General features: G+C 45.3%; 3 protein-coding genes, 1 long non-coding RNA gene and 3 other non-coding genes across 7 annotated transcripts; 2 read left to right on the forward strand and 5 right to left on the reverse strand.

The window, feature by feature from the left end:
* The first annotated feature begins 1,073 nt into the window (after positions 1 to 1,073).
* LOC109784264 (uncharacterized) lies at positions 1,074 to 1,691 on the forward strand. The gene has a single exon (XM_020342864.1). The coding sequence runs from the start codon at positions 1,074 to 1,076 to the stop codon at positions 1,689 to 1,691; it is 618 nt and encodes a 205-aa protein (XP_020198453.1).
* A 1,468-nt stretch (positions 1,692 to 3,159) lies between these two features.
* Positions 3,160 to 8,372, reverse strand: LOC120965280 (uncharacterized). Its single transcript, XR_012183070.1, has 2 exons — positions 7,373 to 8,372; positions 3,160 to 3,399 (listed from the first exon to the last, which is right to left on the reverse strand). It is a non-coding gene; the product is annotated as an uncharacterized lncRNA (long non-coding RNA).
* Positions 8,373 to 11,587: 3,215 nt separating this feature from the next.
* On the forward strand, positions 11,588 to 11,669 carry TRNAS-AGA (transfer RNA serine (anticodon AGA)). Its single transcript has one exon. It is a non-coding gene; the product is annotated as a tRNA-Ser (tRNA).
* A 452-nt stretch (positions 11,670 to 12,121) lies between these two features.
* Positions 12,122 to 15,411, reverse strand: LOC109784269 (cleavage and polyadenylation specificity factor subunit 3-I). Its single transcript, XM_020342870.4, has 5 exons — positions 15,197 to 15,411; positions 15,014 to 15,111; positions 14,884 to 14,929; positions 14,629 to 14,778; positions 12,122 to 13,926 (listed from the first exon to the last, which is right to left on the reverse strand). Exons 1-5 carry the CDS (start codon positions 15,344 to 15,346, stop codon positions 12,289 to 12,291), a joined length of 2,082 nt encoding a protein of 693 aa, XP_020198459.1. The 5' UTR covers positions 15,347 to 15,411; the 3' UTR covers positions 12,122 to 12,288.
* An 11,827-nt stretch (positions 15,412 to 27,238) lies between these two features.
* Positions 27,239 to 27,320, reverse strand: TRNAS-AGA (transfer RNA serine (anticodon AGA)). Its single transcript has one exon. It is a non-coding gene; the product is annotated as a tRNA-Ser (tRNA).
* A 2,215-nt stretch (positions 27,321 to 29,535) lies between these two features.
* On the reverse strand, positions 29,536 to 29,617 carry TRNAS-AGA (transfer RNA serine (anticodon AGA)). Its single transcript has one exon. It is a non-coding gene; the product is annotated as a tRNA-Ser (tRNA).
* Positions 29,618 to 30,859: 1,242 nt separating this feature from the next.
* LOC109784268 (probable purine permease 5) lies at positions 30,860 to 32,889 on the reverse strand. Its single transcript, XM_020342869.4, has 2 exons — positions 32,609 to 32,889; positions 30,860 to 32,170 (listed from the first exon to the last, which is right to left on the reverse strand). The coding sequence occupies exons 1-2, from the start codon at positions 32,670 to 32,672 to the stop codon at positions 30,999 to 31,001; spliced, it is 1,236 nt and encodes a 411-aa protein (XP_020198458.1). The 5' UTR covers positions 32,673 to 32,889; the 3' UTR covers positions 30,860 to 30,998.
* Between the last annotated feature and the right edge of the window lie 39,200 nt (positions 32,890 to 72,089).

The following is a 72,089-nucleotide window of genomic DNA, read 5'->3' on the forward strand; positions in this document are numbered from 1 at the left end:
ACATTGCCACCATATGGAGCAGAGAAAACATCACCGGAACTGTAACACGGACCGGCCGACGCGACGGCGGTGGGGCCAACATGGCCGGCGACGAGATCTGCCCGAGGGGAAGGAGCGTGCGCGACCTCGACGGTGACGGGGGACAACATGGGGTCGTCCATGGCGGCGAGGAACGGCCGGGGAGGAGGAACCGGAGCTTGCGGAGGGGGGGGGGGGTTGGTGGCGGAGGGTGCGGGGAGCGGGAAAGGGCGCGCGGAAATGTCCCTCCCGCCAAGTCTCGCGCCGGATAGGAGTTGAGCTCGGGTCGGCCTCCCAGCCCGTGAAGATAGAGGTTGGGGGAGAAGATTTGCCGCGCCCAGCAAAAATATTTGCGGACCGGGACGGGATGCGGGGTCTGATCGTGCAGATTTTCTGACCCCAACCCGCAATGTGACGGTTATTTTACGGGTCGGGGCTGGATGCGGGGTCTGCTAGAGTTGGTCTAAGGTGCCATAACGTCGGTCGAACGGTGCACCACCGCACGCGCTATGGGCCACCTCGCCACCTCCAGCACCGCAGCACGGCGCCAGCCTCGGGTCCAAGATGACGGCTCCAGCAGCCCCTTGTCGACGAGGGTGGTCGACAACGGCGCCGACCCACATGGCTTTGGAGCATCGTCAAGCTCTCGTCCGTCTCTGTTGTGCTTGTTACCACCGAGCTCCATGAGACACGAGCTAGCTAGCTAGCCAGAACACCATTACGCACGAGACATGGCATGCCTTGGTGCTTCTTCCTCGCTCATCTGCTGACGTTGATGCGTCCCAAACCAATGGGCATCGCGACACCTGGTACGAGATGTCTCGAACATGTGGAAGGCATCGCGATCGACAAAGTCCAGCAGCTGCTGCGCGCTTTTGCCCGAGTTCGTGGCCGAGACGACACACGAACACGAGAGAGACTCGGTGATTGCGTTACACAAGACTTGGAGATACAACTGCGCAAGGGAGGATTCAGACTTGCACTCTACTACTTTTACGGTTTTACCTGCCTGCCTCCCTCTACTGCTCGTCATCGATCGCGACACCTGGTACGAGATGTCGACGACACAGACGACCCCCGGCGACGGCACCACCGAGCCTTCATCAGGTTCAGCGCGGTGGTCCGACCTCCCCGACGACCTCCTCGGCAATGTCCACGTCAGGATCGCCACCCTGCACGACCACGTGCGCCTCGCCGCCGTCTGCAGGTCGTGGCGCGCCGCCACGGCGCGGCTCCCGGCGCCGCCCGCCGTCCCGCTGCTGCTCGTCTCGCCGTGCAGCAACCGGTCCAGCGGGAGGAAGCACCTGTGCGGGCCCGACTACGCCTGGGTCACGCGCGTCCCGAGCAAGGTGGACAACAAGTTGTTCGTCGGCTCGCACGATGGCGGCTGGGTCACCGCCTTCGACAACCGCGAGCTCACGCTCGTGAACCTCTTCTCCAGCGCCGAGATGCCGGTGCGCGCACTGAGGCCAGGCCGTCTAAGGCAAAATCCCATCGCGAAAATCATCTTCTCCGACGCCCCTACCTCCTCCAACGGCTGCGTCCTCGCCGCCATCACCGACGATAGGCTCAACATTGCATTGTGGCAAAGTTGGCAAAGGCAGTGCCAGTGGGTGGACCGTGACAACTTGGCACAAGAAGATGTTCGCGGACATCGCCTTCTGCGACGGTGATCTCTATGGCCTCACGTACCCCGACGAGAACTTGGTCAGGTTTAAATTAAACGCCAAGGAAGAAGGGAAGCCCGTGATCACATCTACCCACCGGCTGGCTGTCCGAAGGCGCCACGGCCCCACGATGAAGCATGATCCCGATTCGTATGGTTGTTGCATGGTTGAGCTACATGGGGAGCCATCGATGGCGATAAGGACCCGATGGTTGCCCGACCGCGAGCCTTTCTTCAAGGTCTTCATGCTAGTCGACGCAAACCCCGGCAGCATCTACTGGCACAAGTGGGCTGAGGTGAAGAGCTTTGGTGAGTATGCCTTGTTCTTGGGGCCAACAAGGTCTAAAGCGGTGCACGTGCCTGTTGGCGCCGAGCGCTGCGGTCTAGTGAGAAACCGCATCTATTACTCGAAAGCTACCCGCTCTAAAGAACATGAGTTGCGTGGCAACGAATTGTACACGGTGGAATTGGAATGTGGTGACCACATGTGTTGTAGGGAAGACCAAAGTATCGCTGATGGCCTAGAGAGGACAGGATACTACATGATGGGTTGGGACTATGCTTCAATGTGGGTACACCCTTCAGAGTTGTAACTTACATATTTGATAGCCTAGTGCCAGTATATATCCCAACACTAGAACCATGGCTTAGGTATTATCATGGTACAACTCTACTTGACTAACATTACCATGATGTTTAATCTTTACTATTTTATAAAAATTCGGGTGAAGGTACATGTTAGCCAAATCAAGGAAATTAATTCTCGCCTCCTCGGTGTTGTAGAGTCAGGAGTGCTATTGTTTCTTTTAGAAAAGGAGGTTGGAACCCCCGGGCCTCTACATTATTATGATACACACAATCCCTATTGATTATTAAGCAAAGTCAACTATGACCGAAGCATTACAAGATATGAAATTAACATTTACGATTAATTGTCTACGAATCATTACTTTGGCAGACCGGGCCTCCCGGTTTTTTAGTTGATGTACTGCAAACAATGTATCCTTGTTTTCGCTTGACATATACACCGCATGATGGCATTTCCCTAAAAAAAAGCCAGATGTAATTGTCCATGAGCAAGAATAATTATCCCTAGGAAAAATTACCAGTAAACAAGGACTTTCCTCGGGCCAAAATGTATGTTCAGACTGAGCACATCATTGGGGATAGCGTGAGATTTTTTTTTTGACAAAAGCCTGCATTCTCTCCGATTTCCATTAAAAGAAATCACCATGTCTTTACAGCAAAGCGGGAAGAAACTAAAGATGCATCATAAAACTCCACCCCACCCCCCCCCCCCCCCCCCACGCAGCTATCACTACCCTACTGAGGAGGGGAGGAAAGCCATCCCTTCCCTCCCAAACCACCTCAAGGCAATAACCTACAGGAGTGGTCCAAGGCCTGGATTCAGAACAAGAAACCCAGCCCTGGAATGGAAACATGTCCTTTTTTTTAAACAGAGGCATACATCATGATTAAAGTCTTATCATCATCAAAAGATCAGAGGCTGACTGAAGAACAGAAGGAAGCAAGCTAGATTGCAGTCGAAGCAGTTGTTCATCGCAGCAACAAACTTGTCCTGAAGTAGATTAGCATCACCCTAGAATTCTCCCAGTCTTCAGGCGCCATCCATGAGCTGCTTTGAACACTTCTTCCGCCACCTCGCTTACTTGTTTCACTCCAGCCTCCATCATCTTACTTCTTACAAGGTTTATCTGCAAAACATTCCAATCATTTAGATTTTTGAGAAACAGGTTAACAGGTACACAAGGGTCATTCACCCCGTTGTTATCAAAAATAATGTTGTTCCTTAGCTTCCAAATGGTCCAGTAGATCGCTGAAATGCCTATCATGACCAAACCCTTTTCATCTTTTCCAAAGGTCTTCACTCAGGTTTTCATTATTGCATCCAGGGTATCTGGAATGTTTCTCAAATTGAAAGCACATTTCAAAATGTTCCACAACAATCTAGCAACTGAACAGGATAGGAAAAGGTGATTAATATTTTCTTTACGTCCACAAAAAGGACATCTATCATCCCCTTTCCACCCCCTGCGAAGCAGATTGTCTTTGGTAAGTATACTGTTCCTAAGAGCCAACCACATGAACACCTTGATTCTGGGTGGCATTTTAATCTTCCACATGTAAAGGTGTGGATATTTGACACCATTTTCAATCAAGTGTCTGTAAAACGATTTTACAGTGTATACTCCTTTTTTGGTCAAAGACCACTTTACCTCATCTTTATCCTCATTTAGAGTCACCGAACTACAAGCTTCTTTAATATGTTCCCATAGCTCTCTAGCGTCTCCTATCAGAGTTCTTCTAAAATGCACATTATCTAAGCTGTTTTCAAACACCTCCTTAACTGTTTTCTTTTTATCAAAACAAAGCTCATAAAGTCTAGGGAAGTTTTTACTTAGTGGGGCAGAGCTAATCCACCAATCTTCCCAAAAGCGTGTTTTATCTCCATTTCCAATTCTAAACTTGCACAGAGAGGCAAAATGATCTCTATGTTTCAGTACCTCCCTCCAAAACTGGGAATCTCCCTGTTTGGCCAGTACATTACCCAGATTTTTATTTTTAACATATTTTTTCCAAATAATATCTTGCCACAAACCCTCAGTTGTGTATAGTTTCCACCACCATTTACATAGCAATGCTTTGTTCATATGTGTAAGATTTTGAATTCCCAAACCCCCCATATCTTTTGGTCTGCATACCTCAGACCACTTTACTATATGGTATTTCCTTTTTTGGTCATTCTCCTACCATAGAAGTCTGGCTCTAAAGAAATCCATGTGTTTTTCTACCCCAACAGGGAGCGCATAAAAAGACATCATAAAGTAGGGTATGCCCGTCAGAGACGACTGAATCAGCGTAACCCTCCCTGCGCTAGCAAGCAGTCTGCCTTGCCAGGTTTCACACTTTCTCTCCATCTTACTCTCCGGAGGTTTCCAATGTTTATTGCAAATTCTATTTTTATCTATAGGCAGTCCTAAATATTTCATAGGCAAGGCGCCCACTGGACATGTGAAATTTTTTGCATATTGATCTTTCTTATCAATGGCTTCTCCAAACAGGAAAAGCTCACTTTTATAAAAATTAATCTTCAACCTAGACATTTGCTCAAACAAGCACAGAATGTATTTCAAATTATGTGCACTTTCTATATCATCTTGTAATAGAAATATGGTATCATCTGCATATTGTAGCATATTAACCCCATTTGGAATATATTCATTTAAAACCCCTTTCACCAGCCCACTTTCTCTGGCATTATCTAACATGATTGCCAGGGCATCAACAGCCAGATCAAAGTTCAGAGGGGACAGGGAATCTCCCTGCCTTAATCCCTTGTGAGTAGGAAAATATTTCCCTAGGTTCTCATTGACTTTGACACAGACTTTCCCCCCTCTAATAGTCTCCATAACCCAATCAATCCATTTGTCTGGAAACCCTTTCATTTTCAACATTTGAAAGAGGAAAGACCATTTGATTTTGTCATATGCCTTTTCAAAATCAATTTTCAAAAGCAGAGCACTTTGCTTTTTCTTTTTTATGTTGTTCAAAGCCTCATGAAGGATCAAAACTCCTTCCATAATATATCTGCCTTTAACAAAAGCAGTCTGAATGGGAGAAATAACATCAGCAGCCACCAAGTTCAACCTGTTCATTAACACTTTTGTAATAATTTTGAAGCAAACATTCAGCAAGCAAATTGGCCTGAATTTTTGTATTTTATTAGCATCTTTTCCTTTTGGGACTAGAGTTATAATCCCATAGTTTAATATACTAATATCAATTTTCCTACTAGCAAAGTCATCAAGCAAAGCTTTTAGGTCATGTTTCACCAGTTCCCAATAGTGCTGATAAAATTCAGCAGTGAAGCCATCTGGTCCAGGTGATTTATTGTGTGCCATTTTAAAGACAACCTTCTTGATTTCCTCCAAAGAAAATTCTTCAATCAGAATTTTTTCATATCTCTCCTGGATCTTAGTTGGGTTATCAATATTTAATGAGACAGAGGAATTATCAGGTGGACCAAATAAGTTTTTGTAGAAAGTGGTAATATAATCTATCAGGTTTTTATCCCCTTCTATCACCCCCTCATCCTATTCTAATATGTTAATTCTGTTTCTTCTAAGTCTCCCATTTGCCTTGGCATGGAAAAATTTAGTGTTGCTGTCTCCCTCCAGAATCTCATCAATTTTTGGCTCTCTGCCTCCATTTAGTCTCCTCCTGTTTAAGGAGTCTATCAAGCTGGGCTCTCAGTTCTATCTATTCTTTTCTATCAGCAGATGTAAGGCCATTAATCTCACAATTTTTATCAATAATATCCAATTTCAGTAAGATATCCTTTTTTAGTTCTATATACCATGCATTTATATTTCTATTCCACCCTTTAAGTTTAGGTGTTAGATTTCTAAATTTCCCTAGCAATCTATCTATGTTGTCTCCTTTAATATTAGGATCATTCCAGACTTTCTGTACAATTTCATCAATTCCTTCTCTCAGGAACCAAGCATTTTCAAATCTGAAAATTGGATCAGATTTTTGGAAATCTCCAGAATCCAAGAAAAGAGGAGTGTGGTCAGATTTCTCTCTAGTTAAAGCTGTCACTTGGGTTAAGGGATATGCCTCTTCCCACTCTGTGCTACAAAGGATTCTATCTAGCTATTCAAAGGTAGGAATGTGCATATTATTCCCCCAAGTGAATTGTCTCCCATTCATGTCAAGCTCTCTCACCCCAGCTTGTTCCAGGATGGCATTGAATAGGAAACTCCAATGTCCAGGGGACCCTGGTTTGTTTTTCTCGCTAGTCTTTCTAATAATATTAAAATCACCTCCAATCAAAATTGGATTAACACAATTCTGGAAAACTCTGGACAACTCAGCAAGAAATAAAGTTTTTCTTTCCGGTTGTGCATCTCCATATATCACCACTAGGTCCCAAATTAACCTATTTTTAACATCTTGGACTGTCATCTTTATATGGTAGTCCCCTTCATCCTGTGAGATCACATCTAAAGTGGTATAATTAACCCCCAACAGAAGACCACCAGATTTCCCCCTAGCTGGAGTGAAATGCCAGTGAAAATCCCTCCCTGCACAAATTTGTTGTAGATCATTTCTAGAAAATTGTTGTATCATGGTCTCTTGTAAGCCCAAGAAATCCACTTTCATGTCCATAATCATTTCTCTAAGGAATCTTATTTTGATGTCTCCCCAAAATCCTCTCATGTTCCAAAAAAATCCCCCTCATCTTTTTTTCTTGTTTTTCCTACTAGAAGATTCTAGGGTCTTGATAGCAGAGGCAATTTTAACTCCAGAACCTCTGGTAGTTTTACCTCTTTTTTCTCTTTTTTTGATGAGAAAAACTCTTTTAGGAGTTCCCAATCTTCATTCTCTTCCTCTTCTCCCTCATTTCCCCACTATCTAATAAGTCTTCTAGAGAATGTTCTCCAGTATCAATGATATTAGGCTCCTCAGGCGGAGAGGTTTGTTTTTGATTGTTACTATAATCTACTAGCCACATATCAATCCTTGCCTGTTCAGCCATTTTTATTAACTCCAAATTATGGTTAATAATGTCAGGTTTATTTCCCAAATTAACTCCAACCCCCTCAGCAATCTGTTGCAGAAGATTATTGGATCTAGAGATAATATCAGAAGGTCTGTACTCACCATAGTTGTTCTTCTGAGCCACTCTCTCTTTAGCCAGTTCAGTGATCTTTTTGTCTTCCTTGCCTTTCAGTCTAGAGCATCTCCTCAGTTCTTCTTCCTCTTGGGATTCCAGATCCCCTTTCCCAGCCTTCTTGATTTTTGTTTCAAAGGAGTCAGTCTCCTGACTAGCAGTATAGTCCACAGGCTCCATATAGCCCAGCCCCACAGCCTGTTCAATCAACTCCAAGTGTGTCATTTCCTCCCCCTCTTCATGTTTGTCTTCTGCTGCTGCTTCCCCCTCAGTGTCCTCTTTTTCATCTTCACTTTCAATGGTTTTTTCCCCTGACTGTGACCCCCTCACCTCTTCACTTGCTTTCATATTTATTTGCAATAGTTCATGTTGTCTTTTGACCTCCTTTTCCAGGGTTTTCCTTATGATATCCATTTCTTTTCTCTTCTTTTCCTCCAACATAAGTTGTGCAGTCTGTCTGGCTGCTAGTTCCTCTGCTTTCTGTAACCTAGCCCTCAAACTTTCTTCTTCACCCTGAACATCTCCAGCTAACCCTGCCTCTACCTTCTCCTTGGTTATTTCATTTTTTGGCACATATCTCCTGTTTTGAGCACCACTTGTTCATATTGTTTCAACCCCAGGCTCCCCAGACTGACATTTGACTTCCCAGATTCAGATTGCTTGCTCTTTTTCTGTATCTCATTCTCCCTCTGTGTTTTAGAACTTTCCAAGTCAAGATAGTCAAAGATTTTTCTTTTATTCCCTTCTTCAAACTTGTACCACCCCTGTTCTGCAATGGAATCAAACTCAAAACTAATGTCATAAAGCAGCAGGTCTTTAGTAGTTATCTCAGTGCCAGCAGGTATTTTGTGTAGGTCTCTCACTCCCACTTTCACCCTGATCTCTTCCTTGGAATATATATGTTCTATATCCACTTCAACCACCGGCCCCAAAGCTGAACCAATCTCACATGCACCCAGGTAATGTCTCAGAGTATCAGGTACCCCCCCCCCCCCCACACACACACATATCTTGATCCAAACTGAGTGAAGTTTCCCTTTTGCTTTATCATCTGGACTCCAGAAACCCACCTCCACCATGGCCCGTGTGCCAAGCAGGGTGAACTTGCCAAAGTTCTTCAGCTCCACCAGCTTGGCCTTACTAGGGAATCTCATAAGGAAAGTTTTGGGGCTCTGAAATTTGGCTCTCCAAGTCCATCCCCAGTCAAACATTTTGCTGAAACCATAGGCCACAGTGGTGTCATTTAGCTGTCCTTCCTGCACAGTAACCAAAGCCATGGGATTGATGTGTTCAGTAGCTACAATATCTTTGGTATTTTGTACCAGAAGGCATCCCAATCCCCTGGCCCCATATCCAACATACTTGGCAACCGGTTTGGTCTGTTTCAACACAGTGCATTCTTCAGTATTGTGAGATGGCCTCTGGCACACCACATAGAAGACCTTGTTTTTGCAGTCACTTTTTATGTGTCCTTATTCTTTGCATTTAACACATAAAAGCTGCTTGGGATTTCCTGTTTCCTTCTTTTTTGTTGTCTCTTTAGATCCTTCCATTCTTGCACCTCCTTGGGTCTGCAGGATTTCCTGTTTTGGCATATTGGACAGAAGAAACTGATATTGCTGTGCCATTTGCTCTTGTGGCATGAAACCAAACTGCCCAAGCCCCATCCCCACTGGCACAATCTGAGGAAAACCACTGTTGCTCATCATTGGGAAACCCCCTGCCAACTGGACAGGTCCTCCCTGCATCCCCATCTGTTGTATATTTGTATTATTAGCCACAGACCCACTTTCCTGTCTATTCTCACTCATCCCAGCCTGAGACCTCTCTTGTTGATTTCCACCCATGTCTGGTGCAAACCTGCCAAACTTGTTGTCTCCATCTCTACCATTTCCTGTGGAAGTCCCTTCCCCACCAGAACCACTACTGTTAGTCCCTGACCCCCCTCTGAAGCTCCCCTCTTTGTTTCTCCAACCGTATCCATCCAGCTCTCTTTCATCCTGCATGTTAAATCCTCTCCCAAAGCTCTCAGATCTGCCATAGAAGTTACCTCTTCCTCCTGGATTGGTCCCTCTTCCAGGCCTTGGCCTCCAATTCTCCTGCATGCCTGCCATGGCTTCTTCTTCTCCCCAGAGTAATTTTCTCTTCTCCGCGTCCTCTCCCCCGCTTGTCGCCGCCGAGATTTTGCTAGGGTTTGGGAGGTGGAGGAAATCAGGTTCTAGAATGGAGGGTGGGATTCCCCCTATATATAGGCCCACTCCTCCCCTCATTTATCTGGGCCTTTTTTGCTCACCACACTCCTGGGCCAGATTTCTTCGAAGCCCACCTGATCAACCTCCCTTTTTTTTCTCACGATCCACCCATATCACTTGCATCTTTTCTGCTCTTGCCTTTTTTTATTATTCTGACTTTCCTCCGCAGCTTCTTCCAACATGAAATTTTCTGGAATTGTGTCCACCCTAATACCTTTATCTACTGACATGTCTTTACAGAGAATCATATCTCTTTTATCAATTTGACTATCATCAATCTTAACTCCCCCACAGTCAGTATCAATATCTAATAGATACTCAGGGAATCTGGGTAGATCCCGGATTTTTGGTATCTTATCCTTGATTCTTATCAATGCCATGTCAATTTTTTCATTATGCAATCTCCCCCAATTGGGAGAATCAATGTGAATGAAGTTTTTTGAATGTTCATTTTGATTTATGTCTCTCTGTTTTTCATCGTTAGCTCCTTCATTTTTAATCAAAAGGCTTTGAACATAGGTGTTCATCCTCTTTTCCATCCTACGATTAGCTCACCTAATTCGACGTTGTGTATCAATTTGGCCCTGACTACTCTTACAATCATGAGTATGTTTCAAGTATTTGAGAACAGAAGAGCAGGTCGTACCTGTAGTGGCGAAATCCTCGTCAGAAACATCATCTGAGTCCTCATTAGCTAGCAACCAAAAGCGGTTGCCACCTAGCGAGGAATTCAGACTCTGTTTCCGGCGAGGCGTGCAGAGCGGCGAGGTTCCGGAGTCTCCGAAGTTGGGGGAGCTGTGGCGAGACGGGTAGAGCGGCGCGGTGCCCCCACCGCCACCTGCGGCGCCTAATCCACCGGATCCTCGCGAATCACGATCGGGGCCATGGCCGACCCTGGAGCAGGGAGAGCCAGGACCCCCTCGCGAGGGCGAAGCGCCGATCCCCTCATGGCGGGGGCGACATTTGCAGTCGCGAAGATGGTGAAGGCCACCCACTTCCTCGCCACAGATCTCACCGGCGAATCTGCCTGATCCGCCGCCCACAGAAGCACCTGCAGCGGATGCTTGCGCCCGCCGCGCCCGAACAACGACCTCTCCTCCGCCTCTGTCAGATTCTCCACAATCCCTCCGCCTCCGCATACATCTCGCACTTGCTCATGTACCAGGATCCAATCTCTCTCAGGCGGATCCGCAGGCGCGCATTCCTGCCCGCGAACCTCTGCATCTTCTCCTCGTCGATCTCCACCATCTCCGCCGTGAACTCGAGCAAGCAGGGCAGTGGATGAGGCGTGCGGGAGAGGAAGAGTGGAATGAGGGAGAATCTGAGCGGATTCCTTCGAATTAATTCCCCCACCCGCCTTAATTGCTCTCCCACCGGCCGCATTACCTCCATCGCCGGCTCCCGAGATGCCATCCCCGCCGGTGATTTCCTCCTCGATATGCGCAACGTGGCAGGGGAACGCGACCGTAGCCCCCGGGGTCAGCACGATCCCTCCCCCCGAGCGTCTATCGACCGTACACCCCCGCTCGTCGACGAGATGTACCGTCGTGGTGTGCGGGCGGAGCACCACCGCGCCCCGGTGGTACGTGGGAGACGTCACCGACTTTAGGTCGACGGCGAACCACGCCGACCACCGTAGCGTGTTGGGTTCGCCAACCGCGTCGCCAGACCCGTCACGAGGCATCCTTCGCCCCATTGACTAACCGGTCGGGCTAATGATGTCGGGATAGCGTGAGATAGAATGTCGTTGCACAAAGCGCTAAGAATAAGTTGTCATATGATGTCAGCGATAACCTGTGTTGTCATTGAAACCTGTGTAATTTCCGAGAATCCATGTAAAACGGACTACTGACAATATTTAGGCAGAGACCCCCGACAGATAGAGACGGATTTAAACGGTTTCTGTGCTCACAGCTGACTCACTAACAGAAACGCATGAGAAAATAGCAAGCAGTGGTCGTGCCGGAGTGGTTATCGGGCATGACTAGAAATCATGTGGGCTTTGCCCGCGCAGGTTCGAATCCTGCCGACCACGCTTCGAACTGTTTTTGTATCCCCTTTTTTTTCTCTCTCTCTCTCTTTATGCTTTTCTGTTTTGGAAGCATGTCCACATTTTTTACTAACTGCAGCTGTTGTTTGCCCAAGTTCAGTTGTCATGCATATACCCCAAAAAGTTGTGCAGAGAATAACCCCAAAAAACTAGAAGTTACACACCAGTGACATGAATGGCCAGAAACTGATCAGGAACAGGCAAGGAAATGCGTACCTATAACACTTGACAAGAGAAGACCTCAAAAGATTTCACAAAAAATAGAAACTGGTCAGGAACAGGCAATGAGAGACTCAGGATGAAAAGCAAAAATAAACAAGAATCAACTTCAGTGGGACTTCAGCCCGTATGAGTTTCACTGCAAGTGAAGAGGATTGTTCACATAACTGCTAGGAGTGACCAAAACAGTCTAGCATCCGTAATCGACCAATTCGTTAACATACGACTGAACCACTTTTTATATTAATATAATGTTACAACTCATGTTTCACAGGCAGTATTACACTCTTTTTTTCATGTCAGCCAAGTTTGAACTTCCTACTTTGTTTACCTAGGAAACATTGAACAAGTTAAAGCATACAAGAATCTTATTTATGGCTTTTCGTCAGGATGCCGAAAGTGGGATTGGTCTCACCGCGCCCTGTATCCGGCGGAATGCAGTGCTGACCCTTTCTTTCAGTGCAGCATTTTCACACTCGACATCACCACTCCTCCCGTCCAAATGCGCGACGTCTCCATCCACGGATATAACAAGCTTCCCTTCCTCTGCGAATTTAACATCACCGAAGAGCGACACCATGAGAGCATATACTACCTTCTGCACCACCTTCTCCGTTTCTTCTTCTGTCTTTGCTGCTGCTTCGATCGGAACAGCCTTTGGGCCTTCACGGCCTATGTTCAAGATCGTGGCCACAACAGAATCGGACACCATGTCACTTATGGAATCAGAGGACCACTGCAGCGTAACATAGCTTTCTGATTCCAGGCGAATGGTCACCCTCTCGTGAACAATCAACGTTGGAACATCAGGTTCCTTGGTTGATGATTCCACACTCTCGTATATCTGCTTCAGCCTGTACTTGATGACTTCAAAAGAACCAGAATACGGGACGGAGATCCGCTGAGTAATGTTAGTAGTAGATAACTGTGTGTACACACGGAGATCCTCAGGGGCCATGATCTGATACGTGAAGCCCTTCTTGACGAGTAAGCCACTAACTGATTCTTCCGCTTCTGGTACCTTTTCTGCCAGTCTGCCAACTATCTTGGCCATTTTCTCAGAGCTGAAATACATCTCCACTGATTGGCAGTTCTTGGGAGAGACGATTTTAGTGTTTGTTCCATCAAACTGAGTAATAAGTTTCTGTTTAAGCCTCCCCATCTCATTTGCCCCTCCGTGTACAAGAATAATGTTGGGTGGACGAAGCTCATCCAAGAAGCCGCTCGTCTGTGGGAAATCAGCATGGGCTGAAAAGGAGATGTAGAAGATCTGCATATGAAGAGGAGCAGTGAGCCCATTTGCTAACGTCACTTCTCTTGGCTCGTTGATAATGGTCTTCACAAGGGAGCCTTCTACAGCAAAACCTGAAATGACGCATGCGTTCTTCTTATCTGTGCACCACTTGTCAAAGAGCTGCCTGGAGAGGCCACTTTGGAGACTACCTGGACTTGCCATCACCACGGACGGACCCACATCATGGAAGTTGTCTATGTTATTTAAAGGCTCAATATGCTTGAAATGGAAGGGATTGGATTGTGCAAACTGGTTCCTAATCCTTTCATTCATGGAGTTTATGTATGTCTGGTAGACAGCCATGCACTTCTTCGCAAGGGGGGAGGCGTAATAGATTGGAATCTTATGGAGCTCTGGGTGGTTAGACCAATACTCATCCAGGATAAGCAACAGCTCCTGTGCTCTACCAAGAGCATATGCCGGGATAAGAACACGCCCCCCTTGAGAAACAGTGTTGTGGATGGCATCCGTGAAGCGCTTCTCTCTGACATGGCGGGGTTGGTGTTGCTGCACACCATAAGTTGACTCGATAATGCAAATATCAGGGGAGAACTGGGGGACCTCAGCAGCTTTCAGGTGTCGGTCTTCTTCACGGGAGTAGTCACCAGTGTACAGAATGCGAACACCAGCAATATCCACCATGAACATGGCAGCACCAAGTACATGGCCAGCAGTATAGCACCAGAAGCGTATGCCATTAACTTCCAGTGTTTGGTGGAAGTCTATGACCTGCATGACAATTATATGTTAATACAATGTCCATTCTCCATGTGGTAAATTAAGACTTCCAATCCTCACAAGCAGAATCAGGCCTTAGCTGTGAAGGAAAAAAAATCCTGCTAATTGGAAGCAATGCCCAGATAATAATATAGGGTTATTAATTTCACCAACAGCCCAATGACATTTAAATGTTTTGACTATTCGGAATTGAACGGACACATAAGCATTCCAAAGGCGGGAGGCTGGAGCTAGCGAGATGGAGGAAACTGAATCTAAGTTCACTTTACAATATCAACTAGACACATATATTGTAGGCAACAACCAGCTACCTAAAGAACAGAGTTTGACTGAATTTGTAGGAAAAACCATCAAGAACTACGATACCAAGTTAATATCACTGGATACACAACAAAAATATATTTCCGTATTATATCTATTTAGTACTGTAGTTGTTGATGTTTTTTCCTACAAACATGATCAAATTGTGCACCATTTAACTTCAGACAAAATTTTATATGCCTTCTTTTCAGAAACAGAGTTCTTCTTTTTTTCCTCTAAAATAGTGTTTCAAATTCTGTATCGACCAGGCATTATCGGTCATCTTCGAATTAGCAACAGGCATTTCAGACCAAACGAAATGGATCAATTCATTCACTTTTGTTCCGTTTACACATGCCGAAAACAAATAGATACGCGAAAACAAGGTAGTACCTCGATCTTGTCCATGGAACGAATGATGTCCTGCTCATCAAACAGCATGTCCTCCACCGACACCTTGCTGACCTTGACGTAATCCGAGAGCAGCAGCCTGTAGATGGCCTTGGTGGCGTGGGTCATGAACACGCGGCCCTTGAACGTCGTCTGCAAACAAAAACAGAGCAGAGCAGAGCAGAGCAGATTCAAGCACCAAACAGCATAACAACATCGACCCCCGCCGCAGGTAAGAGTGACAACGTGATGACCTACCTTCTCGAGGAAGTAGGGCAGCGAGGCTGCGTGGTCCAAGTGGAAGCTGCAATTCCAATCCAAGGCCGGAAATTAGGCGTTAGGAACGCAGATATGCGCAGGTGGGGATGGAGGAGGTGCGGTTGCTTACTGGGTGACGAGGAGGACGTCGATGGCGGAGGGGTCGATCTCGTCGAAGTAGGGCAGCGCCGCCATGCCGGAGTAGGCCGGGTGGATGCCGCAGTCGAACTGGGCACCAGCGAACAGCCAGTCAGTCGGATTCCACGAACAAGGAGAGGCACGAGGGGAGAGGGAGGAGGGTTTGGATGCGAACGAGGACGGTGCGGCCCTTGAAGGACATGTGGACGCAGGAGCGGCCGACCTCGCCGCCGGCGCCCAGCGGCGTGACCACCATGTGGTCGCCCTCCCGCCCTCCCGACGCCGGCCGCTTCCCCGCCGGCGGCGCCGTCGCCACGGATGCCATCTTTTCCCCTTCTACAGCCTACAGAGAGGCAGAGAGAGTAGAGTAGATTTTTTTTTTCTATTTTGGAAAACGCTCCCGTTTGGTGGGGCCATAGCCATACACCCGTAGGCTTTTTTGCGAAGTCATCTTCCTCTTCCGACCCTGAGCGCATCCCTCTTGAGTCATACACTTATCTCTCTTGCTCTACGCCCTCGCAAATGCATCTCCAATATGAATTTCAAAAAAAAAACATATCCAATATCATCGTTTAAAGGGTGTGTTTGGTTGTAGAATAGAATGTACCTGAAAAAAAAGTAAAATAGAATATAATGGTTCCATTCCACTAGGGAGGTGTTTGGTTCGACCAATTTGGTCGTCATCTGATTACATCGCATTCTGATACCGTTAATCGTGTTTGATTGGGCCAGCCTGTAAACGAATATGGGGTAAATATATTACGCCTAAAGTCTTGGCCGATTATGTCCAAACCAGACTGGGAACAAATCCCGTTACCACTTCATCTTCAGCGACGGTTCCGTCGATCTATCGTTCCGCCCCCAATCCCCTCCTCCCCGATTCTTGTACGTCAAATCGAGTGGCGCAGGTGGTGGCGATGAAAGCCGATCTCGGCGGTGCCATGCGAGGAGAGCACAAATGGCGGCCGTCACCGATCTCTTCTCTACTCACGGTGTCATTTCTTCTTCGGACCTCATGTTATTCTTCTCCGACGTTCTCCTCCGGTCTCTAGTTGTCATTCATCTCCCCTCTAGTTTTCAGTTGTATTCAGGTTTTATTGCACAAACAAAAGTTCTGAAGTAAATCGATACACTTACTGTCTGGAACCAAACAAAATAGCAGCTGAATTGGTTATGCACATTCTCCATTGTAACCTCATAACAGTCCCGTCTGTTGTTACCATCGTGTGAACCAAACACCACCTAGAATCAGGGTCGGTCCTGAGATTTTGGGGGGCCGGGGCGAAACTAAACTTTGGGCTATTAATACTAGTAATAGTATGTGGCTTGCATATAACTATGTGATCATGTCTCAGCACTTAATTCATGAGTAAATTTGTAAAATATTCCCTCAAAAAAATTGTAAATATTTTTTTTGGAACATTAGATTTAAAACAAAGACGAAAATAGGAAGTACAGGATACCATGACTTTTTAAATTTCAAAAGAGTTGAAAGCTCTTGAATTTGCAAGGATGTGAGTGAATATACATGCAATCACATAAGACAATTTATAAGATCTCTAAACTTAAATCTAATGAAAATAAATGTACCGAAAGTACGCAAAAGTTCCTATGAAAATATCTCATTCCAATCTAAGAAATGTCAGCACCCAAATTCTACAATTTACTAAAAAGTAAGTGTTGCTTCATCATTAGTCCAATTAATTATTATTTTAACATAAGTGATATATATATCTCTACTCCTAATGGAGCAGTTGGTAGTCTTCGTTCCGGGTTTATTTTCGTCCCACCATTTTCGTCCGGTTTTTTTTCGTCCTCACTCCCACCTCTGACTTATCCACCAGAAACCGAAAAAACCTCCTCCTGAGGCCCCAACCCGCACCCATCCACGTACCAAAAAATAGACCTACGAAGGTTAACCAACGAAAAAAGACCTACCAAGATTAACCAGCGAAAAAAAACTAATGGAGGAGTTGGTAGTCCGGTACGGTTTATTTTCAACACTTTCCTAATGACAAAAGATCACGGATCTAACTTTCCTAGCTTAGCCAAATCAACAAATCTCTTTCATAAATGCAATTTGCTTTAGGAAACAAATAATAGATTCTTTCCTACCTTAGCCAAATTAACGGATCTCTTCCATTAATGCAATTTGCTTTAGGAAACAAATAATAGATTCTTTCCTACCTTAACCAAATCAGTGAATTTCTCTCATTAATGCAATTTGCTTTAGGAAATAAATAATAGATTTTCAGGAAACAAATAATGGATTTAATACGGTTTATTTTCAACACTTTCCTAATGACAAAAGATCACGGATCTAACTTTCCTAGCTTAGCCAAATCAACGAATCTCTTTCATAAATGCAATTTGCTTTAGGAAACAAATAATAGATTCTTTCCTACCTTAGCCAAATCAACGGATCTCTTCCATTAATGCAATTTGCTTTAGGAACCAAATAATAGATTCTTTCCTACCTTAACCAAATCAGTGAATTTCTCTCATTAATGCAATTTGCTTTAGGAAATAAATAATAGATTTTGAGGAAACAAATAATGGATTTAAAGAAATTCATAAGTAAACCATCTCTACTACTTATTAAAGAAGAAAACATGTACATCGCTAAGTGTACCCAGCCTAACGTACACATAACAACATAGCTCAATTATAACCACACGATCAGAATCACTTAATTTAATCCAACCGTTAAGATTATACTAATCCAGAGCCAAAAACGCGCTTAGCAATTTACCTGGGCGGACGAAAACTCTGTCGTACCAAACGTTTCGCGGGCCCCGCGCCGACCCCGGTACATCATTTCCTAATCCAAGGAAAGGAAAACACAATACGATATCGAAAGATCCCTGAATGCAGGTGAGCGACGCGGTCAACACGGGGAGGCGGCGACATCTCGAGGGAACGGTGATGGCCAAGTTGTGGGCTCCGGCGGGGCTGCTGTGGATCTGGCGGATGGCAGCAGGATCGAGTCGACGACGGACGGCTCCGGCGAGAGTCGGAGGGACGACGGCGGCGGCTGAGCTCCTCCATGGCCTGCTGCGGTTCCAGGGAGAACAGAAGGAAGGGAGGGGAGCAAGGGCACGGCCAGCATGCTCTCACCTCTCTTACCTCCATGCCGCCGTCGACACGACCCCCGAGCCTAGACCACGACCCATGCGACGGGACCCCGCTGATGCCGGCGGCGGTGCCGGGCTCCATGATCTATTTGACTTCATGTGTCGATTCATCAAGTCCGCACCAGCACTCCGCCGGGCCCCTCAGTGGGATCGGCGTCCGTATCAGCTCCTGCCTCTGCAAGTCAAGGGATAGGCTGCTCGATCGCATCTCCAAGAGTCCCTCGCCGCCACAATGCCTGCAGTCGCGGACGGCCGTACCTGTCGACGGGAGCGGCTGAGCAGGGGACATCCCGCCGATCCAATGGCGGAAGGGCGAGATAATGGGCAAGTCTACCTCGGGTTGAATCTGGACACCAGCGAGCTCCTTGCAGTAAACCAGGTGCTGGACTTTTGCGATTTGTTTATCAGGTTTGCACTGTGTGGATCACGCCGGTCCGGCTCTCACCCCTCTCCGACCTCCATGCCGCAGTTGGGCGCTCCTCCGAAACAAGATTATCGCGTCCAGGTATACAGTCCGCCACAAAACTCTCCCGTGCAGTGGGCGTACAGAAGGTACCTTCCTCTCCTGATTTTGTATATGGCAGTGTAGTACTATGTGGTTAACTGAAAACGAAGAGTAAGCAAATTAGTTCCTGTCAGAACAACTGTAGCCGGCATCGCCGCCGTCGCTTATGGAGCTCCACACCATTCCCCAATTGTACGAGAGCATGTTCAATCTTCGTCATTCTATACTATGTGCAAATGGTCAACTCTTTTCCAAACAAGAAGATATGAGGATTAGGCATATATGCCCCATAAGGTAGCTATATTCATGTGTTGTAGTGTGGATTATGGTCACGCTCTGTCTTGGACTGCAGATAGCTAGGTTAACAAAATGGATACTCTGCATATTTTCTGAATTTTTAGTAAGGTCTACATGAATAAGGTATGCAGTAATTCTGACTTGGGGCACTGGTTAATTCTTCACATGCAGGAACGTGGAGAGATGGTGGGCTCCAAGCCCATGGTGATTTTATTGTGCTTGCAGCTTGAGATGTACTTGGTCCAAATGAAAATCATCATTTTGAAGGGTTAGTAGATGATGCTCAATGCCATAAACCTGCACCGATCGTCACTCATGTCATCTCATAGAAGTCTATTGAATTTTAATTAACTTTTGCTGTATGCTATCCATGATGTAAGTGGAGATAGGAAGTTCCAAAAAAATCCTGCACAATGGGGACGTGCACCAATGATTTGACAGGATAAGATGTTTGTGAAGTATGAAAAATTATGACCTAAGCAAAACTTTTATTTACATATATTCATACATACTTTGAATTTTAGAAACATGCATTGCACGTATATAGTTAGATCTTAATTTTCTTTATTATTCAAAATGCTTGTACCCACTAGATTTCATTTTTTTACCTTGAAGGAGTATTATATTACTATTATTTGGAATCCACCTTGATCCTCCACTTCTATTTTTCCTAGGCAACTTCGCATGGAATTAGGATCACTTAATAAGGTTCTGGTTTCTTTTTCAAATTCACTTTCTTTATGCATGAACCTATTGTAGATTTGTTGGTGTTGATTTGCAGTAAGAGCAAATGTAATATTGTTCTCATCAATTTCTTTCATAGCATGTGTAATGCATTATAACATCAGTTTCATTGGATTGGAAAAGGTGATAAACATGCAACCATTCTTACTCGATGATATGAATACTTCAGGAGCAATAGTGGCATTTGTTTGCACATTAGTATTCCATTATGTAGTAAAGGATATGATCTGGTAGTCATTCTTTATCGTTATAGTTATTGTCAAATGGTGGAATATTGCCGCCTAGCAGCTCTGGTTCATGTGTGTGTGAAAAACAATGTAAAATCATTTTTGTTGCTGTAGAATCTCATGAGTCGTATGAAAAAGAAGGCTAGGATATTTATATTTTTTAATTGTTCAGCTGCTTGTGTTACAGATCTGGGCATACCTTTTGTTTGAGATAAATTTGGGCATAAATTGTCACAAATAAATGGGTGGCGTTGGGTCAAGGTTTAGGAACCCAGGGGCATCATGCTTCTTTTGAGCCACATGGGGAGAATTACATCCATGTATTAGAAAAACTAGGTGCCCGCTTAAACAGAAAAAATACAACTCTTGCTGACCGGGAGCTTCATGGTAGTGGCTAGAATTTAATCAGAGATCCATGTACAGGTTGATTGTTATGAAACCATGCGATGGAATCTTGATGTTGACAATGTCCAGAAATCTGATTCGTCAGAGACAAAATCCAACCTTAATTCCCCCATTCAGATCATGAAATATTGGGGTTAACAGTTTGCGATGTAAGATGGGTTGAGATCTGCTATACGTTAACTTTCTTTTGTTCAAATATTTTCTTTTGTTTTGAAACATTAATGTTTTCTGTTGTGGGGTGACAATGTCTGGGTTTATGCTAACAAGCAAGAAAAAAGTTACATGCAATGAGTTCCCAATCTTGAAATATTGAAGCATATCTTGGAACGACGGAGTTCCCAATCTTCATGGTAGATGATGGGACACTGGATGCTGAAGTTGCTTATTGTCTCGCGTAGAACAATAGCATGTCCTTATTTTTTGCTATGTTTTGCCCATGTTGATTACGATGGCATTGTTTTGAACATTCTATCTGTGTTGATAAAAAAGGAGATGATTTGGTATGCCCTCCTTGCAGAGGATCGAGCCTGGTCGGTTGGTTCTTGGTTGGGTGTTGTTGAGACGATCCAAGCCACCAGCAATTTGAGCTTGTCTTCATGATGTGTAATTATATTTAGGTAGACAAAATCCCCTGATGATAGCCCAAAAAGAAGATTCAGCGTGACATGGAGATAAAGTGTTGCGTGCGGCAGGAAAGAGACAAACATATTCAGAAATCCAAACCACCAGGATGACAGTTGCGAGATGGCAATTAGATGGTGCTGACACATCTTGCTAGCGAGGAGGCTGTTTGCCGAAATTGGACTTTAGATTGTTATAAAATTTCAGTTTAGACCAATTCTTGTTAAACATAACATGTTATTGTGACAACTATTATGAAAAAAATTGATTTAGATAATCAAAATGATGAAGAAATTCCTAAAGTTACGTGCGTTGCACGTGCACCCTTTCCAATTTGAAGGGCTGCTTATCGGTTTTAAATCTTGAAGTTTGCACGGTCACTAATATGACCATGCTATTTTAGAGTGATAACCTTCATTTCAGGCAGTAATGAAACTTGAAATGCCAGTTGACTAACAATAATAAACACCAAGAATACTGGTTGATGTTAATGGGAATTATGATTAGCGATGATTCATTTTATGCTCTGGTGGAACGGGTCAAGCCGGTTTGCGCGGTGAGTATTGTCCATTACTTATTTTCATACTAACTACATATATTGTTTGTGCAGGATGGATATGAGTTGAGAAAGCAGTTTTTATTATACTTGCTAAAACATCGTGGGAATGAAGCTAAAGACAACTTTCCGTATATTGTGAAAGAATTTCTTAAGCGTATAACCTAGATATTAATAATTTTATAATAGATGTTTAGTTGGAACTTCATTAAGTTTGTTACAAGGACATGCCGTCAATTTTTCTTTTTGGCAATTTACATTGCAAAAATGTACTTTAATTATTAAATAATTGTGTATGTGTTATATTGTCTGTACGTGTGAAATTTAACATGCATTATCTTTATATAACTCTTGCAAACTATTTCAAGAGCCCGTGGCAACGCACGGGCATTGTACTAGTATATATATAATAACAAGCATGTATACGTCGCAAATGGCTGAATTTCAGAACGCTAATATGACACACCTTGGATTCACATCAGTCGATCGGTAATCCGGCGCTGGCAAGGACGCGATGTGGAGTGAACCGGCGTCTGATGGGAGGCGCTCGGCCATGCGGTCTGACCGTGCATGTGCATGTGCGTGTGCGTCCGACGACTGGAGACTCCAGTCTGGCGAGCGAAGAGCACTCGTGATTTTTGTTAGAATAAAACCGAAACGCTTCGTCGATCTACCGAGGATCAAGCAATCACATGAGCACGACACCGAGATTTGTTAACGAGGTTCACCATCATGGCTACATCTCCGGGCATGACTACAGGTGCTCCTCCCAATGACACCGTCACAATACCGCATCCCGGCCGCCCGGGCGCCGGCACACGCCGCCGGCTCCCCGCGTGCCTGTGCTATTATGTTGGTATAGGTTACATCGTGTGTCTACCCCCGATATATATGAGAGGCCTAGGATACAGGTGTCCTATTAGGACACAACTCCTACCCTATCTACACACCGTCCAAAACCAAGTACAACTGTAACCTACCTTGTATGATAATATTCGACACAGTTCTAACAAACTCCACCTTGGCGAATATTCTTCACCACCTTGAATTCATCCATGCATCGAACCTCCATGTACATTGGACTTAAGATACGCCATGAGCACCGCTGCTACTCCTAGACTCCATGTGACTCCACCTGCAACTTGTAGTCCCTTCTTTTCTTGACCACAGTCAACACTCGAGCAAAATTAAGTTCCTTGATATTAGGTGTCACACATAAGAGTTACCTGAACTCAACATCACCGTTCCTTTCTTGACCGCCTGTCTGAAACTTGAAGGAATTTCACCGTAGCTTTAGTCATCCCGAGTCAAATTCGCAGTTGTCTCACCACATGTATGACCACCAGAGCCCTGGCCCGTCTCCATGTCCCGTGTGCGCCGCACACCTCGCCGCTATTACCGCGTCGAGCCTCCGCTGTCCCGGATGAGTCTCAAGGATCGCGAACCCACACCACTCAAACCCCACTACAGAGTACCACCGATCATCACCGACAGATGACGAGTTTCACGCTTCCATCGGACCACTGGGCTCCAGTCCGAACTGCATGTCACTCGCTTTTCGCCCAGTCGCTTCGATTCTCTGGATCCTTACACCGTAGCCCCTCAATCCAGCTCCACCTTCAACATGACTCCATGGTAGATGATCAGTCCACCCTCGCGCCTCGTCGACTTCAAGCTCCGTGTGTATATCACCTTGAATCAACCCCGCACCATAGTCTTGTCGAAGCCACACAAGCCCTCGGGGCCTGTGCCACGTGTTTCCACGCCCCAGAAGTCGGTCACCATCAGCATCATGCACCTATGTCATCGCTAATCCCACCACCGTCTTCTGTATCAACCGACTTGCGTCGATCCGTCAGACTGGCAAGTCTGACCCAGCCGCCCTTGTCCGACTGCAATGACACGCTCCAGACTCCTCAAGCCTTCACCGTAACCAACGCCGTCCATACACAGAAATGTACCAGCAAAGAAAACCAAATCAAAATCCCTCACAGCCTTCCCGCATGAACACCACACGTATATATAGCTACTCGACTTATCTTCTTTTTCTTTCTTGATAGCATCCCGGTCTTGACTGGTCTTTGTGCCAATTTTTTTTCTCAAACAAATCTTCGGCTGACTTTCAGCGCAACGCATCAAGGCACTCATAGCCCAGGCAGCTCTCTTGCGCGACGCACATGGGCCTCGGGCTCACGTGCTCCAGGCACCTCCTGCCAAGCCGCTGCTCAACTGGCTTTACGATGCTACGCCAACGCGCACCCCAACAGGCCGCTTCCAGGCGCCGCACCAATCGATCTGCCAGCTGCTTCCGTGATATGCCGTCGATCTTGCCGACTCCGCTTCCGATTGCTTCTTCTAGTCGACACGCTTCCGAGTTTCCGCCGATTCCATGCTTTTTGGCAACTTCGATCTCTTCCGAGCTCCGTTGCTCGTGATCGCTCTGCATAGCACATATCAAACTGATCTCTTCTGCGATTTCTTTAGACTTTTCTTCACGTCAAAACGATCCGCAACATCCGAACAACCTAGCTCTGATACCACTTGTTAGAATAAAACCGAGACGCTCCGTTGATCTATCGAGGATCAAGCAATCACATGAGCACGACACCGAGATTTTTTAACGAGGTTCACCATCATGGCTACATCCCCGAGGCATGACTACGGGCACTCCTCCCCATGACACCGTCACAATACCGCACCCCGGCCGCCCAGGCGCCGGCACACGCCGCCGGCTCCCCCGCGTGCCTGTGCTATTATGTTCGCATTGGTTACATCGTGTGTCTATCCCCGATATATATGAGAGGCATAGGATACATGTGTCCTATTAGGACACAACTCCTACCCTGTCTACACACAGTCCAAAACCAAGTACAACTGTAACCTACTTGTACAATAATATTCGACACAATTCTAACAATTTTCACATCAGGGCGCTGGGTCTGGTGGATAGTGGATTAGGGATAGTAGCGATCTTTTTCCGAGGGATAGTAGCAATCTAATTAGAAAAAAAATTGATTGTAGCGATCTTTGAAAAAATCTTGGTGATCCGAAAGGAAACAAGGCAAGCCTCGCGTCCTTGGGACATGGGCTATCTACGTGATTATTATTTTTTCTGTTGATGAGAGAATCCCGGATGCACAGCCCCGAAGCACGCCAACTGCTTGCTGGGACTTTTTTCACCATCTGTGTTATGGGCTGGTGCTTACCTGGCTGGGGAGGGCCCCTGGATGATTGGGGCCCGGGGTGGCCGCCCCGTTCGCCCCCCCCCCCCCCCCCCCCCCCCCGCGGACCGGCCCTGGAATGTAATGATTCCATATTCATTTTTTTTAGAAAAGGAGGAATCACCCCCGGCCTCTGCATCTGGGAGATGCATGCGGCCATATTATTTATTATTCACAAAGACCTTACAAAGAAATACAACAGTAAGCTCGAGGCCATCATCTAGACGACATATGTCGCTACTTCTATCCTCTTGATGAAGGGGTGTCGAATGTCCGGGCCAAATACCAAACAGACATCGCACAAAAAGCCTAACATCTAACGTCGGATGCCCCATCCAAGCCACATAGGCGGGACTGGGTAACACTCCGATCCGGCGCACTCTCAGTGAGTACCACACGCACACGCTGCAAAGGGCTGTCACCTCCGTCTTCCCTTGATCCATCCTCAAAGCATGTACTGACGCATCGACCTTGCCAGGCCTCTCTGCCATCGACGCCACCATGACTCCAGACAACATCGACCTCCTGCGTGTGTCCATCGCCACACATCTAACGCCAAGCCTCCACTGCTCCATGCCGTCGAGAACCGCCGCCATGAATATGTAGAAATAAACACCGCTCCACCGAAGAAGCCATCCGCTGGTCCCTCGAGCCCGAGTGCCTCTCCAAGAATGCCGCCCCCAAGGGGGTAACGACACATGAATCCCGCCGTCATCTGATCAGCTGATCTAGGGTTTCCCCCGGAGGTATTGGGTGGGGTTGGGAGCTTCACCTCGATGATGCCTTCATGAAGGAAACGGTAATAAGGGCATCGTCATCACCGGCTCCGGCCAACGACCGAAGATCAAGTTTTCACCCGGATCCGTCCCAAGAAATCCACCAACAACCTGTGCACTGTCTCGACCACCTTCAAAGCCGCAGATCTAGCCGCCTAGATCCGAGACCAACCGCAACAGCAGTGCCACCGTAGGAGCCCTGGCGCACCGGTCACTGCCTGAGTGCACTGGAGCCTGGGAGGAGGGCTGTCACCCCACCTCGCCAAACCGCGAGAGCTGCGGAGATGATCCCGCACGCTCATCACCGTCTCTGATCTGAACCAATCCGCGGCAAAACCACGAGATCGGCGATGCAGATCTGCCTTGGATAGGGACAACACCACGCCATGCCGTCGCGAGAAGCCCGAGCTTCACCCGCCGCCACCTTCCAGGGCCGCCGCCCCGGGATCCAGCCGCCGCCGACAGGCCGAGCCGCCAGCCACCGCGACCACGGCCGCCATGACCCCGCGAGCCCATCGAACGGCCGACGCCACCAGATCTTCCTCAGAGCCTAGCAGCTCCGCCGCCCCCACCCAGCACCACGCCGCCACCTTGCGTCGTCGCCTAGACGCGCCGCCGCGACGCAGATCGGGGGAGAGCGCCCCGGCGCCATGGGTACCCGCCTCACCTGATCTGGCGCGGGAAGGAAGAGAGCCTCCGCCGCCGCCATCAGCTGCCTGGGGCTTCGCCCGGCGACCTCCTCTAGCGGCGGTGGAGGGAAGGGGGAGGATGGACGTGCCCGGCGGCGGGGGCTAGGGTTTCCACCCGAGCCGCCCTAGCGGGAGGGCGACGCGGGGGCGGACGCGGGTCTAATCTATAGGTCAAACGTCAAGTCCATATTCATGTTTGATATAGCTAATGAGATGGAGCGGAATGGTTTCACCGTGAGGATTATGATATAATATCTATCACTCAAATTCACTAAACAATACTATTTTTAAGTGTTAGTACTGGTAGCAAACATCATTTAGCAAAATATTAAATTCAAGAAATCGTTCGGTTGGAGGAGTAGAATGTAATACTATCACTCAAATCATTTATCCCGCTCACAAACCAACTCAACAAACAAAAATGCAGACTACCGGCTGCATGAACTTGAGAGCCACAGCCTAGAGAGAGAGAGAGAGAGAGAGAGAGAGAGAGAGAGAGAGAGAGAGAGAGAGAGAGAGAGAGTAGAGTGGGTGTTTTTTATATTTTGGAAAATGCTCCCATTCGGTGGAGCTAACACCCATAGCGCCAGCCACCACGCCCGCCCATCACATGCAGAGGGCTCTCTCAACCTTAAGGCGTCTTCAACGTTGTCTTGTCCATCAAAACACACCACAAATGTCCACGGACATGCTCGGTTGCCAACGTTGAAGTTTCCTCCAGACCGACAACGGACGCCCAGAAAACCGACCTTTCTCACAACTGCCCCCACACCATAAGCAATGCACTACGGTAGTAGGAGCAGCGGCAGTGGTGGCCGATCCCGCTCATCGGCTCTTTGAGGTGGAGGTTTCGAGCGCATGTGGTCAGAGGTAAATAGAAACGAGAACTTATAAATACGTTTATTTTTTGAGCTTCTTCTGAAACAAAAACGATGTGCCGCAAGATGGCCGCTGTTGTAGAGGTGACATTGGGCTGTAGCACTAGCACCGTTAAATTTTTCTTTAAACAAAAAAAAGAGAGGAAAAACGACCCAGCAAAAAGCGTGGTCGGCAGGATTCGAACCTGCGCGGGCAAAGCCCACATGATTTCTAGTCATGCCCGATAACCACTCCGGCACGACCACTGCTTGCCATTTTTGCACTTTAGTCAAGTTGGGGTAACGAACAGTTTGAATCAGTACACTCAAAAATAGAAAAAACAGGCAGTGTATTCGGTGTCAGACAAGTAGCAGTTCAGCCATGTTTACCGCGATTAAGCAACCACATGAGGTTATCCGAGGAGGCCGAGCACGAGCCGCCAGAGCAGTTGGCTCGACGCCGGGAATGCCGTCAGCATCGCGCCGCCCCTGTGTGCACGGAGGAGCGCCCACGAGAAGGCGGGCTTGCTGCGGTACGCCGCCCCTGAGGACGCCGAGAAAATAAGAAGTTTAGTACTTCAGAAATGAAGAAAATGGAACTTGTGAAATTCAAATATGCTGCCTGCAACTCAAAGTTAAAACTAACTTTGAATTTATAGGTCAGTAGAGCCGAGTAGAGCAGAGCCACTTGTCCTGTACTGAGGCGGAAACATCATGAGAACATGTCTAGTTGGAGCGACAAAATTAAGTTCGGTTGTCAAACTGGACTATGAGCTGCTTGCTGAAATCGGTTTGGGCAAGGCTAAAATTCATGGGAGTTCACTAATTAGATCAAACGGTTTATAGTTTCCCCAAAATGCCCCGTGGCATTCATCGCAAAACCAAAAAAAAAAAACACCGTGGCATTGCTTCAAATTGTCATCCCATGATCAAATAGTCAATTCATCAGCGAAAATACATAGATCTCCTTTTTTTTGTTCCTAGACTACATTGCTCACCCCCAACTATTACTGCTCATACTCCACAGTGCACAGTCTACGCGTGGCAGGCAATTAACTCTGATCAATAAATTCCACAAATCTTGAAGTAGAAGAATCTAATTACTCGGGAGCCAAATCGATTCAAAAAAAATCTTGTTTTTGAGGGTGCCAAAAAATTGAAGTACCACTTATGCTGCAATAAATCGGGAATTTCAGTGTTCCTCCTGTGCGGCTACGATCACCACTCTCAGGAGCCCATGTCATGTCACCCCTCATTCCCTCGTTATTGCAGTGGAAAGCCCGTGCAACGCAGGCTGGGCAAGGCAATTCTTTGGTACATCCACGTTGGACATGGCGAGCTCCAGAAAGAAGTCCACATAACCCCTAGGTACGTAAACCGGCAATTTTAACCCCCCCCCCCCGCGAGGTCTACAACGTGGTATTTAACCCTGATCTTTTCCAAAACCATGTGAATCACCACCTAACCCTGATTATAGTGGTTTTGCTGATGTGGCATTGTGCACCTCGTTTCGAACCTCGACCCAACTGCATCCGGCCTCCTTCCTCACCGGGTCTCGACCATCCTCCGTTGCACCACACCGAAATGACCAGGGTACCTACTTGGGTTCATCGGTAGTGGTTTTCGAAGGGGTGACGACTACGGCAACCCTAGAGGCTTATGCTTGCCAGGAAGCGCTCGTTTTGGGAGAAGATCTTGTGCGGGACAAGCTATGCATGGCAACTGACTGTCTGAGAGTCATTAACGATCTTCAAGCACCTAAACAGTCATGGGACACGGCATAATTTTGAAGGATATCTTAGCTCACATGAATAGTTTTTTGGCTTCTAATTTTGGCCATGAACGACACACTTGTAATAAGGAGGCTCATAGCGAAAGTAAAATAAACAAAGGAAAAATTCAAAAAAGTTGTGAATATTTTTTGTGGCAAACATAGACAAATGTTTTCATTGCTTGCAAAGCTTCATCATGAAATGTCATTCATGGAAGATGTTGTAAAAAAAATCGATGTTCGAAAATGCTTTTGAAAATAACCTTTTAGAGCATCGATTGTGTTTTTTTTTGCCACAATGTTATCCGGTGATGAAACTTTGCAAGTAGTCAGAACATTTATCTGAGTTTTTTCTATTTTCTGTGATTTAATTGTTCTTCCGAGCTTACATGAGCTCGGGATCAGAAACAGCCTCGTCTGGCTCATAGGCTAGCTCGAGTGGCTACTACTCTGGAAGTTGGTCATCATGTTTGGCTAGTTAATCCACCAAACAATCTTTGTATGCCCCTAAATTGAGATATAAACAAGGTGATGTTCGCCTTTCACCTAAAAAAATGTTAATCCCATTCTTATAAATTTGTGGTCGTGTTGTAGAAGCTATCCAGCCATTGTGTTGTAAAAAGGAGAGGAAAAACACATGCAAATTTAGTTTGGGTTGGTGTTTTGGGCTTTTGGCCTTTTCAAGGAAAAAAAAGAGAACAAAAAAGAGAGCGTGGTCGGCAGGATTCGAACCTGCGCGGGCAAAGCCCACATGATTTCTAGTCATGCCCGATAACCACTCCGGCACGACCACCTTCTGCTATTAAACTCTGAATTGGCGCTAGAGTGCTGACAAATTATTTTTGTCTAGGCTAGTAGGAAAACGCTGGCCATGAAACAAGCAGCCTTTCCGGTTCGGTGCCAGACAGACAGGTACAACAATTAGGCCATTTCCAACGTATGTGATAGTATAAGCTATTTAAAAAGGACCTCGATAACTGCCACATGTGTGGCATTTAGGGGGTATCTGCCGCACGCCCCGTGTGGCATCGACAAAGGCCCGCCCGCCTGAGCACTTCCGGGCGCACCCCGCTACAGCCCGCACGTTCGGTGTGCGGCGCGATCGCCCGCATGAGCACATCCGGGCGAGCGACCACGCAGCCCGCACGACCCGTCTCGACCGTCGCCCCTCCCCGCCTGCGAGCCACACGCCCCGCGTGTCAGTAACCACACGTCCCGCCGCGATTGCCATGGTACGGACCCTCTTCTATGTACGTGTAACTCCAGTTGCCATGTCGCTGAAACTGCAGTTGTCATGTCGCTGAACTACAGTTGCCATGTCGGACAACTACAGTTGCCATGATTGCTCAACTGCAGTTGCCATCTCAGGTCAAGTGCCGGATGCCATTTTTGGGCAACTGCAGCTGTTGCCATGTATGGTCTGGTCTACTACAGTTGCCATGATTTGAAAACTTTAGGAGTTGCCACCTACTACACTAAACAGTTGCCATGTAGCACTACGAAACATGGCAAAAAAACATGTCTGGGTAAAGAGAGAGTTGCCATCTGCTTACAAGCACACTAGGGGCAGTTGCCATGTACCCTGCAAAAACACATGGCAACTGATAGCTTTTGGTGTGTGGGAAAGAAGATGTGCATGTGGACTACGGTGGTGTCTTTAGGAGTTGCCACCTACTAACACTAGACAGTTGCCATGTAGCGCTATAAAAATAAACGTGGCAACAAATACATGTTCAGGATAAAAGAGAGTTGCCATCTGCTTACAATCACGAACAGGGCAGTTGCCATGTAACCTGCAAAAAACATGGCAACTGGGCAATCGTGGGAGATGGGGGACAGAAGTCATGCGGGGCGTGCGGGCGCGACGGCAATTTCACCGCACGCCTCGAGTTGCAAACGCTAACATCGGAAGGAAAACAGCGTGTGGGCGAACTCCCTCACATTTCACACACGCGAGTTGTCCTACGTTACACACAAAATCAGCCCTCTCGTGCCAAAATTCGTGCAAAAGGTACTGGGTGACGATCGAGGCGTGTGGGCGAGTTGGCTAACGCCCACACATGTGGGCGTTAGTGTTTTCCTTTAAAAAACCCAACATATCGATCGAATGTACACTTCAATTTCAACACGAATCACGAGTCAGAACTATACTTCTCTCCAGTACAACCATAGCATCAGCTCCTAATTTGATTCTGCCGCCTATGTTGTTGTGGAGACGAACCTCTCTCTCTGGCCGTCTTCTTGGCCGACGAGTGGCCGACCATGTATGACCCGAACCCCCACACGGTGATCACCAGCGACAGGATCTTGAAGCCGCTCATGGGGTCGTGGAACCACACCACCGCCGCCACGCTCGTCAGCGGCACCCTCACCGCGTTCAGCACGCCGGCCAGCACCGTCGACCCCAGGTACACCACCCCCGTCGCCCCCAGCACCCCCAGCTGGAACGTCGCCGCCGACCACCCCACCACCATCGCGTACCCCGCCGCCCCTCCCCCTGCGGCAGTGAACCCCGCGGCCTCCCGCCGCATCGCCGCGAACCCGTCTGTCGCCGCCAGCCCCGCCGACGTGAACGCGAACGCGCTCAGCGACACGGCCGCCTGCTGCTCCAGCACCACGTGGAAGCGGGTCGCGGCGGCACCGTCTCCGCCGTTGCTGAGGTGCTTGTCGAAGACGAGCTCCGAGAGCGCGAAGATGAGGCCGTGGAGCGCCGACCCGGCCACGTCCAGCGCGAACCCGAGCGCGTACTGCCGGCCCGTGATCCCCGGGTACCGGTCGGACCCCGAGTCCAGCGCGATGATCACCACGCCGGCGGTGATCACCACGATGGCGTTCAGCGTGGACAGGCCTATCCTGTTCTTCTTCCCCACGATGAGGCGGCCGAACACGGCGGAGAAGGCGAGCGACGACGCGGCGACGAGGGACGCCGTGGACGCCGGCAGGTACTCGTAGGCCCAGGCGTACATGAGGTTGTCGGCGGCGCTGAGCAGGCCGAGCAGGGCGTACCAGAAGCAGAGCCACGGCGACGGCGGCCACGTCGGCGACGCGTCGCCGAAGAGGTAGCAGGGGAGCAGGAGCAGCGCCGGGATGGGCCAGCCGGCGACGGCGGACCAGGAGAGGATCCACTTGCTCTGGCCGCCGCCGTTGTAGTAGAGCCGCGAGAGCAGGCTGGCCGCCGGGAACGCCGTGAGCATCGCGCCGCCGCTGAGCGCGAGGAGCGCCCAGAAGGAGGCGGGCTTGCTGCGGTACGCCGCCGCCGAGGAGGCCATGAGCGAAGACGCTTTCTGGCGCAGCGAGACGCTTGGTCCTCCGTTGCTGGTGATCTCCGAGTCCGAGCCCTCCATTGCTGCAACTCATGGCGAACATGACACATGAAGAGAAACAGCATGTTCAGCACTTCAGATTTGGCACCAGAAACCAAAAACTAACTCTCTTTTTTTTCGAATAAGTAAAAACTAACTCTGAATCTGTAAGATTCATTCAGTATGGCAGAGCACAGGTACAGCAGGGCCATGTACAGTACTGTTACTGTATCGAGGCAGCAGCATATTTTCAGTAAGCAAAATAACTTAGCTAAGAGGTAGCTGTCAGTTAAAATTCATTTGGGCATCCGTGCCCACGGCCAGGAACACTCGAGAGATTCCGCCGGAGACGGAGACGGAGACGAGGAGGATTGGAGAATTCAGCCCTAGGGATATAGGATGGAGCAGAGAACGAGCCAGCTTAATTCTGGTCTACAAGAAAGAAATTGGACGGAAGGGGAGTGGGGAGAACCGAATCGGACCTGTGAGCGGGAGCCGGATGGCGTGGTGGCGGAGGCCATCGCCGCCGTCGCCGTCCTTCTCCATCCTCCGCCGGCCGCCGGCCGGGCCCTGTGGTGTGGAGCTTGGGGGCGGAACTAGCCTGGAAGACAGGGACGACTCCAGCTCATCTAATTTCTGGGGGCGAGCCTTGAAGATTGATTGATCTGTACTACGACGACGATGGTAGGTGGAGTCGCAGTCGCACCGGAGCGTGCTGAACGTGGTTTCTTTGGTCCCTTCCTGCTCTAATTTTTAGGCGGATAACGCGCGAGCGTTTTTAACGTGTTTGGGCCTACACAACAAACCAGGATTCTCTCCTATAAAGACAAACCAGGACACTTACGTGTGCGTCAAAGAGCTAGCAAGCTCTTGAAGAAAAAGTGCGTTCTGGTTACATTGATAGGCCTTTTGGAAGGAATTTTAGGGTATTATAGGGCATCTCCCCCTCAAAACGTCCACGTACATCCGAATTGAACTGTTTGGACGTTGGTGTGGCATCCAACACGGGCTTGTATCAGTCCGAAGGATGGTCCGGGCACGTTTTGTCCCGCAAACCGGAGGGCTTTGCGGGCGTCCAGACAGCACCCACGCCCGCTTCTGACCACATTGATCCACTCAAACCGCCTTTTTCCTCGCCCGCGCTTGTTCTCGCCTGATGCCAGCTGCCCGAATTCATGCCGCTGTAGAGCGTGTCGTTGCACACTGAAGACGGCTCAGGGCGGATGCAACCTCTTACTGCCTCCGCCATTGAAGCGGCACACAGGCCGAGGGCGCCCCCCTGCACGCCCGGCTAAACACGTCTCCTCGTTCTATTCAAACGCCTCAATTGAACCCGCGTGGAAGCCGAGAAACCTAATCCGGCCACACGTCACGGGCGGGCGGCATTAAACACAACGCCGGCCAAGTTCCTTCCGCTCGCCCGTTATTTAAAACTAGATAACACCCCGCGCGTTGCTGCGGAATATATGCATGGATTAAATCCATGAACTATTGGAAGCCAATTGGGAAATAATGGCAAAGATTGATCGTGAGGCTTAAGCAAATATGTAATGTTCGTTACAAATGAGTAGCAATAGACAAAAAAACACGGTTAGTAGGAAAATACCGGCACCTGGCAGTAACATAAAACGGTAGATGATACAATGCATTCACGCATGTATCATTTACACACATACAACACACTAATTGAATTTTTTTTTGAAAGGAAACACACTATCGATTAATTGTACTTCAAGACTGAACACAATACTTCGGTATAAGCTTGTGTGTGAACAAAGGTTTAGCAAAAATACAAACTCTACAAATCTCTGAAGATTATAACATCTAATGAAAAGCTCAATACCGGAGAACAAACCTGTCAATGAAAAGCTCAACACCGATACAGAGAACAAACCTGTCAATTCCTGAACGAACATGTTCACTAACACATTTGAAAATAGGTTGTTCATGTCAATGGAATATACCAAAACTGTCTTTTATCAATTTAGAGAAACATATAGAGTGAGGTATAACAAATCTGAAGGTGAAGAGTTGCTGCTTGGTCACGTACATTTGGAAAACCATTTCTATACTTCTTTGATCTTTCTCCTCTAGATTTCCAAAAGCAATAAATAAATAAATGATAGCAATTTGATTTCTACCAATACCGTGCAAGTGTGTAAACATTCGTTTAGGGTGACTAAACCATACCAATTCTATGTCTTCTCAACAACAGTATATGCATCTGATGAATTTGACTTATTTATTATCCAAACGTTTGTTGGTTCTTAATTTAATATCAAGGAAAAGATAAGACATATCAAGGTGGTAGGAAGGGCTACAACCAACAACATCTCTTGAAAGTAAAATATATGGCTCCTCGAAAAAAATGCAAAATACATAACGGAGATGTAAGGTTGGAAAAGGTGTATGTAACTTGTGGAAAAGACGGACCAGTTATAAGAATGCAAGATTTTATTTCCCTATGAACCCCTTCTGCAAAAACTCAGAAGTAATCACCATATCACTTTGCAGAAGGACTAACTCATTTAAAAAATTGAAAATTCTTTCAAAAGAAAAATTGAATATGTGCATAATCAATAGAATCCCAAAGGGCCAAAGCGCTTGAGTGCATAATATTATTCAAAAAATAACACACAGAACAAAGAAGAAGGAAAGACACAGATGATATGTATGTTATTACCATTCTACCAGACCTGAAAAGAAGAGATCATATGGCAGATTCTAGCTGATCCATAAAGGATTCGTAATGGTAAGCATATCTTATTGTTGCTGCCGACAGTTCATTCGATCCTTAAATTCAAGTTAGGAGATGACGACACAATGCAGTGGTGATCCAGTAGCAGAGCAAAGCAAGAAATGTAGCTTGGTGATAGTGATTACAGAACTCTGTCAATCACTATCTTATCTGGAAGATTAACTCCCACTTGATTCAAGCGATTGTAGTATCTAGACATTCTGAGTACATGCTCACTGGCTGGGCTATTCTCCTCCATCTTGTAGGCAAAGTAATTGTCAGAGGTCTCATACCTCTCGACATGGGCATGAGTCTGAAATACCAATTTCAACTCTTGGAACATCTCATATGTTCCGTGGTGTTCAAAACGCTTTTGAAATTCTGGTTCTAAGCCGTAAAGCATGGCGCACTAAACTATCAAGTAGTCATCATATCGAGCTTGTCAAACGTTCATAACGTGTGCATCTGCTCCTGCAAGTTGCTGATAACTTTTACAAAGCATGATCATCTCATACAATAATGTATGTCACATCATGTCTTGACCATACTACATCACAACATGCCCTGCAAAAATAAGTTAGACGTCCTCTACTTTGTTGTTGCAACTTTTATGTAACAGCCTGGTTTTTGGCCCTTTTCTTTATTTTTTTAAATTTAATTGGTTTTTGCCCTGTTTTTCTTTTTGCAGTGGTTCTGTGGCCTTGTCACCTGGGAAATCATCTTCATTTTCCTCTCCCAAGTGACTCATGATCCTCGAAACCTTGCCAAGATCATGTCACTCCACTGCTTGACCAAACCCTAATTTCTTTTTCTTAGGAATATTCCTTTTTCTATTAAGGGAATAACCCTGTCTGCCCTAGGTTGTGAAGCAACCTATAATTCTGTCCATCCAAAAATTCTCAAATAATTCTCATAATTCCTATGGGTCATATGTTGCTCAAATATGCCCAAACTTTCCTATCCTAGCCCAAGAATAATTCCCCAATAATTATTCTTCCTTTCTGTCCAGAGTGGCACTTTGTGAAGGAAGTGTCATTTATCTTATCTTGTTTGCTCCCAAACTTGTTGGGCATTCTTTTATGTCCAAATCATTTCCACATGCCAAAATTCAACTTTATTTGCCTAGCCAATCTTCCTCAGTGATTTTCAAAGTTTCTGTCGAACAGAAGCCACTGTGAAGGAAGTACTAGCTAGGAGCATCCAATTGAGTTGAAATTTTTCATGCCTCTTCATGTGCTCATATAATTAGCCTCCTCCAAATTTCAGCCCCATCCAATCATTTATGTGAGCACAGGGCCAAATCTTTGATTCTGGCAATATTTTCAGGTTGTGAAGCAAGTGCATTTTATATTGCTTCAAAAATCCTGATAAATTACCATATTTTGCTTCTACCCTTATAACATATCTACACCAAATTTGGCACCATTTCACCTAGCCAATATTTCTCCAAAATTCTTGCAAGATTCTGGTCAGTGAAGATAGCTGTGAAGGAAGTACCATTTTGGTGAATCCAATTGGTATGAAATTGTTACAGCTTCTTACTATGACCAAATCACTAAGCCTTGCCAAATTTGAGCTCAAGTTGATACTCCATGTGAGTGCATCATCCAAATCTTATTTCTGGACCAAAAATGCAGTTGTGAAGCAACTATATTCATTACTGGTCCAAATCTTCTCAAAGTTACCAGGATGAAAGTCCTTCTTACCCTAAACCTCACAGACAACTCCATTGCTCCCAATCACCTTCATGTTGATCACTAGTGCTCCCCCAAGTTTACTTCAGTAAACTTCAGAGGGTGATTACCATTTAACCATATCAGTTTTCACCGAACTACCACCGCAGTTGCAACCTCCCCAGGAAGGACAAACCCCCAGACATCGTTTGGCCGGCCGTGTGGCACTGTGTGCACCAGTGCACGCGGTGATCACGAGCTTTGGCATGCAATGCGCGCGCTCTGCTGGCGTTGGCCGCGTCCAGGGCGTCTTCTAGCTCCGGCCCCTCTCCCTCTCGTCGTCTTCGCGCTCGTGAGCATGTCCAACAACTTCACTGCGTCGTCGCCGTCCTCCTGGAGCCATCTCCCCCTCCGTAAGCCTTCCGTCAGCGCTTGTCGCCGCGCGCCCACGGGCGCACTGTGGCCGGCCGAGCATTCAATGGCGTTTGGGTTCTTTCTCCACTGTTGCGTTCGGCCCCTCTTGCCCTGTGCACCTCTGTAGCTCGTCTGTTGCCTCCCTCGTCGCCTTCCCGCGCCCTCCCGTGATCGCTGGCCGTCGCCAGAGCATTGGCCGGATCCCCGCGGCGACACTCGAGCTCGGCCTCCCTCGCCCGGCTATATATAGCCATCCCCGAGACCTCCCAAGCACCTCACCAGTCTCCCCTCGCTCCACTATCCCTCGCCAACCTCTCACATGAGCTCAAGAAGCTCTCCTGCCCTCCCTCTGCCACCATGGCCGCCGCCTCGGTCCTCCTAAATTGGAGTGAACCCAAGCCCCTCCCTCGCTCCTACCACCACTAGTAGACCACCACCACTCCGGCGACCATCCCCAGGTCCTCTCCCCTTCGCCGGAGCTACTTTAGCCGCGAGCCCAGCTCCACCCGAAGCCCTCCTCCGCCGCGTCTGGTGCCCTGCTCCTTCCCAACCTCCTTGACATCCGTGCCCTACTGGGACGGGTTCGCCTTGGCCCCCTCTACGCGTGGGTGGTCCGGGCGCTCCGAACGGTGGCCGGAGCGGGCCGGCCGGGCGCCAGAACCGCGCTCCTCCCTCTGCCCCGTCGGGCGAGCGCGAGGAAGGAGACGAAGGCCCCGCCCCAGCTGGCCAGTGGGCCCTCGGCCCCACCTGTCGGCGGGCAGGCGTTGACCCCGCCTGCCTAGCTGGATAAGTGACGGGCCCCACACCCCCGTGGGACCCGCACGTCAGCGACTCCAAGCCTGGTCCCGCCTCTGCCTAGTCAGATAAGTGGACACGTATTCTGGGGAGTACGTTTTCATTTGAGGAAAGCGTATTTCTTTCCTTCTTTGGCCAGAATGCGTTTTCCATTCTGGAAAACGTATTTTCTTCTACTGCGGCCAAGAATGTGTTTTCGCCATTCCGAAAGCATATTTCTAATTTTGCGCCTATGCCTTATCCACTCAGGGACCCGGCTGTGAATTTTATTTTTACAAAAAGTCCCTAATCTTCTACCCCGCATAACTCTGCAATCGTAACTCCGTTTGAGGTGAATCCAATGCTCACGTCTTCATCTCGTCGAGCCCTTTCTGTTGGTGTCCCTTTCATTATGTTTTGGCATACTTAAAATGACCATTTTGCCCTTGCATGTAAACAGCCCCTCCGGGAGAGGACTGTTTTCGGTGAATCTTTCCGCGGCTTCACCGCACTTCTCCCCGGTGCCTTCTTCATCCCCAGGCAAGCCACAACCACCATTTGCATGATAGCCATGCAGTAGCATTGATTTTCAACTTGAATCTTTAATCACTGTATGCTTGTTCTGCTACTGCTGTCGTTATTTCGGTTATGCTTATGGGTCGATGGTTACCGTCATGCTACGTTTTCTTGCACGCTGTTATTATGTTCTACTTGCTAGTATTACTTTCATATTGCCATGCTTGATAATAGTACATGTTGGGTTGGTTATGTTCTTCGGTGCATGACCAACGTCGGTTACCGAGTACCGTTGATATGCATTTTTCCTTTGTTGTTAATTGGTTAAGTGCTTACTTGGTTATGGTATTGATGTGTTCTTGCATGATATTCATTGTTGATGCTAGTGATCATGTTATGCTGTGAGTAGTGTTATACTTGTGATATTCATGCTCGTCATTACGCCATGCTCAGTTGGATATGATTCATTATTGATATGGAGGATAGTTATGTTGCACTTCATGCTTATGTTGACATCATACTCATGCATTGTAATTGCATCATGTTATTTTATCATGGCTCAGCATATTTGCATTCAAGTTTAACCGGATTAAATTGAACTTGAACAACAGTTGGCTGAGTCATGGTGCCACCATATCGAGCTGACCAGTGCAACCATGCTTACCTTTATGGGAAGGTCCTAACTGGGTCTATTGTCGTGCCTCTCGCCGGTGCCTCCAACGAGGGAAGGTTATGGGCGCGCGCTACCCTGATCAGGTAGGCGGACATAAGCCTTGTGTGCCCGTTGTTGTTGTTGTACTCGGGTTGTCCCCGTTTGGGACCGTTTATGTTTGGCCACGACGGTGGCCGTTGGTGTCTTTGGTAGGCACGGGGCCACCCAGGACTTAGCCCAAAGGGGAGTTGGTCGGAGTGGCCGGGAGAGTGTCATGGCAGTAGGATGGTTTTGTCGGAACACTGTTGGTCCACCCGAAGGGGAGTGCGAGGCCATGGGTTCCGTGGTGTGGGTACAGTGTACTAACCTCTGTAGAGTGTATATTAAATCTATCGATAGCCGCGCCCACGGATAAGGGCCTAGTTCGTAGTTGGTCACACTGTGAGTCAACTGTAATAGGAATAACTTGATTAATAACAACCACGGTTCGATGATGAGATAAGTTGGTTGTGATCACCGGAAAGATCACCGTTTGAGACCAAGTGTTGGTCATGGTTGTGATCGCCGGAAAGATCACCGTTTGGTTACGAGGTAACCCATTGAACCAAGAGTGGTTCCGTTCGTGATCATGAGATGATCACCGTGGTATCGAGGATACCGAGTTGTTGGATATTTTTGATGTTGTGCGAGAATCATGGGTAAAGATCAAGCTCCTTGTGGTCATTTAATTATTACTACGGTATTGTTTATACTAAGCTTGATTTGATCCTGAGATGATCGTGTGATGTCCGAGGCTGGTAAGTGCTGCATGTGATGGTTACGAGATAACCCGAGCAGAATAAGTGGTGCATATAGTGTCATCTTGTTGCATGCTAGTATCGACAGAGTTATATGTTCATGCCATGCTCATATTGTTCTAGCTGTATCATGTTCATGTTGTTCATGCCATGTTATCCTGATGATCGCATGATAATCCGTGTTTAACCTGTAATTGCCATGCTGTTGTATGTCTTGAATGCTTCTGGTTATTGTGAGCTTGCAAGTACATTCAATGTACTGACCTGGCGTGTCATGCCAGTTTGCAGGTCATGCCGGATTTGATTGCTTGCTTGTCATGGTTTCCGTTCGTGCAAGCTAGGATAAGCGTTCCAGCCAGAGTCCCTGCGGAGTGGAGTTCACCACCGTCGTCGTTGTTCCGCTGCTAGAAGTTTTTCCGCTGCTTCGAGTTGTTCTGTTGCTTGCATAGAGCAACTGAGGATGGCGTAGTGTCGCCGTGCTGATGTTATTCATTGTAATATCAGAGACCTTGTATTCTTATTCGTGTAATAATAGAAAGATGGTTTGTTCTATGCTAAGCAGTGCCGTATTCCAGAAGACTTCTCCTCGATCTCTGGGCTGGAATACGGGGCGTTCCGGTTTCTCTGAGCCGGGGTGCCACATTTTACGTGGCTGCTACGGGCTTCTAGTAAGCTAGTAAGAACCGTTCTTACCTACGCATCAAAACCACAACGGTGATTTATCAAATTTGCTGTTTTAACCTTCAACAAGGACCGGCCGCAGTCAAATTCGATTCAACTAAAGTTGGAGAAACAGACACCCGCCAGCCACCTTTATGCAAAACTAGTTGCATGTCTGTCGGTGGAACCGGTCTCATGAACGTGGTCATGTAAGGTTGGTCCGGGCCGCTTCATCCAACAATACCGTCGAATCAAAATAAGACATTGGTGGTAAGCAGTATGATGATCACCGCCCACAACTCTTTCTGTTCTACTCGTGCATATCATCTATGCATAGACCTGACTCGGATGCCACTATTGGGCAACGTATCATGTGATTTAAAAAAAAAATCCTACGCTCACGCAAGATCTATATTGGAGATGCATAGCAACGAGAGGGGGAGAGTGTGTCCACGTACCCTCGTAGACCGAAAGCAGAAGCGTTTGACAACGCGGTTGATGTAGTCGAACTTCTTCTCGTTACGACTGATCAAGTACCAAACGAACGACATCTCCGAGTTCTGCACACGTTCAGCTCGATGACGTCCCTCGAACTCTTGATCCAGCAAAGTGTCAAGGGAGAGTTCCGTCAGCACGACGGTGTGGTGACGGTGATGGTGAAGTGATCCGCGCAGGGCTTCTCCTAAGCACTACGTGAATATGACCGGAGGCGTAAACTGTGGAGGGGGACGCCGCACACGGCTAACAATGTTTGATGTGTGTTCTAGCGGTGCCCCCCCTCATATATATAGGTTGGAGGGGAGGAGAGGCAGCCAAGGGGGCGCCCCAAGTAGGAGGAATCCTACTTGGGGTCCTCCCAATTCGGCCTCCCCTTTTCCTATTCCTATTCAGATTAGGAAGGGAAGAGGGGGAAGGGGGAATCCTATTCCCTTTTTTCTTTCCTTCTTCCCCTTTGCTTCTCCAATTTGGCCAGCCCATATGGGGGGAGGGGGGCGCACCAGCCCCTTTGTGGCTGGTGTGTTTCCCCTCTTGGCCCATAAGGCCCATATCTTTTGCCGGGGGTGCCCGGAACCCCTCCGGTGACCCGATAAGTACCCGGTGCATTCCGAAACACTTCCGGTGTCTGAATACCATCGTCCTATATATCAATCTTTACATCTCGACCATTTTGGGACTCCTCGTCATGTCCGTGATCTCATCCGGGACACCAAACAACATTCGGTCACCAAATCACATAACTCATATAATACAAAATCGTCATTGAACGTTAAGCGTGCAGATCCTACGAGTTCGAGAACTATGTAGACATGACCGAGACACCTCTCCGGTCAATAACCAATAGCGGAACCTGGATGCTCATATTGGTTCCTACATATTCTACGAAGATCTTTATCGGTCGAACCGTTATGACAACATACGTTGTTCCCTTTGTCATCGGTATGTCACTTGCTCGAGATTCGATCGTCGGTATCTTCATACCTAGTTGAATCTCGTTACCGGCAAGTCCCTTTACTCGTTCCGTAATACATCATCTTGAAACTAACTCATTAGTCACTTTGCTTGCAAGACTTCTTATGATGTGTATTACCGAGAGGGCCCATAGATACCTCTCCGATACTCGGAGTGACAAATCCTAATCTCGATCTATGCCAAACCAACAAACACCTTTGGAGATACCTGTAGAGCATCTTTATAATCACCCAGTTACGTTGTGACGTTTGATAGCACACAAGGTATTCCTCCGGTATCCGGGAGTTGCATAATCTCATAGTCGAAGGAATATGTATTTGATATAAAGAAAGCAATAGAAATAAAACGAAACGATCAATATGCTAAGCTAACGGATGGGTCATGTCCATCACATCATTCTTCTAATTATGTGATCCCATTCATCAATTGACAACACATGTCTATGGTTAGGAAACTTAACCATCTTTGATTAATGAGCTAGTCTAGTAGAGGCTTACTAGGGACACGGTGTTTTGTCTATGTATCCACACATGTATCAAGTTTCCGGTTAATACAACTCTAGCATGAATAATAATTTATCATGATATAAGGAAATATAAAATAACAACTTTATTATTGCCTCTAGGGCATATTTCCTTCAGGGGAGGGGGGGGGTCCCTAAAGCTGGAATAAGGTTCTTCCCAAGTAGTATTGGTCCGGCGGTGTGTCTACTATCGTTGGAGGGTGTAAGGAGGTTTGTATCCGATGGATCTCAGTGGGATTCGATCAATGTTTGTCATCGATAGATCTGCTTGGGTCTGGTCTTCGTTCATCTGAGTTCGTATGTCTACATGTTAGATTATTCCGATCTATGCTTCTCTTCATCGGCGACGATTGTTGTGCTGGTGTGTTAGTCCTTTGGGCCCTTAGCATGAAGACTACCCAACCGTCTACTACAACAAACTTTGCATGACTACTGTGAAGGAGGGGCGATGATGACGGCACACCTTCTGTTCATTCCATTGCTTTGTAGTTATCGCTAGGTAGTCTACGGACATGGATGTAATTTTTCGCTATTTGTACCGCACTTTGTAGTGCCATGATGTTTGATGCCCTTACGACGAATTTTCATCTGAAAGTTGTACGATGCAGGTAAATTGCCGTGTATCAAATTGCTACGTCAGCCAGGGATCGTGGATCATATGGTCGGATGGGAATCGTACACAAAACACATGTGCATAGCAATTTCCATCCACAATAACATCTATATGGGATGGGTTCACCAACAATTTGGCTTGAACTTAATATTTGGCTAAAGGAAAATATTTTTGTTTACAAACAATTTGGGCTGGGGAAAATCATTCTGGTTCACATAAAAATTAAATATGAGGTGAGCAATACTACTCCATACTCCTCTACGGAGTCTGGTACTCCCTCTGTCCCATATTAATTGTTGAATAAATGAATTTATCTAGATACATTCATTTTTCCTTAATTTGTTTAAAACCATACCTTTCACCACTAGTGCAGAGCCGGGCTATAGCACCGGTTCGTAAGGGCCTTTAGTGCCGGTTCTGTAACCGGCACTAAAGGGTGGGGACTAAAGGTCCCCCCTTTAGTACCGGTTCTGCACGAACCGCCGCTAAAGGGCCACCACGTGGCACGAGCCAGCGCCAGGGGCGGGGAGCACTTTTAGTACCGGTTGGTAACACCAACCGGTACTAAAATGTTGGGTGGGTTTTGGATTCATGATTTCTTTTTCTTTAATTTTGTGTTTTCCATTTAATTTCTTTTTCGTTTGCTGGTATTTTACGATACTACATATTGTACACGTTATGCATATATATAAATATATAGAATTTCTCGAATGTCTCACAACACCACCATTATTCACACATACACATGTATATATATATACACAATTAGGTATATATACAATTTCTCCTACATGTTGCCTTGGTGCCTTCGGAGCACGATGGCAATTGAGAGTGGTTCATGGGGGCGGTAGCGGGTAATAGTATTCTCCTTTGGGATCTATGACCTGGTCGAGCAAAAATCCCGCTATTTCCTCTTGAAGTGCTCGTATGCGCTCCGTTGGTAGGGGCTTCTCCCGCACGTCTTTGAACTGTTAAGAAGGAGATCAATATGCATGCATGTGTATTAGTTGTGTGACTAGATATCGATAATCATGTAAAAATTGTGAATAGTGTTCTGTCAAACGTACCCATTGCTGTCTATCAGATTTGCTCCTTTCGGACGCCATCATGCGAATGTTCTCCCAAACGTAGTATGCACATACATCAGTCCCCGGCGCCTGCTTCAGGGCCTTTACGAGAATAGAATTTAATCAGGTAATAATTAATCAAGCATGATAATTAATTAATGGTATTGAAAGAAGAATTAAAGAGATGGTAGATAGCTAGTACTACTTAATTTCTTACCTTGGGTCGACACCAAAACAGCTTTTGTCGCCATTTGCCTGGAGTCACCTTGATGAACTTTGCCAAGCCCTGCCCGCCGGCAAAGAAAATGAATAAGGGTTATTAAATAGTTGATATCAGGAAAATGACGAACTAAATAGGCCGAGATATAGTTAATAATGATTGAAATTACCTGTCGACTATCCCCTTCAAGATGGTGAAGTCACTTTCTTTTTTAAGTAGTCAGTCCAGTACTTCAACTGTTCCTTCTTCAACTTTAATGACTAACAAGATCCAGTGGTAACTGCATGCGCACACGTTTGCATGTCTTAATTAAGCGGGCATGTGCATAACACTAATCAACATCTAGCTAGCTATTAAGCAAAAACAGAATTTGTAGTACAAGACAGTGTGACTTCCAGGAAGTTGTAAGGAAGTAGTATATCTTCATTGGTATTGAGGCGCTTCAAGAACTCTAGCATGTTTTTGTCTACATCTTCTTTACACCATTCCAATTTCCATGTGTGTTCATTAATGGTATTTGGGTCAATGAACCCAATGCCATAGCGTCCAGCTTTTTTCATTTCATACATCTTCATCCTGCATAATACCACATAAAAGAATATATAGTGAGGATAATTACAGGTAATGATCGATCAATGAGCACTACAACTAGCTTGAGACTTAAATTACAGAAAGAAATCGCTTACAGACAATAGCAACTGACGATAGATTTGTTGTGTGCATCTTGATTGAATAACTGAAATAGTTCTGAATACTCAATGGACAGAGCTTTCTTATGGAAGTAATGCTCTTCCTTGACTTGCACCATGTGGGACTCTTGATTGGAACTCTTGGTAATTTTCATGTACCAATCGTGCAATTCATACATTCTCGTTGGGAGTTTCTTGACCTCCTCGGGCTCGACCAAAGGTTCGCCGTGGACATATTTCTGTTTTATTTCCTCCTCTTTAAGGGGAGACATGGGCTCGATCTCGAGGAGTTGTCCAACAGTGATCTTGAGCATTTCAGCCTGCATTATATGCTCCTCGGTTATTACCACATTGCCCAGCTGGGGAACGTTAATGGTTTGCCCACATATATATAGGGCGCCGGTACTCTTATGTGTTGTTGGCACAACAAGCGGGGGGATCGATTGCGCCGCCTATTCTCCCAACTGGGGAACGGTTTTCCCGCATTTTTGTGCCAGCTTCTTGGCTCGAGCTCGACTCCTTATGTACTCGTGCTCGATGTGCCTTCCTGATTTGGCGCTCATAATCTGAGTCAACAGGCTTGGGAGCTGGTGGTCTAGCCATATAAATAAAGTGGTCAATCTTTTCCTCAGGCACTTTCTTCCTTGGAGGCGGTGCCGGTTTCGGTCCAAAATGGGCATCCACTTGGGCCCGCACTATGGCTGTGTTTTGCTCCTCGGTCATGTCGTAAGGCCTCTGAGGAAGAGGAGTGAAGGTTGGACCATATTTATATTGCTTGCCTCCGCCTGTACCTCCTGTACTACCTCGACTCGTACCGCTACGCTCCATAGCTGCGTCGGCTCTCTTCCGCGATTGCTGAGGTGGCGGAGATGGCTGACGTGGCTTAGTTGGAGCAAGAGGCACTACAATAAAAACAGTCAGTAGAGACATCCAATTTCATACCTAGTGACGCCTTATTTCATCTCTAGCCAACTATAGAGCCGTTTAAGCAAAGCGTCCTTGGAGCGCCTCCCCACGGACCGTCTCAAACAGATAGACACGCTAGCCAAGCGTGTCTTACATGGCATGAGACGCTTTCTAGGGACGTTCAAAATCGTGTCTACATTTAGAGACGTTGTGTTAGGCATGCTCAAAAATCGTGTGTACATGTAGAGACGTTATGTTAGGCATGCTCATATTACGTCTCTACTCATAGACACGTTTCATTCGCCTCTTATAGTCGTCTCTAAGTATACATAAGAATATTTATACAAATGGAATATTTTACTTCAAATATTATTTGATTACCCGCAAAAAAATATTATTTGATTAATTTCGAATTTGTTTCATCGTTTCAAATACAATTATTCTTAATGTCATGGTTGCACATGCAGATTGGTCAAATAATATTGTGATACGAAGACAACCTCAGTAACAACATCCAATGCATTAATTAGCAGGAACAATGTCTCCACTGAAAGTACTTGGAGTTCACAGCTGAATAATATGTAACATTCATATGAAACATGCAATGATGCAAATAAATAAGAAAAGATCCTATAGACTGGAACTATTTTTGTCTATGAAGCTAAATTCTATACATAATCTAGAATATTTGTTCATTCAAAGATAGATTCATCAACTACTCCCGACTCCTCTAGTGCACTCCCTTTTCAAGTGCTCCCCAGCCACTCGTAGCTCCTTCAATGCACTCACTCTTCAGATCCTCACCGCCCTGAAAGGGAGAAAGAACAACATTTACATGAACACATGTTTATAGAGAAGTGCAAGATAAGAGATTCTTTGATGAAATTGTAAGAAATGTATCATACCAATGCTCTGTGGTTGTGCTGGAGGGGTTGGCTTAACTATTTTTACCTAAAAAAGGAAGATTCCTGATAAATAACATATCACACATGTGCAGATTGGAGCATACACATTGCTTGAATGGGAACATACTTACATGTGAGCGAGGCCAAGCAATAACAGAACCCATAGCATCCCTTACTGTTTGGAATTTTTCATATGGTCTAACTAGTTTCTCATCTCCTAGATATGTACAGCCGCGAACACGAACTGCAACGTATTGCACTCCAAGCATGTTTCCTCCAACCACATATGTTTTCTCTTTACTCTCTAAAGTTCCTTTGGCCACAAGTTTGTCTTTGTTTCTCAAGTTCATCGAATACAACACGACTTCAACTTTATCCTATTTTTCAAGAAATGGAACATTTGTTATTGATGAACCTGAGAAGATTTCATTTTACACAAATAAGAACAATTTCACAAATAATTAGACCAACTATCCATTATATAATCATTGTCATCTGGATATCTAGCCTATATGTACCTGCTTTGTGACTTGGTGATGACCATGTGGCTTGGTTGCATTGCTATTTTGAGCATGATCATTCTGCAATTAAATAGGAATACGCGTGAAGGGAGACACGTGGCCAACTATAATCAAGAATGATAGCTTTGAAGAGTTCCATTACATGAAGTTAGTAAGGAGCCTTATTCCACACGCACTTTCGGTTGCGCACTTTGCTTTCAAATTAGATTAAAGTCTTATTACAAAATTATTTATTGTGAAAACTTTGCAAGAATGAAGCAAGCAAACAAATGAAGTTCAAGTCATGTAAATTTATACACTAAAAACATGATTGACCTAATATTCAAGGGCCAGGGTGTTCCTCAACATCTATGCAAGGTTTCCACCAAAAAGACCATGTATGCAAGTTTGGTGTTTTATTAGTACTCATGTATCAATTCAAAATTGATTAATTAGTTTCTTTGAATACGAGATCTCTTGGAGCAGCAATGATATGTGTGTGACTAACTTTTGGTCCCATCGGGCCAAATCATGTTGCTGTTGTATGCAATACAATTTATTAATGCTTGGTTGAATCCGACTTATGATCTGCTAGCGGTGTCACGACATTTTTTGAAACGACCTTGTCACAATGGGATTGGTGTTTCATAATAATGTCATTTACCTTGCACTTACATACAAAATTAGACCTCTTGTACAATCATTGTCATTTAGATATGTAGCATATGTTTACCTGGTTAGTGACTTGGTGAAGTCGTAAACTTGGTTCAGGGCCACCTTGCTGCACTGCAAGATTATTTTCAGCATGGACATTCTGCAATTTAATAGGAAAAGATGTCATCGTCATTATTGATAAAAATCTAGATAAGTCCTTGCACGTAGGTTAAGATTACTAGGAAGGTATATACGAACCCAAACAGGTTACAGTTGCAAACCAAAAGGTTAATATTTCACAAAGTTTTAACTTGATGATAAGATAGCTTTCCAATATTTAACTACTAAAAGGGTTCAACCAATCCCAAAATTACTGGCAGAAGATAATTGATAATTGAGTACAAGTTAGTTAACACACCTTAGTGATCACATGTTCATGTGGTAAATGCGCATTGCCACAACCCTCTTTTGATTTCGTTTGCTGCAACTCCTATTAAAGCAATAGTTCTAAGACATTAGAATGGATCTGCATTAAATAGTACATAAAAAGCCCATTACATTACCTGCATGGTAGTTTGTGGCTCCTGCACATCATTATTTGATTGTTCAAGAACATTATAAGATTCAGATTGGAGATTGTTATCTCTGTCATGTGGAGTGACCTGCAATAAAATTATTGTAATAGCATATCAGTGTTCATTAATTTCATCTTTGCACAAATATAACTGCTTTTGATATGCTAACTTGATAATTTTCTGTAGGAGAATCCACTTCATTTCTGCAAATCTCTCCAGGAAACTTTTTGGCAAGGAATGCAACAATCATAGCCATCTGACCTCTGACATCCCCTACATCACCTTTGACTTCCTTTACATCACCTTTGACGTCCTCTACATCATCTTTGACATCTTCTACATTATCTTTCACCATGCGTACTTCAAACTGAAGATTTTCTTGGTCAGATTTCCCAACAAAAGTTATTCCCTGAGAAACATTTACTCCGCTCCAATACTTTTCATCATAGTAACCTCGAAGTTTTGCCCTTTTATCAAGTGCACCTTTAAAGGCTTCAGTATAATCGTCAATGGAAAGGCTACCACTATGATCGATTTTCCTTTTTTTTAACTCCTCATCAGCTGCATCCTATTGAATAGGAATAATTATTAATTCATTACTATACTATGGAATAGATTGTATGTTGGACTGTAGACAAAATAAGTAGAATGTACCATTATTGTCTTCACATTGTCGCTTGTGTAATTGCCATCTTTTTTCTTATGAGCTTCATCCCATAGGTCAATCTTGTGGATCGGTGCTTTCCTTTTGATTTCCTAGCCAACAAAGTATGTTAGGTCCACTAATAGTTATTTTTGAAGATAATTGATTTGTCATGTAATAAAGACTATGAAAAGTATCATTGTCACCATCTCTTTTTGTAGCCTGGCATGGCTTTTTCTCCCGGTTGTGTGTGGATTCTTCTGTTGCTTCGCACACTCTGTGTTTTTCTCGCATAACTTCTGCAAACAAATTAGATGCAGAGACGCAATGTTAGCAAACTAATTTTGGAGTTCAGTTTGAGCATGAGAGGATGAGATAATAACCATGTGTGAATCCTGGCACCACATTCCAACTAGAGTCTCCCATTGATGCTTATTAACACCTATTGGAACATCACTAATAATTTCCTGGAGAGATCTCTCTTTCCGTTTGAAATATTTTTTCTTCAAGCGAGATTTGTAGGCTCTCCATCTTTTGCAAACAGTCATTTGGACCCAGTCTCGTGTAAGCTGCTTTGTCTCAGATGGATAGACAAATTTCTCCTTCAACAAAGTAAATTTAATTGTTTCATGTGAAATGACAATAAAGATGTATGTGATGATACATCAAAAAAAGATGTATGTGATGATACATCAAAAAAAGATATATGTGATGATGTACCTCTACATCCTTGATCATGTTGTTCTTTCTCTGGACAAATAATTCATTGTCCCATCTTGGAATGTTCAGTGGTGCAAATGTGGAGTTCTCTGCAACGTCACTAAGATAGCTACTAAGAATGGAACCAGACCTTTCATTCGGAACACCTTTTTCGTTAGTCTCCACAATTATCTTTCCTCCATGTACCTGGGATAAATTCTTCAGCCGAAATTCCCCTACAATCTGCCGCATCTCCATTTGGCCCTGCAAGCATGAATATCCCAACACGTCAGAAACCAGTATAATAAAAACCTCATTCCAAAGAAGATTAGTCATGGAAACTTACAAATTATCTTGATTTGGCTAGTGGATTCATGAGATCTTCCTGGTACTATATTATCAATCTCTGGAGGACCTTGCAGATTTTCTTCAGCAAGCTGCACATGTTCTGCATCATGCATTGTAAGGTTCAAGTCCCGAAGTCGTCTTGGTATCCTCGCCATCGTTAATCTGCCAAATTAACAAAAACTACAGACCTCAACCAAAAGTTCAGTGCGGCATGGCATGTACAGAGAGAAAATGCCTTAAGTCTACAGCTAGCGTAGCTAACTCGTACACTGTTACAGAGAGCTGGAACATTCAGTTAGGCAAATGGCTACACATCACCTTGATGTCTCTTGAGCTCATGACACAATCTACAACGAGATGCTTCAGATTTTCAGTTTGCAAAACATGAGCTCAGTATACAATCTTTACAAGCAAGATTAGAAATAAACAAAGGGTCAAGCCTCAGTAAAACATTAAAAAGCCCCAATGACCGAGTTAGCACAGCTAAATCAGTGCACTATGTTACTTCCTGTACCAGCGAGATGGAAGATGCAGTTAGGAAAGAGGCTACACAGTACATTGATGTCTCTTGAGGTCATGACCGAATCTGCAGCGAGATGCTTCAGGTTTTCCAGTATATTCATCAGCATCAAAAACTACAGGGGAGTTGAATAGCTGTAGCACTAACAGAACAATAAATCTCAGTGCAAAAGCTTCAGCATTTGTACAATTCTTCATAGAACAGAGGTTGTGCTGAACGTTTCTTCAGACAACTAGATAATTGAGGTACAATTCTTCAGATAACAGAGGTTCTGGCCGCCTCGCCTCGGGCCTCGTCGCTGCAGGAAGTCTCGGGGTTCCCTGTGGCAGCTAGCCATGGGACGGGGGAGACTTAGGTCGGAGTTGGGGAATTCCAAGATGATTTTGTCTAATCACTTAGAGAATAGAGGGTTATCTGCTAATTGCGCTTAAGTGGATGGTTAAGGATCCCACCTTTAATCGGTGGCGTTCATTACAGATCTGAGGGTCCACGTAGGAATCTTCAGATTTTCACTGAGTACCTATTTCCACTAGATACTTCACCAATATCAAGCATGCAATGAGATCTAATTCTGCCTAAAAGTTAAGTTAATGCAAAGCAGCACATGAACAATCTGAAAGAACAATCAACAGTTAAGTGGTTTCACTAGTACAGACTATAGAACTACAAAAACAACTGCTCACCCAAACATTTTACAAAAAAAAAACAATTGGGATGGGACTCTTCCCAAATGGTTCTGCCAACATAGTTTTTGGATATTTGTGCTACTAGTACCTATGCGTGATGTGGCTTAATGGGTGTTACCAGTTACTCTATTCCTACCATGGAGCAGAGCTCCTGCAGGTTGCACAACCGGACAGCAAACCTTCACACCGATTAAGCCACAAGAAATCAATCTAAAGATCAATGAAACTCAGTATTTTCTGCACCAAGACTTGAGAGAGCACGTCACAATGATGAGGACCAATACGAACCTGGGGCGCAGCTACCCTAGGCAGGATGGCTGTACTCGTGCTTGCTCTGCTTAATCCACCTATAGGTTGGAGACGAACTTGCTCGTTGCAACAGACGATTCTTGCGACCTTCCCGCCCAATCGCCGCCGTTGGCCCCAACGCCTACACCAGCCGGTCTCTATCCCGACCTCCACGGCCTCCAATCGCCCGACCGCCCGCTCGCCGAGTCCCCGTCAGTCCGCCCACCAAGCCAATCGATCCCCGTTCATGTGATTGAGGCGATGCACATCAGCGAACGGATTGGAGGGATCCCATTAGATGGATTGGGATGGATTAGGAAGTGGAAGAAGAGAAGTGGAGAGATGGCGGCATGGGCGAGGAGAAGTGGAGAGAGGGCGGCGTGGCGGAGTGATTGGCGGGCATTTTTTTTCCAATAATAAGAGCACTGGCGCGCTATTTCCTGGCGGCAAATGGAAAATAGTTGCCCCAAATGCCAAAATGATTTCCTCCAAAAAATTGAGGGGAAAATGATTTCCTCCAAATGAAATAAGGGAGAAAAAGCCTATTTAGTTGTGTTGTACACAAACAACCAAAAAATGGGCCAGGTCACGTGCTCTATTTTTATTATTATTAGCATACATTGTGAAATGTTTTCTCCTAGAAAAAGTAGAATTCCATTGTATTATAATGTATAATGAATTTTTGCGTCTAAGGGCATCTTCAATGCCAACCCCCAAACCGTCCGCATACGTCTAGACTGCGCGGTGCGGACGTTTTTTGGCGTCCAACACGGTGTTCTATCGGTCCGCTCGGCGGTCCGGACACACTTCTTCCCAAAAACCGCAAACAAAGTGGGGGGGGGGGTTGCGGCGTCCGGACCGCTGCCACGTCCGCTTCTGACTACCCTGGCCGGCCCAAAAATCCCACCTGCCTCTCCTGCGCTTTCCATTGAACGCCGACGCCGCTTGCTGCACCGCATTCATGTCGGCTCAGAGCATGCATCGGCTCGCATTGATGCCCGTGATTTGACCGAACGAGAGGGCGGCACTGACGGACATGACCACTCGGGCGTAGCCGCTTCAATGCGGATGTTGCGCACTGAGAAACCAACTCCGTCCGCTGCGCCGCATTGTAGTAGGCTGACTGCCACTCCGCCTGGCCTGGTCGTGGCCATTTAAGCCGTGCGCAAGCGATACATAGAGCCGCCCCCCCTCCCCGACCACCGTCCCCTCCTCCACCCTGTCACCATCCCCGAGCCCAGCGGCGATGTGAAGTTCTCGTTCTCCATGTTAGTAGGCAGAGGCGGTGGAAGTCCCTTGTCTGGCAGCAGCGGGCCCATCTTCTCGTGGAGGCCCCACGTGAAGGAGGAGCCACCTTCCCCGATGCGTGCGTCCGCATGAAACGGGAGTCAACATCCCCCCAATGCCTCTGCCACGTGAAGGATGAGCCCGCATTGACAGACCCTCATCGCCGCCACGCCGCAATCGCCGCCCGATAAAGGAGGAGCTTCCACCCGTGATCATGAAGGAGCGTGGTGCATCCTCCACTACCTCAGAGGAGGTGGTTATGGCGGTGCGTCGGGCTCGAGGGCCATCGTATTTGAGGAGGAGCGCGCGGCGAGGCAACAGGAGCGGTACGGCTGGCGCAATGCCGCTCCCCGCTTTGCGTTCGTCAAGAGCGACGTGCCACCGGAATGGGTCCCCAACGACCTGGACCTTGCTGCCGCGTGGGCGCTCGACCGCTCCGTTACGACCGCTGAGACAGCCACCGGGCGCCGCAGCAGGAGGCGGAGCATGGTTGTCCTTGTGTCAAAATTTCATAATCCATATGGATACTTATTTGGGTTCAAATTTTTTGCCAATAGGCGGTGAATTGGTTTTTCAATTTTATCTTTTATTCTGTTCAGCCAAAACCATTGAAAATTTCCCACAATAATAATCATATGGTTGTCGTAAACCTCGGAAAAGCATGCAATCATTGGGGCATGCATGAATTTTCTCGTAGTCAAGGCCTAAGCCACGGATGATTTGTTGTACCTCATAGTACTTCTTTGGTAGTTGTGCCTGTGGAAGTGCATCGGACAAAACACCAAGTAGCGTTGTAAATGATTCTTGTGACCATCCATGTAAGCATTTCATGTGATACAAGGTGATGAGAAATGACAACTTAGAAAATGCTTTACATCCAGGGTATAACTCTGTGTTTGCATCCTCCAAGAAGCTTGCATACGTATTAGGTTTCTTCCTTGTTTGAGCATCTGCATTCTCATCCTCAACTGAATTAGGTACCATATTCTCAAATTCAACGCATCTAATTCACCATCAGATGTGCTTGATAAAGATTCACAACTGTTAGCCATAGCAAAGACAACACTTAAGAGTCCTGGCATGTCATCCATCCTTCCATGGTTGCCTTCTCCAACAACATTCCTTGGGATGCCAGGAATAGAAAAATTGCCACTGTTATCTGATACATGAGCAAATGCAAATGATGGTTCACTGTAATCCTCTCCATGGCAAACCCACTTAGTGTAACCTTGAAGAATACCATCACATCTCAAGTGAGTTCTCACTCCATCATAACTCTGCATAGCTTTATTTCGGCAATTTACACAAGGACAGAGAATTCTATCACCAGCTGGAACATCATGGAATGCAAAAGACAGAAATTGTTCGACACCATCTTTGTAAGCAGAACTAGCTCTTGGTTGACTCATCCAACCTCGATCCATCGCCCTTTGATATGCCGAAGTAATTAAACAAAAAAAACATATGTCAGTGTATAACTTCACATGTGTTATTTAAGAGATGAAAGCTGATTTAAATCTTTTTGCAAGAAAAGCATGGAATACATAGATATTTTAATTCAATGATTGGATCCTAAAATGTTTCATCAACCTTGAATTGAAAAACATCAAAAGAAATGTGCCATTGTAGGTTTAACTAGTATGCAAAGACGCCACTCAGTTCAATACAATTGCACATATGCTGCCATCTTTCTCCCCCTAATCCCAACTCTGGCTACATCGAAAGGAAACACACACCACATGAAAAAACAAAAATATAAAATAGGACACATGATTGATATTATATATGCAGGGCCTTCAATTATCTAGAAATATTTACTCTTTCTAATTGCTGTAGGGACTTCTTTCCTTCTGCAAAACTACTAAGATTGTTGGACTATCGAAGTATCCAAACTGAGCATAAAAACCATATAATAGGGTGCTTTAAAAAACAACTGTGTTAATTTCCCTGCTTTATATCATCATGTTATTGATGATCTTGTGCATCTCAGGTAAGCACCATATACAAAAATCAAGGTACAACAGAAGGTAAAAAAAAGGCCAATGATCACAGTCAGTATTATTATATATACAGTTATCACCATACTGGAAATACACTCCTTCCCAATTACAGAAACCTGGAGGATATGTGCAGCCACCTGAATGAAAAATGAAAAGCATGTATAAAAGGGCGTTTGCAATGCAATCTAAATAATTAGTGGGCTGCACTGCATACACGTCATATCTATTTGTTCTAAGGATAACAGGAAAAGGGATATTAAGTTGGACTGATTAACAAGTCAGATAAGACATCATTGAACAAGAAACAGAGAACATATGTGATGATCTACAATACTAGATTGAAACTTAAGACCAATTTAACACCCTAGTTTGGTTAAAAGCTTACTTTGCGACAACTAAGCCAAAAGTAGTAATTGTTACCCCTCAGGACAGAGTGTGGCTTGCCACAAAAGTGTGGCCAAAATATACTCCTTAATCATGTGACTAGTAAAGTCGCAAGCCACAACTGTGTCAGCCAACCGAACACTCACTCACCTCAGAAATTATGTGTGCCTAACCATAGGTCTGGCAACATTTGGCTGGAAACCAAACAGTCCCCAAGTGACTTGCAATTGTTGAAGGGTAGCCGGTCGCATATTTTTACAAAGTTAGCAAGCAGGGCCTAAGAGAGCAATTATCAAACAGTGCATTCTAATGCACACGATCAGTTGCTGCATGTGTTTACACCTTCAGGAAAAGGGGATTTTTAGGATACACTACCACTTGCCTCATTGGCGCATGGTAGGATACGCTGAAAAGACAACTTAGGTGAGTGGCATGTTGCTGATTTATTTATAAAAAATCCTGGAAGATTGCAGCTACTTACTTGCATTATGGAAGTTACTGTGCTCTTCAGTGTTATAAGCATGATTCAGCTTCATACATGCTACATATATTGTTTCAGTACCGAATAGGTTGTCCACTTTACATCCAATGCTTGATACTTCTGGACAAATGGTATGTCTCTCTAGAATTTAAACTCAATTCTTAATGATACAACAAAATAGATAAAAACATGCCAAAAACTTCAAGAAAAGAGTATGGGATACAAAAGAGGTACTTTCTCGAGTTGAGATTGAAGGCGGGTTGTTTGAAGCCAAAGGCGGTGGTCCAATCTATGGTTGTTCCAATTTGTGGAGTTGATTCAGTCCAACTGAAACACTGGGTGTTGAAACTTGCAATGAAATATATCTTCCTCTTCTTTTTCTACAAAATGAAATGAAATTGATATTAAAATGCATTCCCTTCCAAATCAACAATATGTTATACATATACACAGTCCCCTGCATATTCGCTGATACACAATTTTTCAGTTCAAATTTAATTTCATTTTCATCATACACTGATAGGAAGAACAGAAGAGAGAGCTTTCTCAGAAAATACCCCTGTCCCAGCCTGCTTGCTGTTTCTTGACAGCAAGTCCTGTCCTGGGCGGCAGAGTCCGGCCGAGCAGGCAAGCAGCCCGGGATTGGCAGGAGCAAAGCGCCAGAGCCGGCGCGGCAGGCGGCGGCCACCGGCAGGAGCAGGCGTGGAGCAGCACGTCCCTAGCGACCAGGCAAAGGGCCGGGGACGACCGAGGAGCGTCGGAGCAGAGGGGCCAGGGGCAGTCCTTGCGGACGGCATTCACTGGCGGCGGACGCGGCACACTGGCAGGACTAGTTGCAGGAGGCAGGAGATGGAGTTGGTTGTTGGAGGCTATGGAGATTGGGAGGGGGCGCATGGGTGGAGGAGGAGCCAGGCCGTCGTCGGCGACGGCATAGATGGGCGGCTCAGGACGTGGCGGCGGGTAAGGTGAAGGAGGGCGCGCGCTGAGTTCAGTACGTGGGCTCGTTTTACTGCATAGATGGGCCCCGTAATTTCCTTTTTCTGCAAAAAATACTTTGGTTTTATTATTTATTTGTTAAACTCTTTCATGTATCCTAAAACGTCTCAAAAATCGTCTGTACCTATTTACACATGTAAAAAATAATAAATGATATATACCCTAAAATTAAGATTTGTGACCGTACTTATATCGTCTCAAAAAGCATGCCTACGTACTAGATGCTTTCAGTATAGAGACGAATATAAAAGCGTCTTAGAAAAAACGTGCCTACTGACATGTTTTGTTGTAGTGAGGAGTGGCCTGACGCTGTGCCGGACTTGAAGTAGGTGGAGTGGCCTCACGCGGTGTCGGACTTGAAGCAGGAGGAGTGGCCTCACGCTGTGCCGGACTTGAAGCAGGAGGAGTGGCCTCACGCGGTGTCGGACTTGAAGCAGGAGGAGTGGCCTCACGCTATGCCGGACTTGAAGTAGGAGGAGTGGCCTGCTGCTGTGCCGGACTTGGAGGAGGAGTAGCCTCACATCGAGGAGGAGTCGGATGACGATGCGGTGTCGGTGGCCTTCGAAAGATGATGCAATACTTTCTCCATAGGATGATACGTTGTATGGCCTCTCCCAGTGCGTGCTCCTCGTCACCTCCAGGAATGTCAAGCTCTAGCCCCGAATATTGGTCCACCACCTCATCAACCACGACACGAGCATAGCCGGCTGGAATCGGGTTGCAATGGAGGTTGCATCAGGGGGATTTGTATAAGCAATGGCATCCGCCACCTTCATGGATTTGTTCTTCATTCTAAAGTGTAGCTCACAGTTAGTGCTCTCCATGATGCCATCCATAGGGTATCTATCCAGCAGTGCGTCGCCCGGGGCGGAACCAACAGAGCTTCTCGGCATGGATGGGACGGTGCTATCCAATGCTGGATCATCCGCTAGCTGCTGCCGCTGCTGATACCCCCGTTCCTGGCTAAGTGAGTCGATCTGCTGCTGCTGCCGCTGGAATTTGAGTGCCAAGTCCGCGTGCGCTGATTCTAGGCCTAGAAGGCGTTCTGCTTCCTGCTTCCTCTGCTCCTCCTCCAGCTTCCTCTTCTTCTCCTCCTCCATCTTCCTTCTTGAACGGCTTCTGTAGTCGGCGTTCCAGTCCGAAAAGCCCTCATACCACGGAACAACGCCCTTGCCTCGTGTTCTTCCTGGGTGTTCAGGATTTCCCAGGGCGCGCGTAAGCTCGTCGCTCTCTCTGTTGGGCGTGAACACCCCCTTTCGAGCATCTTCTATTGCTTCAAGTAACTTTTCTTCGGCTCCTTTTAGACTTGCCTTCTTCGAAACCAGGCCTGTCATCGGGTCCAACGCCCCCCATGCGCATAGAACCAAGTTCTACACCTGGGGGGCCAGCTCCTAGTAACTGGAGTGACCCCTTCATCCCCCATCTCTTGCTCAGACTTATCCCACTTAGGCATTGCCACCGCGTAGCCACCTGGCCCCAGCCTACGGAACTGCGTCTTTTTTGCGGCATTAGCCTTGTTTTTTCTCGACCGTTCCTTAGATAATTCTGTTTCCTTGAATTTCACGAAAGTGGGCCAGTGTTCTCTTTGCTTCTCCAGTGTTCCCTTGAATTCTGGAGTCTTCCTTCCTCCTTCGACGTAGTTGGCCCATACAGTTTTCTTGTGGGTGTTGAATGCAATTGCCATCTTCCTAAGAGCAGCGTCCTTGACTTTCTGCACATCTGCATCAGTGAAATGATCTGGTAGGGTGAAATGTTCCATGAGAGATTCCCAAAGCATTTTTTTGATCTGTCGTCGACCCAAGTAACATCTGGATGTTTATTTTTTTGGCTCTTTCCATTCTTGAATGGAGATCGGGAGTTGGTCCCTCACAAGAACTCCGCACTGACGAATGAACTTGTTCGCAATGTTCTTAGGCGTGCTTGGTTCGCCATTAGCTTTGATGGCATCGATGTTGTACTTTACACCCTCCTTCAACTTTTTGCCCGGGCCTCGCTTTGTCCTGCTATTTGTAGAAGAAGATTTGCTCGATCCGGAGGGCTGAAAGAAGAAAGATCGATTCGTTAATATATCTTCAAATCAAAAAAAACATGTGATGATCACCAGATGCCTGCTTATATAAATATACCTCACCGGTTTCTGTTATTTCAAGATCAACATTATCGGCGTCATCATAATCATAATCATAGTTCATGACTTCATCAGTTCGGTCGTCGCGATCGAATATCATATCATCACCCTCCCCGGTATTGTTCAGATATTCGGAGCCGTCATAGTCTTCATTCAGATCATCTGGCCCGCGAGGGCTGCGTATGATCTCAAACAGGGTCTCTTCTCCCTCTCTGCCGGTATTGTCCTCCATAGCTTTTATTTAACTAATCTAGAAGAAATATAAAACAATTTAGTATTCAAATTACATGCATGGATGCAATAAATAAGGAAAAACTGAATCATAGTACATAATATGCATCGTCTCGAATAATCTCGAATACATCGTCTCGAATATTATATATCAAATACATATATCACTAGCTAGCTAGCTAATAAAGATCGAATACTACAGAAGAATCTAGGCCACTCGCGGTTCCTGAGGCGCGGGCGGTGGACACCCAAAGAGAAGGAACCATCACAGGATCATATCTCCGGTCATTTGCCCAAAGAACCTGCCAGGTATTGGAGAACATGACGTCCATAGCAGCCATGTAGCGACGGACGTGCTCGTCCTCCTCCCTGACACGGCGACGCACCACCTCCGGCGGGGCCGGCTCCCTCTGCACTGAATTTGGCCCACGCGAACGCCACCAAAGGAGATCAGGGTCGACGATGGGACCCGGGGCCGGGTTCCTCACCAAGCGGCGTGCCCCTGAAGGTAGCACCTCCCAGTGCCAGCCCGGCGGAGCCCAGTCCCGGACATGGGTCCTTTGAAGCAGGACGTCATCGCGAACGGGTCGACGGCGAGGATGCGGGCCGGGCATCGTCGAAAACAAATACTATATACCCGCAAAAAGTAACATTTTTTAAATTATTGGATTGTGATAACTAAAATTCTATATGCAAATTCTAAATTTTTTCTATAACTAAAACTGTAAGAAACTAAAAAAACCTCGATCATCGTGTAACAATTTGACATTAATCTAATTCATCTAGCTAAAACTAGCATTTCTAAAATTTCTAACATTTTCTATATAACTGACATTTCTACAACATTTCTAATATTTCTATAACTAAAAAACAGAAAAATTTCTAACATTTCTATAACTAAAAAACATAAAAAATACTAACAATTTTACAACTAATTAACAATGTGCGTGTGTGTGTGGACATGGCGGCCGGGGCAGGAGCGCTCACCGGCGAGGCAAGGCGACGGGGGGCGGCGATGGGGGCGGCGACGACGCGGATGGCAACGACGGGGACGGGGACGGGGACGGGGCGGCAACGACGGGGACAGGGACGGGGCGGGGACGACGAGGACGGGTACGGCCGGGGCGGCGACGGGGGCGTCGACGGGGGACGTCGACGAGGAGTGGCGACGGGGGCGTCGACGGGGGCAGCGACGGGGCCGGGAAGCGACGGGGGCCGGTAGGCGACGGGACAGAGGAGAAGAAGCAGATGAAAACTGACGAAATTTATAAGTGCTGCTTATATAGGATGGGCCTTTAGTACCGGTTGGAGCCACCAACCGGTACTAAAGGTCAAATTTGGGTAGGCCAAGCGGTGGGAAGCGACCCCCTTTAGTACCGGGTGGTGGCTCCAACTGGTACTAAAGACCCCCCCCCCCCTTTAGTATCGGTTGGAGCCACCACCCGGTACTAAAGGGTGTGCGCTGCCAGGCGAGGGGCGCATTGTTTAGTCCCACCTCGCCTAGCGAAGGGCAGCCGCACTGGTTTATAAACCAAGCTGCGGCTGCTCCTTCGAGCTCCTCTCCAAAGCAGGCCTTCTGGGCCTACCTGTTCTGTGCTGCCCTGTGGGCCTACTGGGCCTTGCTGGCCTGCATCCTGGCCCAACAACAGGTTGGGTTTCTATTCGTATGTAGGCCGCTGTGGCCCAATAGGCGGGCTTTTTTATTTTCTTATTTTTTTTTGCTTTATTTATTTTCTTTTATTTATTTCTGAGTTGTTTCTTGCTGTATTTAGAGTTTCTTTGTGAATATTTTTTCTTTATGTACAAAAAATTACAAACTTTCTGTTAGTGCCGGTAGTTTTCAAATTTGAATAGTTGAAATTTTGAATTATTTGAAATTTGTGTGAATCACTAGTTTGTGAATAACTTAACTTTAAAAATACATTTTTCAGTGATTCTTTTTTCTTATATTTAATATTAGTGTGTTTTATCATTATATTCAATTTGGTAATGCTTAGGTTATTTAAAAAATAAAATGCCTTTGTAACAGATGAGTTTTCGTCCGAAACCCTGATACTTCGAAAGAGATTGTCCATTTTGTACACGAAGTGCATCCAGTTTTTGCCGTAACCCTCTCTACTTTTTTGCACATGCTATGTGGGTGAAATTATGATACCATGCCAACTTTCAACCTTTTCGGAGTTCATTTGAAGTGTTTTTCAATTTCAGGGTCATTTAGCTGGAAAAAAATCAGTAAATGCATGAAAGAACTTGTTTGCACATAAAATTTCTTCGCGTTTCAAATGCCAAAACACATAACTACCCTAACTATTACAGAGATTCCCTCCTGGGTGTGAAACACAGAAGAAAGTGATGATAGTGAAGCCGATCACATCCCAGATCTTTGGGTGTGAAACTTTTCTTCGCGTGTGTCCCTTTGCGCCGTAACCATGGAAAATCTTCATCATTTAACTGGATGCTCGGGTCAATATTCACTGTGAATGGAGCAATTTCATCAAACTTTTCATAATCTTCTGACATGTCTGTCTTGTCATCCACTCCCACGATGTTTCTCTTCCCAGAAAGAACTATGTGGCGCTTTGGCTCATCGTATGATGCATTCGCTTCCTTATCTTTTCTTCTTCTCGGCTTGGTAGACAATGTCCTTCACATAGAAAACCTGTACCACATCATTGGCTAGGACGAATGATTCGTCTGCATATGCAAGATTGTTGAGATCCACTGTTGTCATTCCGTACTGCGGGTCTTCCGTTACCCCACCTCGTGTCATATTGACCCATTTGCACCGAAACAAAGGGACCTTCAAACCACGTCCATAGTCAAGTTCCCATATGTCCTCTATGTAACCATAATATGTTTCCTTTCCCGTCTTGGTTGCTGCATCAAAGCGGATACCACTGTTTTGGTTGGTGCTCTTCTTATCTTGGGCGATCGTGTAAAATGTATTCCCATTTATCTCGTACCCTTTGAAAGTCATTATATTCGAAGATGGTAACTGGGACAACGAGTACAAGTCATCTTCAATAGAGGCGGCATGCATGGCACGTGTCTGCAACCAGCCGGCGAAAGTCCCTGTTTGTTCACGTGTAATCCAGTCATCAGACCGCTCCGTGTGTTTGGAGCGTAGAAAATTCTTGTGTTCGTCCATATACGGAGCCACCAAAGCGGAATTCTGTAGAACTGTGTAGTGTGCTTGAGTGAGAGAATGTCCGTCCATACATACTATATTTGATTCCCTCCTAGCGTGCCTTTTCCATCCAGTCTGCTCTTATGCCGCGATTCAGGAACACCAATCGGCTTAAGGTCAGGAAGAAAGTCAATACAAAACTCAATGACCACCTCATTTTCATGTCCCTTGGAGATGCTTCCTTCTGTCCTAGCATGGTTATGAACATATTTCTTTAAGACTCCCATGAACCTCTCAAAGGGGAACATATTGAGTAGAAATACTGGACCCAAAACGTTAATCTCTTCGCATAGGTGAACAAGGACGTGTGTCATGATGTTGAAGAAGGATGGTGGGAACACCAACTCGAAACTGACAAGACATTGCACCAAATCATTCTCTAACCTTGGTATGATTTCTGGATCGATTACCTTCTGAGAGATTGCATTGAGGAATGCACATAGCTTCACAATGGCTAATCGAACGTTTTCCGATAGAAGCCCCCTCAATGCAACCGGAAGCAGTTGCGTCATAATCACGTGGCAGTCATGAGACTTTAGGTTCTGGAACTTTTTCTCTGCCATATTTATTATTCCCTTTATATTCAGCGAGAAGTCAGACGGCACCTTAATACTGAGCAGGCATTCAAAGAAGATTTCCTTCTCTTCTTTCGTAAGAGCGTAGCTGGCATGACCCTGATGTATGCCGTCTTTTCCATGCATACGTTGCTGGTCCTCCCGTGCCTCAGGTGTATCTTTTGTATTCCCATACACGCCCAAGAAGCCAAGCAGGGTCACGCAAAGATTCTTCGTCACGTGCATCACGTCGATTGCGGAGCGGACCTCTAGGTCTTTCCAATAGGGCAGGTCCCAAAATATAGATTTCTTCTTCCACATGGGTGCGCGTCCGCCAGCGTCATTCGGAACAGGTTGTCCGCCAGGACCCTTTCCAAAGACTACCTTCAAATCCTTGACCATATCATGTACATCAACACCAGTGCGGTGGCGAGGCTTCGTCCAGTGATCCGCCTCACCTTTGAAATGCTTGCCTTTCTTTCTTACGGGATGCCTGCTCGGAAGAAATCGAAGATGTCCTAGGTACACATTCTTCCTACAATTATCCAAATATATACTGTCGGTATCATCCAAACAGTGCGTGCATGCACGGTATCCCTTGTTTGTCTGTCCTGAAAGGTTACTGAGAGCAGGCCAATCATTGATGGTCACGAACAGCAACGCCTTTAGGTCAAATTCTTCCTATCCGTGCTCATCCCACTCACGTACACCTTTTCCATTCCACAGTTGTAAGAGTTCTTCAACTAATGGGCTTAGGTACACATCAATGTCATTGCCAGGTTGCTTAGGGCCTTGGATGAGCACTGGCATCATAATGAACTTCCGCTTCATGCACAACCAACGAGGAAGGTTATACATACATAGAGTCACAGGCCAGGTGCTATGGTTGCTGCTCTGCTCCTCAAAAGGATTAATGCCATCTGCGCTTAGACCAAACCATACGTTCCTTGCATCACCTGCAAAATCCTCCCTGTACTTTCTCTCGATTTTTCTCCACTGTGACCCGTCAGCGGGTACTCTCAACTTTCCGTCTTTCTTACGGTCTTCTCTGTGCCATCGCATCACCTTGGCATGCTCTTTGTTTTGGAACAAACGTTTCAACCGTGGTATTATAGGAGCATACCACATCACCTTGGCAGGAATCTTCTTCCTGGGGCGCTCGCCATCGACATCACCAGGGTCATCGCGGCTGATCTTATAGCGAAATGCACCGCATACCGGGCAAGCGTTCAAATCCTCGTACTCACCGCGGTAGAGGATGCAGTCATTAGGGCATGCATGTATCTTCTCCACCTCTAACCCTAGAGGGAAGACAACCTTCTTTGCATCGTACGTATTCTCGGGCAATTCGTTGTCCTTTGGAAGCATATTCTTTATCATTACCAGCAACTTTCCGAATCCCTTGTCAGATACACCATTCTCTGCCTTCCATTGCAGCAATTCCAGTGTGGTGCCCAACTTTTTCTTGTCAGCTTCGCAATTCGGGTACAACAATTTCTTGTGATCCTCTAACATGTGCTGCAACTTCTTCTTCTCCAAATCACTTGCGCAGTTTCTCTTTGCATCGGCAATGGCCCGACCTAGATCATCAGCGGGCTCATCTGATGCCTCTTCTTCAGCTTCTTCCCGCATTGCCGGCTTAGCTTCTTCCCCCATTGTTGTATCATCGTATTCAGGGAACCCATGGCCAGGATAGCTGTCATCTGCTACCTCTTGAGCACTGCGTTGGTTTTCCCTTGAAGAGGAAAGGGTGATGCAGCAAAGTAGCGTAAGTATTTCCCTCAGTTTTTGAGAACCAAGGTATCAATCCAGTAGGAGGCTACGCGCGAGTCCCTCGCACCTGCACAAACAAATAAATCCTCTCAACCAACGCGATAAGGAGTTGTCAATCCCTACACGGTCACTTACGAGAGTGAGATCTGATAGATATGATAGGATAATATTTTTGGTATTTTTGTGATATAGATGCAAAGTAAAATAAAAGCAAAGTAAAAAGCAACGGAAATAACTAAGTGTTGGAAGATTAATATGATGAAGATAGACCCGGGGGCCATAGGTTTCACTAGTGGCTTCTCTCAAGAGCATAAGTATTTTACGGTGGGTGAACAAATTACTGTTGAGCAATTGACATAATTGAGCATAGTTATGAGAATATCTAGGTATGGTCATGTATATAGGCATCACGTCCGAGACAAGTAGACCGACTCCTGCCTGCATCTACTACTATTACTCCACACATCGACCGCTATCCAGCATGCATCTAGAGTATTAAGTTCATAAGAACAGAGTAACGCCTTAAGCAAGATGACATGATGTAGAGGGATAAATTCATGCAATATGATAAAAACCCCATCTTGTTATCCTCGATGGCAACAATACAATACGTGCCTTGCTGCCCCTACTATCACTGGGAAAGGACACCGCAAGATTGAACCCAAAGCTAAGCACTTCTCCCATTGCAAGAAAGATCAATCTAGTAGGGCAAACCAAACTGATAATTCGAAGAGACTTGCAAAGATAACCAATCATACATAAAAGAATTTAGAAGATTCAAATATTGTTCATAGATAAACTTGATCATAAACCCACAATTCATCGGTCTCAACAAACACACCGCAAAATAAGATTACATCGAATAGATCTCCACGAGAGAGGGGGAAAACATTGTATTGAGATCCAAAAAGAGATAAGAAGCCATCTAGCTAATAACTATGGACCCGAAGGTTTGAGGTAAACTACTCACACTTCATCGGAGAGGCTATGGTGTTGATGGAGAAGCCCTCCGTGATGGATGCCCCCTCCGGTGGAGCTCCGGAACAGGCCCCAAGATGGGATCTCGTGGGTACAGAAGGTTGCGGCGGCGGAATTAGGTTTTTGGCTCCGTCCCTGATCGTTTGGGGGTACGTAGGTATATATAGGAGGAAGGAGTACGTCGGTGGAGCAACGTGGGGCCCACGAGGGTGGAGGGCGCGCCTGGGGGGGTAGGCGCGCCCCCTACCTCGTGGCTTCCTGGTGGCTTTCTTGACGTAGGGTCCAAGTCCTCTGGATCATGTTCGTTCCGTAAATCACGTTCCCGAAGGTTTCATTCCGTTTGGACTCCGTTTGATATTCTTTTTCTGCGAAACTCTGAAATAGGCAAAAAACAACAATTCTGGACTGGGCCTCCGGTTAGTAGGTTAGTCCCCAAAAAAATATAAAAGTGAATAATAAAGCCCAATAATGTCCAAAACAGAAGATAATATAGCATGGAGCAATCAAAAATTATAGATACGTTGGAGATGTATCAAGCATCCCCAAGCTTAATTCCTGCTCGTGCTCGAGTAGGTAAATGATAAAAACAGAATTTTTGATGCGAAATGCTACTTGGCATAATTTCAATGTAATTCTTCTTAATTGTGGTATGAATATTCAGATCCGAAAGATTCAAGATAAAAGTTCATATTGATATACAAATAATAATACTTCAAGCATACTAACTAAGCAATTATGTCCTCTCAAAATAACATGGCCAAAATAGTTCATCCCTACAAAATCATATGGTTTAGTCATGCTCCATCTTCGTCACACAAGAATGCTCTCATCATGCACAACCCCGATGACAAGCCAAGAATTTGTTTCATACTTTAGTAATCTCAAACTTTTTCAACCTTCACGCAATACATGAGCGTGAGCCATGGACATAGCACTATGGGTGGAATAGAATATGATGATGGGGGTTATGTGGAGAAGACAAAAAAGGAGAAAGTTTCACATCAATGAGGCTAATCAATGAGCTATGGAGATGCCCATCGATTGATGTTAATGCAAGTAGTAGGGATTGCCATGCAACGGATGCACTAGAGCTATAAATATATGAAAGCTCAACAAAAGAAACTAAGTGGGTGTGCATCCAACTTGCTTGCTCACGAAGACCTAGGGCACTTGAGGAGGCCCATTGTTGGAATATACAAGCCAAGTTCTATAATGAAAAATTCCCACTGGTATATGAAAGTGACAAAACAAGAGACTCTCTATCATGAAGATTATGGTGCTACTTTGAAGCACAAGTGTGGTAAAAGGATAGTAACATTGTCCCTTCTCTCTTTTTCTCTCATTTTTTTGGGCCTTCTCTTTTTTATGGCCTTTCTCTCTTTTTTTTATTCCTCACTTGGGACAATGCTCTAGAAAATGATGATCATCACACTTCTATTTATTTACAACTCAATGATTATAACTCGATACTAGAACAAAGTATGACTCTATATGAATGCCTCCGGCGGTGTACCGGGATATGCAATGAACCAAGAGTGACATGTATGAAAGAATTATGAACAGTGGCTTTGCCACAAATACTATGTCAACTACATGATCATGCAAAGCAATATGACAATGATGAACGTGTCATGATAAACTGGATGGTGGAAAGTTGCATGGAAATATATCTCGGAATGGCTATGGAAATGCCATAATAGGTAGGTACTGTTTTGAGGAAGATATAAGGAGGTTTATGTGTGAAAGAGCGTATCATATCACGGGGTTTGGATGCACCGGCGAAGTGTGCACCGACTCTCAATGTGAGAAAGGGCAATGCACGGTACCGAAGAGGCTAGCAATGATGGAAAGGTGAGAGTGCGTATAATCCATGGACTCAACATTAGTCCTAAAGAACTCACATAATTATTGCAAAAATCTACAAGTCATCAAAAACCAAGCACTACGCGCATGCTCCTAGGGGGATAGATTGGTAGGAAAAGACCATCGCTTATCCCCGACCGCCACTCATAAGGAGGACAATCAAAGGACACCTCATGTTTCAAATTTGTTACATAACGTTTACCATACGTGCATGCTACGGGACTTGCAAACTTCAACACAAGTATTTCTCAAATTCACAACTACTCAACTAGCACGACTTTAATATCACTACCTCCATGTCTCAAAACAATCATCAAGCATCAAACTTCTCTTAGTATTCAAAACACTCATAAGAAAGTTTTTACTAATCTTGAATACCTAGAATATTAGGATTATTTAAGAAAATTACCATGCTATTTAAGACTCTCAAAATAATCTAAGTGAAGCATGAGAGATCAATATTTTCTATAAAACAAATCCACCACCGTGCTCTAAAAGATATAAGTGAAGTACTAGAGCAAAACTATATAACTCAAAAGATGTAAGTGAAGCACATAGAGTATTCTAAAAATTTCCGAATCATGTGTGTCTCTCTCAAAAGGTGTGTACAGCAAGGATGATTGTGGTAAACTAAAAACCAAATACTCAAATCATACAAGACGCTCCAAGCAAAACACATATCATGTGGTGATTAAAAATATAGCTCCAAGTAAAGTTACCCATGGAAGTAGACGAAAGAGGGGATGCCTTCCGGGGCATCCCCAAGCTTTGGCTTTTTTGTGTCCTTATGTTATCTTGGGGGTGCCATGGGCATCCCCAAGCTTAGGCTCTTGCCACTCCTTGTTCCATAATCCATCAAATCTTTCACCCAAAACTTGAAAACTTCACAAGACAAAACTCAGCAGAAAATCTCGTGAGCTCCGTTAGCGAAAGAAAACAAAAGACCACTTCAAGGTACTGTAATGAACTCATTCTTTATTTATATTGGTGTTAAACCTACTGTATTCCAACTTATCTATGGTTTATAAACTATTTTACTAGCCATAGATTCATCAAAATAAGCAAACAATACACGAAAAACAGAATCTGTCAAAAACAGAACAGTCTATAGTAATCTGTAACTAACGCAAACTTCTGGAACTCCAAAAAATCAGCCACAATAGGACGGCCTAGACAATTTGTTTATTGATCAGCAGGCACTGGAATCAATATTTTATCACGTTCTGGTGATTTTTAACAATTATTTTCGTGAACAGAAAGTTTCTGGAAATTACAGCAAGATCAAATAACTATCATCCAAGAAGATCCTATAGGTTTAACTTGGCACAAACACTAATTAAAAAATAAAAACACATCTAACCAGAGGCTAGATCAAATATTTATTCCTAAACAGAATCAAAAAGCAAAAAAACTAAAAAAATAAAATTGGGTTGCCTCCCAACAAGCGCTATCGTTTAACGCCCCTAGCTAGGCATAAAAGCAAGGATAGATCTAGGTATTGCCATCTTTGGTGGGCAATCCATAAGTGGCTCTCATGATAGATTCATAAGGTAATTTTATTTTCTTCCTAGGGAAGTGTTCCATGCCTTTATTTAATGGAAATTGGAATCTAATATCCCTTCCTTCATATCAATAATTGCACCAATCGTTCTAAGGAAAGGTCTACCAAGATTAATAGGACATGAAGGATTGCAATCTATATCAAGAACGATAAAATCTACGGGCACATAGTTCCTATTTGCAACAATAAGAACATCATTAATTCTTCCCATAGGTTTCTTAATGGTGGAATCCGCAAGGTGCAAATTTAAAGAGCAATCATCAAAATCACGGAAACCTAGCAAATCGCACAAAGTTTTTGGAATCGTGGAAACACTAGCACCCAAATCACACAAAGCATAGCATTCATGATCTTTAATCTTAATTTTAATAGTAGGTTCCCACTCATCATAAAGTTTTCTAGGGATAGAAACTTCCAACTCAAGCTTTTCTTCATAAGATTACATCAAGGCATCAACGATATGTTTGGTAAAAGCTTTATTTTGACTATAAGCATGAGGAGAATTTAGCATGGATTGCAACAAGGAAATACAATCTATCAAAGAGAAATTATCATAATTAAATTCCTTGAAATCCAAAATAGTGGGTTTATTAATATCTAGGGTTTTGTTCTCTTCAATCCCACTTTTATCAATTTTAGCATCAAGATCTAAAAACTCCAAATTTTTGGAACGCCTTCTAGGTAAAGGTGGATCATATTCAGTCCCATCATTATCAAGATTCATATTGCAAAACAAGGATTTAATAGGGGACACATCAATAACTTTCAGATCTTCATCTTTATTTTCATAGAAATTTGAAGAACACGCTTTCATAAAGCAATCTTTCTTAGCACGCATCCTAGCGGTTCTTTCTTTGCACTCATCAATGGAAATTCTCATGGCTTTGAGAGACTCATTGATATCATGCTTAGGAGGAATAGATCTTAGTTTTAAAGAATCAACATCAAGAGAAATTCTATCAACGTTCCTAGCCAATTCATCAACTTTAAGCAATTTTTCTTCAAGCAAAGCATTGAAATTCTTTTGCGAATTCATAAATTCCTTAACACTAGTCTCAAATTCAGAGGGCATCTTATTAAAGTTTCCATCAGAATTGTTGTAGGAATTACCATAATTATTAGAGGAATTACTAGGATAAGGCCTAGGATTAAAGTTTCCCCTATACGCGTTGTTACCAAAATTATTCCTACCAACAAAATTCACATCCATAGATTCATTATTATTATCAATCAAAGTAGACAAAGGCATATGATTGGGATCAGAAGAAACACTCTTAGGAGCAAATAATTTCATAAGTTCATCCATCTTTCCACTCAAAACATTAATTTCTTCTATTCCATGCACTTTTTTATTAGTAGATCTTTCAGTGTGCCATTGAGAATAATTAACCATAATATTATATAAGAGTTAAGTAGCTTTTCCTAAAGTGATTTCCATAAAAGTGCCTCCCGCGGCTGAATCTAAAAGATTTCTAGAAGCAAAATTCAATCCGGCATAAAAATTTTGTGTAATCATCCACAAATTCAAACCATGAGTAGGGAAATTACGTATCAATAATTTCATCCTCTCCCAAGCTTGTGCAACATGTTCATGATCAAGTTGCTTAAAATTCATAATATCGTTTCTAAGAGAGATAATCTTAGCAGGAGGAAAATACTTAGAGATAAAAGCATCTTTGCACTTATTCCAAGAATCAATACTATTTTTAGGCAAAGACGAAAACCAAGCTTTAGCACGATCTCTAAGCGAAAAAGGAAATAGCTTCAATTTAACAATATCATTGTCAACATCTTTCTTCTTTTGCATATCACACAAATCAACGAAGCTATTTAGATGAGTAGCGGCATCTTCACTAGGAAGGCCGGCGAATTGATTTTTCATGACAAGATTCAACAAAGCAGCATTGATTTCACAAGATTCAGTATCGGTAAGAGGAGCAATCGGAGTGCTAAGGAAATCATTATTGTTGGTATTGGTAAAGTCACATAATTTGGTATTATCTTGAGCCATCGTGACAAACAAGCAATCCAACACACGAGCAAACAAGAAGCAAGCAAAAAAGAGGCGAACGAAAAAGAGAGGGCGAATAAAACGTCAAGGGTGAAGTGGGGGAGAGGAAAACGAGAGGCAAATGGCAAATAATGTAATGCGGGAGATAAGGGTTTGTGATGGGTACTTGGTATGTTCACTTTTGCGTAGACCTCCCCGGCAACGGCGCCAGAAATCCTTCTTGCTACCTCTTGAGCACTGCGTTGGTTTTCCCTTGAAGAGGAAAGGGTGATGCAGCAAAGTAGCGTAAGTATTTCCCTCAGTTTTTGAGAACCAAGGTATCAATCCAGTAGGAGGCTACGCGCGAGTCCCTCGCACCTACACAAACAAATAAATCCTCGCAACCAACGCGATAAGGGGTTGTCAATCCCTACACGGTCACTTACAAGAGTGAGATCTGATAGATATGATAGGATAATATTTTTGGTATTTTTGTGATAAAGATGCAAAGTAAAATAAAAGCAAAGTAAAAAGCAACGGAAATAACTAAGTGTTGGAAGATTAATATGATGAAGATAGACCCGGGGGCCATAGGTTTCACTAGTGGCTTCTCTCAAGAGCATAAGTATTTTATAGTGGGTGAACAAATTACTGTTGAGCAATTGACAGAATTGAGCATAGTTATGAGAATATCTAGGTATGATCATGTATATAGGCATCACGTCCGAGACAAGTAGACCGACTCCTGCCTGCATCTACTACTATTACTCCACACATCGACCGCTATCCAGCATGCATCTAGAGTATTAAGTTCATAAGAACGGAGTAACGCCTTAAGCAAGATGACATGATGTAGAGGGATAAATTCATGCAATATGATAAAAACCCCATCTTGTTATCCTCGATAGCAACAATACAATACGTGCCTTGCTGCCCCTACTATCACTGGGAAAGGACACCGCAAGATTGAACCCAAAGCTAAGCACTTCTCCCATTGCAAGAAAGATCAATCTAGTAGGCC

The sequence above is a fragment of the Aegilops tauschii genome, chromosome 5, assembly GCF_002575655.3.
Source record: "Aegilops tauschii subsp. strangulata cultivar AL8/78 chromosome 5, Aet v6.0, whole genome shotgun sequence".
Classification (NCBI taxonomy): domain Eukaryota; kingdom Viridiplantae; phylum Streptophyta; class Magnoliopsida; order Poales; family Poaceae; genus Aegilops; species Aegilops tauschii.

Bases quoted from the DNA above. Each gene is read 5' to 3' on its own strand.
- LOC109784264 (XM_020342864.1), top strand. From the start codon at position 1,074: ATGTCGACGACACAGACGACCCCCGGCGACGGCACCACCGAGCCTTCA.
- LOC109784269 (XM_020342870.4), bottom strand. From the start codon at position 15,346: ATGGCATCCGTGGCGACGGCGCCGCCGGCGGGGAAGCGGCCGGCGTCG. The intron at 14,779-14,883 runs GTAGGTCATCAC...TTTTGTTTGCAG, and splicing joins TGCCCTACTTCCTCGAGAAG to ACGACGTTCAAGGGCCGCGT. The intron at 13,927-14,628 runs GTACTACCTTGT...ATTGTCATGCAG, and splicing joins GTTCCATGGACAAGATCGAG to GTCATAGACTTCCACCAAAC.
- LOC109784268 (XM_020342869.4), bottom strand. From the start codon at position 32,672: ATGGAGAAGGACGGCGACGGCGGCGATGGCCTCCGCCACCACGCCATC. The intron at 32,171-32,608 runs GTCCGATTCGGT...CATGAGTTGCAG, and splicing joins CATCCGGCTCCCGCTCACAG to CAATGGAGGGCTCGGACTCG.